Source organism: Nicotiana tabacum, chromosome 7 (assembly GCF_000715075.1).
Source record: "Nicotiana tabacum cultivar K326 chromosome 7, ASM71507v2, whole genome shotgun sequence".
Classification (NCBI taxonomy): Eukaryota; Viridiplantae; Streptophyta; class Magnoliopsida; order Solanales; family Solanaceae; genus Nicotiana; species Nicotiana tabacum.
The window spans coordinates 175,068,668-175,140,756 of record NC_134086.1 but is presented as its reverse complement, the minus strand read 5'-3'; the positions used below and the strand labels follow the sequence as shown (position 1 = coordinate 175,140,756).

The 72,089-nt window shown below is 36.3% G+C and overlaps 2 protein-coding genes across 2 annotated transcripts; both read right to left on the bottom strand.

The window, feature by feature from the left end:
• Positions 1-13,749: 13,749 nt before the first annotated feature.
• On the bottom strand, positions 13,750-17,700 carry LOC107828287 (receptor protein kinase TMK1-like). Its single transcript, NM_001326198.1, is given in 5 exon segments — positions 13,750-14,503; positions 15,277-16,838; positions 16,841-16,854; positions 16,857-16,858; positions 16,861-17,700. Coding segments are annotated over 5 exon segments (2,829 nt in total). The 5' UTR covers positions 17,585-17,700; the 3' UTR covers positions 13,750-13,976.
• A 2,861-nt stretch (positions 17,701-20,561) lies between these two features.
• On the bottom strand, positions 20,562-34,527 carry LOC107828288 (uncharacterized). The gene is made up of 19 exons (XM_016655569.2): positions 34,309-34,527; positions 34,139-34,199; positions 33,892-33,928; positions 33,298-33,428; positions 33,119-33,205; positions 31,724-31,810; positions 30,746-30,833; positions 29,544-29,677; positions 28,417-28,556; positions 27,045-27,095; positions 26,834-26,916; positions 26,703-26,757; positions 25,584-25,698; positions 23,551-24,043; positions 23,266-23,479; positions 23,102-23,172; positions 21,740-21,908; positions 21,530-21,659; positions 20,562-21,428 (listed from the first exon to the last, which is right to left on the bottom strand). Exons 1-19 carry the CDS (start codon positions 34,405-34,407, stop codon positions 20,698-20,700), a joined length of 2,976 nt encoding a protein of 991 aa, XP_016511055.2. The 5' UTR covers positions 34,408-34,527; the 3' UTR covers positions 20,562-20,697.
• Positions 34,528-72,089: the final 37,562 nt, after the last annotated feature.

The window sequence follows — 72,089 nt, the reverse complement described above, 5'->3', positions numbered from 1 at the left end:
TTGCATTTTTTTCAATTCCCTTGCCCCTGATCTTAGGAGCTAGGAGCAGAACGTAAAAACAATTGCATTAAAAAAAAAAAAAAACTTTACTAAAATTGTTATCCCATATTTTTAAACGATAATTGCAATTAGACATTTTAAGGGGAGAATACAAAATACAAACCCAAAATGATAACTCGCAACTATTAGGGGCAAGTGCAAGGGATGCTATTACAAATTAACTAGTGCTTATTTTGTCCAGAACTTTTAAACTAAAAATCTTAACTTCAGGACAATTCAGAATATTTTTTTCTTAAAAAATTGAACTAGAAAATTGAAATTCAAAACGTACTGGTTAATTTCTAAATAGAAGCCCTTTAAAGTGGCTAGCTGGTATCATTTCACCAGCTGTTATCAACTTATCATCAGATAAAATTAGTTGTTGTAATTCAAAAATAGCCAAATTTACAATTGGTCATTCAAAAATAGCCATTGTTTCAAAATTAATCGAAATTTAGCCACTTTTTATGTAAAGATAAATCTGAATGAAAACACTGTCCAAAATCCGAAAAAATACTCCAGTATAATATACTGGAGATCTAGTATAATATACCGGTCCAGCATAATATACTGGAGATTGAAGCACATACTGGAACTTTCCGCGTGTTGGAGTTCCAGCATAATATGCTGGAAGTTCATACACAGGGGTATCGATCTCCAGTATATTATGCTGGAACTTTTCGTATTGCAGCAAAATAATGGCTATTTTTCAATGACTTTGCAAACATTAGCTATTTTTGTATGACCAGTCCGAAAACTGGCTAGCCCGTGCTATTTTTACGTTATTGGTTTATGATTGGGCCTGGATCCCAATTGCTAATTGGGCCTATATCCCAAATCAACCTTCGTGAAGGTCTCCTGGTCCTACTTTTCGGACCAATATCTGTTTGTGTGACATCCTTGCCGGTATCCATATTGGGTTGGGCCTGGTTCATAACATTTTGTTTCAGCTTATACTAGAATCTAGATAGATCTGAGTCCATTGCAGCTCAATGCAAAATTGCCTCTCCCCCTTATCTTGTGCAAACTCTGATCCACATGCATCTTGAAGCAGACCTTGACTTGGAGCAAGGAGTAAAAAATGAAAAATCTATGGCCCCAAGATTTTCCAAAAGCTGAAAAGCAGCAGATACAGATTATCCGCGTTTAGTTTCTGTCTCAAGGACACTTAATGAAAAATCAGAAAACAAAACTAGCCAAAGAATTTAGAATAATTAACGTGAGCTGCGTAATCTTTACTTCTGACTTGATTCAAGGTTGTTAACATCAGAGAAATCTTCTTTTTATGTTGGGCACAAAAAAACTGGTATACAAGAAATATACCAAAAAGCTGGATTCCATGGTAGTACTGTTAGTAAAATTGTGTTCGTAAACAGAAAACTAGAAATTCAAAAGCGTTAACACAAAACAAAAATAAAAAGAAAATGTTCCGAGCCCTCAAATTTCTTGGATATCCTTAAAGAATTTAATCCCCTCATTATTGACAAGGTATGCGGATTAATTCCTTTCAAAATATAATAAAAAACTACTCTATAATAGCGGTACAACAAATTACAGAATTTCGAACTCGCGGAGCACATGATCACACAATGTAGGACTCCATTTGATTTTAGAAATATACAAAAACTTTTGAAATTTTTATTATAATTTTTTTTGAAACAATGCATCTATATTTATAGGAAATGAAAGGATGAAATGGAGGTTACAATCCAAAATGTGCCTCTTTCATTTTATTCAGACTCTTTAACAAACCCAACTAAGTACTTTATTCCGATGCCTAAGACCAAAACTTGTTCAAATGATTGGATTCAAAAAATGATGACACGTCCACTAATTGTACAAATAGGATACTTCTGAGTAATATTCGTATTTGATCCATTTTTGAAATATTCATTATCCAACTCATATTTTAGCGGATAATATGGGTGGTTACTTATTTTCTTTTATCCATTTTGCCACCCTTAGGCCCAATCAACCGCAATAGTTCCTTTACTCAATGTTTTCCCTTAAATGTCTTAATAGCCTAAAACTTCAAAGTGGTGCGAGGTCCTCAAGTACAGCATCATAAGCATAAAGTGGAAGCACTAGCATCTTGTGATTCTTATCGTTCACATATATTCCTTACTTATAAAAGAGAAACTCTGATCATACTTATCTAAAGATGCAAACTGCAGCAAAAAGTATGGTTCTTTCTTAAATCACCACAAACTGCAGCAATAAATTGGAAGCATTAGCAGTTTTAGGCATTACCAGCTGAATGAATTAATCTTAATAGGCACTCGCCCAATCCATGTATATTATGTGTATAATTGTGTATAATCAGTATGATATATACTGGTTAGGAAGAATAAACAGTGAATCCGATTGGCTATTTATGTAAAGATTCCCACATCTTTGAACATTAAATGGACCTTAACTTTTCTTCATCACAGCAAGCCCACTTTACGTAAATAACTATGATTAGTAACTAGTAGAATAATGGGAATTTTTCATAAAACACCATCTTTTAAGTTTAATTAGCCATTTATAGATACCCTTTGCTATATTACGTGTTATAGATACTTTTTATGTTTTTATACAATGTATTTTATGTATTTAAGCTGTTGTATTCATTAATACAACCAAAAAAATAGGCGTAAAAACTGGAATTCCAACTAAGTTTGACATGTATTTAGTTGTATTCAAGTGGCATTAACGTTAAATACAGAAGGTTAAACTGGTTAAAAACGGAAGGAAATCAAATCACATGATATTCTCCTAATTTAACTCCACGAACTAAGGAAATCAAATCACATGATATTCTCCTAATTTAACTCCACGAACTAAGGAAATCAAATCACATGATATTCTCCTAATTTAACTCAACGAACTAAAACGATCCCTCATTAATCTGCTAATTTAACTCAACAAACTAAAACGATCCCTCATTAATCTGTATTTGAAAGATACATAATAAAGATTATAGATGAATAAAGAGAAATACATATGAATAATACAGTTGAGTAGAACTGTATACAGTTGAATACAACAAAATACAACTTAATTCATCTGAATAAAACACTTGAATACAACAAAATACAATTGAATACAGCTGAATAAAACTCTTGAATGAAACAAAATACAACTAACTTCTGCTGAATAAAATAGTTAAATACAACTGATTAAAACTGAATACAAGAGAATACGCATAACTTTTTAATACATCTACAATATATAAATTAATGCTACTGAATACATGTGAATACAGCTGAAATATACATTCGAATACAACTGAATACAAATAGGCGATTTGGGCGATCTAGAGAGAGAAGTAGCCTGATGGCTTCACCGGCCGGCGGCCGGACATTAATTCCGGCTGGTCAGCCCCTTAACACATCTGCCCAACCTCCTACAACAACTACAAACAATCCCCAACCCTCAAATCTCACAAACGAAGCCATGAATTACGCAAAAGTTGTGAACCCTACTTCAACGACCACTGCCAAAGCAGAATCGAGCCGCTACAGTTGAACCAATTGCTCTTCGTCTATCAAAATCAACGAATTAAACTTACCCTAGGCGATTGTAATGGAGTGATAATGGAGGAGAACTAGAGAATTTGGGTGGGAGGAGAAGTATGAATCGTGGGTTGAGGGAGAAAGAGTAAAGTGTATGCAAAAAGAGAGAGAACGTGGTTAGTCAATTTTACTGTGATTATGTGAGAGAAAAGACTAAAAAGGAGAGAGAAAAATATTATTTAGCATATATAGTGCCTTAAATGTAGGATGTAACTATAATTAAATATTTGGCTATAAAGTATAAAAGGTATCTATAGGATGTAATATTTTAAAATGGTATCTATTTAAAATAAATAGGGTACTAAGGTTTTCTATAGGCTGTAATAACTTAAATAACAACTACTGTGATATTAGGGAGAAATTCAAAAATAGTAAGATTTACAAGTGGTCATTCAAAATAGCACAGTTTCAAAAGTAATCGAAATTTAGCCACTTTTCATGTAAAGATAAATCTAAGCAAAAACACTATTCAAAATCCGAAAAATACTCTAGCATAATGTACTGGAGTTCCAGCATAATATACTGGAGTTCCAGCATAATATACTGGAGTTCTAATATAATATACCGGTCTAGCATAACATGCTGGAAGTTCATACGCAGGTGCTCCAATCTTCAATATATTATGCCGGAACTTTCTGCGTGTGAAGTTCCAGCATAATATGCTGGAAGTTCATGCAAATGTGCACCGATCTCCAGTATATTATGCTGGAACTTTCCGTGTTGCAGCAAAATATTAGCTATTTTTCAATGACTTTACAAACGCTGGCTCTTTTTGAATGACCAGTCCGAACACTGGCTAGCCCGTGCTATTAATGTTTTTGAATTCGTCCAATATTTAAGTTAGAGTACAGATACTAATAATATTAGATTGTTTTTACAATAACTGGCATATCTTTCTTTTTTGACTGCCAAACTTTGTACCTCTAACATAATTCAAACAGAGATTTAAAGTATGCATGTTGTGATAGGTAGGCTAATAAAAACCTTCTCCAACCATCCTCAGCATATCAATATATCATATTTATCAGACATACTTTTTAAGTTACTGCAAACAATTGTGAACTTGCTATTGTAGCATTGTGCTTAACCTAAATGAAAAACTAGCTTTTTAGGATTAAAGTTATGTTTTTTATTATAATTTATATTGACATAGCTCATAATTCTTTTAAAAAAACGATTTTTATTATGATGTGTCCAACATCTTACGCGAAGCGCGATTTGTAATCTAGCATTTATAGAAGTAATAGAAAATGCAAGTAAGTACACAATGCATGGTGCTGCTCACAGACGAACCTTTTGTTAGGTGCACCCACGTCGTATTAGTTATAATCATATCATCATACTATATTATAAGCATGAAGCCTGAAAGAATGAGAGGACTGATGATGCAGTGAATTTTTCTTGTCTTGTATATTTACCCTGTAGCTGCTATATACATTACATCCTATAGATACAACAAATGTACATATAATATTCCTAGACAATGATATTGTTTACTATGTGAGTCCATACTCACTTTTAGTGCATGCTCACTAATACAAATGTGGGCATGTGCTCACTCATGTGTATGGTACTAATAAATGAATGGCCAGGATGTGTTTATGTGTTCTAATCCAACGGTCAGGATTAGATCTTCTGATCTGAGTATCAACAGCTATAATGCTGCCACGTCACTGTCCACTTATCAGTATCAATGTGTTTTCATTTTGTCTTCTTCTTCTTTGCTTTGATGCCTCGCCTGTTCTTCTGTCTCTCTGTCTCTGTGATGCTGCTGCTTCTTCTGTTCTTCAACATCCCCCCTCAAGGTGGAGGGGAGAGAATGGACCCCCAGCTTGGACAAAAATCTCCGATGAGAACCCCCAGATAAGGGTTTGGTAAATAGATCGGCGAGCTGAGATTCTGACGGAACAAATGAGAGAGAGATCAATCCGGACAGAAATTGTTGACGAACAAAGTGACAATCCAACTCCACATGTTTGGTTCGTTCATGAAAAACTGGGTTACGAGCTATGTGAATGGCGGCTTGGCTATCCGAGTGTACAGGCACTGGTAAAGTGGGTGGTGCTGATAGATCTGCAAGCAATCGGACTAACCAGGTGATTTCTGCGGTCACCCTTCTCATAGATCTGTATTCCGCTTCTGCGGAGGACATAGAGACTGAGATTTGTTTCTTCGACTTCCAAGAGATCGGAGCTCCACCAAGTGTGATGAAGAATCCACTAATAGACCGGCGAGAATCTCTATAAGCCGCCCAGTCTGCATCACAAAAAGCGAGTAGATCAAAGGAGGGATGTGCAGTAAGAAAGATCCCTTGAGAAGGGTCAGTGCGCAAATAGCGGAGGACACGCAAAGCTGCAGAATAATGAGACATGCAAGGGCGTTGCATATACTGGCTCAAACAGAGGACAGCGAAACAGAGGTCCGGCCTAGTATTTGTTAAGTAGTTGAGCTTTCCAACGAGATGGCGATAAATGGTAGGATCAGGCATAGGCTCTCCCATATCAGCTTGCAATTTAGAGGAAGGGTCGAGAGGTGAAGATACAGCAGGACCTGTGCAGTCAAATTCAGCCAAAAGTTCCAAGGTAAATTGCCTTTGCCCTATTATAAAACCATGCTTTTCTCTGAGAATTTCCATGCCCAAAAAATGATAAATGGGACCAAGATGTTTTACTTTGAATTCTGAGTGTAGAAAAGCTGCAAGTTGTGCAATTTCTGTGGTGTCATTACCTGTGAGTAGTATATCGTCCACATATACAACTAATATGGAGATTAAATCACCTGATTGCTTGAAAAAGAATGAATAGTCATTTAGAGAGCTGGAGTAACCTTTGTAGCTCAGAGCCCCAGCTAACCTAGCATACCATTGCCTCGACGCTTGCTTTAAACCATAGAGTGACTTCCTTAGTCGACAGACAAGATTAGGTTGAGAAGGGGACAAACCTGCTGGGAATTTCATATAGACCTCTTCTTGCAGATCCCCATGCAAGAAGGCATTATTAACATCGAGTTGTGACACACTCCACCCCTTCTTAACAGCTACAGCCAAAAGACATCTGATAGTAGTCATTTTCACCACAGGTGAAAAAGTTTCTGAATAATCTATCCCTTCTCTCTGAATGTCCCCCCTCACCACCAACCTAGCCTTTAGCCTTTCAATTGTACCATCTGAGTTATGCTTCACCTTGTACACCCATTTACAGGGTAAAGCTTTCTTCCCTGGTGGTAAGGATACAACATCCCAGGTGTTATTTATCTCAAGTGCTGAAATTTCAGCATCCATGGCCTTTTTCCAACCAGGATGCAAAGAAGCTTGTAGATAACTACTAGGTTCTGATGTGGTAGAAATAGATTGAAGGAGGTGCTGGTTGTCTATAGAAAGAGCATGGAAAGAAAATACATTTGGCTTGAGAGGTTTAGATAGACAGGAACTAAGATCGGATAGGTAGATGCTATTGCAAATGTAATCATTTAAGTAGGCTGGTCTCTAAGTTACCCTGTCAGATTTTCTGACTGGTGGGGGTGGAATTGGAATAGGTGTGCTGATTGGTGAAGGAGAAAATGATCTGGAAGGGATGGGTGAGTAAGAAGGACATGAAGTAGAAGCAGAGTCTGAAGGTGTTAGGTTGATGTCGGTTGAAGTAGAGGGACCAGGATATGTAGAGGAACTGCTAGGTGAGGAGTGAGTAGATGTAGGTGAAAAGGTTGGTAGAGATGTTCTAGAAGAGTATTCTGTTGAGTTATGGGTTAAGGTATCTGGTGGAATCGTATCCTGGGGAAAAAAAGGAAAATCAGATGTGAGGGGTGAGTGGAAAAGAAAAGGGAATTGATCTTCATGAAACCTAACATCTCTAGACACAAACACCCTTTTAGTGTCAAGATCCAGAACCTTGTAACCTTTCTGATGTTGTGCATATCCAAGGAACACACAACCTTTTGCCCTTGGTTCAAACTTCCCTCTGTTGTGAGACAAAGTTGAGACATAGCACAAACAACCAAAACTTTTGAGGGATTCATAGCTAGGCTGTTTACCAAGCAATACCTCATAGGGTGTTGATCCATTCAGAACCTTAGAAGGGATTCTATTGATCAGATATGTAGCTGTCAGTACACATTCTCCCCAGTATTGGAGAGGCACCTTAGATTGAAATAAAAGTGCCCTTGCTACTTCCAAGAGATGTCTATGCTTCCTCTCAACCACTCCATTCTGTTGAGGGGTAGAAACACAAGAGGTTTCATGTATAATCCCTTCTGATTCAAGAAAACTTGCCTCTATTGAACCTTTTCCTAGTTCCATGGCATTATCAGATCTGATTTTCTGAACTTTCAAGTTAAACTGTCTCTCTGTCATGCACAGAAATGATTTCAAAACTGAAAAAGCATTCCCCTTAGAACTTAAGAGAAAAGTCCAAGTGGCTCTACTATAGTCATCCACAATAGTCAAGAAATACCTATAACCATTATAAGTCACAGTCTTGAATGGCCCCCATGTGTCAATATGAATCAAATCAAAGATAGCAGAACTTTTAATATGACTCAAAGGGAAAGGCATTCTGGTTTGCCTAGCTTGAGGACAGATGTGGCACACACAATTAAACTTAGAGGGAAACTTAATGAAAGGTAGTCTTCTCATTACTGAAAAGGGCAAATGCCCTAGCCTAACATGCCATTGCTTTACAGTAGATGTAGCAACATTAGCTAAAGGTACTGAAAAGGAAACAGAAGTAGAAATAACACTGGAATTTCTCCCTTTTGGAATGGAAACTACATATTTTTTCTCTCTTTTGGGAGAGATAGACTCTATTCTAGTTGGCTGAAACAGGTACAATCCATCTCTGACTTCACCAAAAACTTGTCCCTTCCCCACTAAAGGGACCTGCAATAGACACCCATTAGAAGTTAGATTCAAAGAACAACTGAATTGAAGACATAACTTATGAACAGATAATAAGTTATATTTGAAAGAAGGTACATGAAGCACCCTATGAAGAACCATATCAGGCTGAATAGACACACTTCCTATATGTGTAACACACAACTGGAATGAATCAGGTAAGCTAATGTGCAAAGGTGCAGGAAGAGGAGTAAGAGATAGGAAAGAATTAGCATCAAAACACATATGTTCAGAGGCCCCTGAGTCAATTATCCATGTTTTAGTGTTGAAAACAGCAAGACAAGTTCCTGTGTATTGGAGTATGGTACCAGCTACAGCATTAGCATTGATTTCTGATGTTGTGGCTGCTGCACTTCCAATTTGCACTTGCTTGATTATGTTCACCAATTCTGACACTTGCTCCTTACTGAAAAATTGGTTTTGACTGCTGATATTTCCTTCACTAGATGTGTTGTTCTTCTCTTGACCTTCTTGTCCTGTCACCACTGCATTTCCCTTTATGACAGGGTGATAATTTATTGATTTTGTGAATTGAAAATCATCTGGGAATCCTATTAGTCTGTAACATTCTTCCTTCACATGCCCTGTTCTCATACAATGACTACAACTCACATTAGAATTGTACTTTGCCTTCCTTTTGAACTTTTGTTGCATGTTTTGAAAATTCCCCTGTTTCTGAGGAGTTCCCCATGATTTCTGAATATTGTTCCTTTGATTAAACTTCCCTTGAGCTCCTACCATAAAAGATGCAGCATCTGTTGGATATTGTGGGCTAACAAATATTTCCCTCTGACTTTCATCTTGCAGGAGGATGGAATAGGCATGATCCATATTTGGAAGTGGGCTCATCATGAGGATGTTGCCTCTTGCATGTGCATACACATCATTCAATCCCATTAGAAATTGGATGACTCTCTGATCCTCTAGGAACTTGGCTACCTTCTTCTTCCCTTCACACACACAGGTACAAGTGCATCCTAGATGTGAGTTCAGGGAATCTAACTCATCCCATAACTTTTTCAGAGTTGTGAAGTATCCTGCAATACTGCTGTTTCCCTGAACTGTCTTAGTAACTTCCTTTTGTAGGTGGTAGAGCTTGGCTCCATTGGATTGTCCAAATCTATGTTCAAGACTATTCCAAAGTTCTTTTGCAGATTTGGAATAGATTACACTGTCTCCTATCTCTTTGGTTAGAGAATTTAAGAACCATGAGGTTACCATATCATTGCACCTACTCCATTGTGCATGATCCTTTGAATCCAAGGCAGGCTCATCACAAATCACATTGATGAATCCCAGCTTGTTCTTGGCTGACAATGCAATCAGCATTGACCTTCTCCATCCTGGGAATCCTCTTCCATCAAAAGGTGAGGTCACAAGAGTCATCCCAGGGGCATCTGAAGAGTGAAGAAAATAGGGATGGTTGACATCATGATTGACTGCTTGACTTGTTGATCCAGAAGGAGGAGTTACTGAAGAATCTATTCCAGTCATGGTGATAAAACAAGTTGAGTTCAAAGAAGAAGATTAGAAGTCAAGCAGTGAGTTTTAGAAGATGGAGTTCAAGCAGATTTCTGCTCTGATACCATGAAAGAATGAGAGGACTGATGATGCAGTGAATTTTTCTTGTCTTGTATATTTACCCTGTAGCTGCTATATACATTACATCCTATAGATACAACAAATGTACATATAATATTCCTAGACAATGGTATTGTTTACTATGTGAGTCCATACTCATTTTTAGTGCATGCTCACTAATACAAATGTGGGCATGTGCTCACTCATGTGTATGGTACTAATAAATGAATGGCCAGGATGTGTTTATGTGTTCTAATCCAACGGTCAGGATTAGATCTTCTGATCTGAGTATCAACAGCTATAATGCTGCCACGTCACTGTCCACTTATCAGTATCAATGTGTTTTCATTTTGTCTTCTTCTTCTTTGCTTTGATGCCTCGCCTGTTCTTCTGTCTCTCTGTCTCTGTGATGCTGCTGCTTCTTCTGTTCTTCAACAAAGCCCAAAGTGTAAGGTTAAATTACTAAAGTATCCATCAGAAGCTGAAAGACTATTTTACCCTTCACTTTACTACTATTTCAATATATATATTTTTATACAAAAAAAAAAAAAACTTACATTTCAACTATCCAATCAATAAATCTATAACAATTACAAGAAATACGGTGAATGAAAAGACAATTACTGCTTGGACTTTCAAGCATTACTGCAGCCACTTGAATTATTTTCATCTACCGTGGTTATTAAAAATGTATAGGAGTACAATTTATCTTAACCTTTAAAATATCTTTCTTTTCAGTTTTCAACAGTTATGCACATTAATGTAATTAAGAATCCTTTCATCTTTATTTTTTCAAAAGCATGAGCTGAACTAGATTCAACAACTCATCTGATTCTATCTCCGATATACGACACTTATCTAAAACTATCAAATCAAGGTAAACTTTCCTCTTTACACGTTATTTTTCATTTGTGTTTTGTTTATTTCTATAACTCTTTCTTTTGCTCTTCTTAACCAATTCTTTAAACATTATAGTAATTACATAGTAAGTTTTTATACTTTAATGAATTGATTGTCAAATGTGGACTATATCTTGGCATATCAAAGAAGTAAAAGGTGGACTAAAGTTTGGGATATGCAGTAGATAACTTTTACGATTTCTTGATTTGTTATTGTAACAGCTAGAATTTCTGTGTGTATGTAAATTTTTCTTATGATACGGTACTTTATTTAATCATATACGTTATAATTTTAATTTCTTGCTGAATATTGTTCGATTTGTGTTATTTTCTTTATGATAAGTTCTGCTAGAAGTTTTATTTGCAGTTAAGTTTCAATGCGTTTATTAATAATCATATTTTCCTGCCAAGATTGTTTCCTATTGAACGACTAAAACTTCGTCTCTGAATGAGTAAAAAAAGGCAAGTCAAAACATGTTCATAAGAACCCAAATATATTACTAATTAATTAATTAGAAATAATGTTAAAAGTTTGTCCTTCTATGGTATATGAGGACCAAGCTAAGGTCTCATACATATATACTATCAAAGGTTATGATAAGTACCCATCCGTTCTTAATTAGAAATCTCGAGTTCACAACCCGAAAATAAAGTTGCCTTTCATAGAAAATGTCCTTAATTGAACTTCATGGCGCATATCCGAATTAGTAGAATATTGTATAGAAAAAAAGTTTTTTTTTTGGCGCAAAGATAAAAAAGGTCCCACGCATCATTAGCCTTTTATCATTCTTCTTATAAACTAATATCTGTTAAATATCGATGAATAGTAAATCAAGTTCTCTTTAGAGTCACAAATTTGTTCCTTCGGCTGATTATAATTAAATCAAGTTCTCTTTAGAGCCACAAATTTATTCCTTTGGCTGATTTTAATTACTCAACATTTCTGAATGAGCATTTCATATAACGAGTTACCCGTTTATGTTCAGTTCTCTAGCTCATGAATAAATCACCCGCCAGAAACGAATAGCCCGAATAGAATGAAGGAATGATTCAATCTTCCATCATTTCAGAGCCGACGCCTGATTTTTTGCCTTTCTATCTATACTTTTCGTCCAAGAAAATTATGGAATAAGCAATGGCTTTCGCACGTATGCTATATCTTTTTTCTCTTCAATTTATTAACCTTTATTTGTCCACTTTTGGAAAAGTGAAGCTTCAATAATAAAGATGATGATGAAAGTATATAATTTACTGGTGACCGTACAAGAAATTTTACCTTGTATATTAAGAATCACAAGGTATTTTCATATAACTTTGTGTCTTTATCATAATTTTTTTGTAAAACTATGCTCTCTAATTTTCTCCTAAAGGTTTCTGATGTTGCATAACTCATCCAACTTCTTCTAAAAATATTTACATGAATTAGTATGAGATATACATGCAACGCACGTATTCGAAAACTAGTACTTAATAAAATATTTCTAAACAATAATAAGATCCCAAAAGACAAGTAATCTTGCTGGCACGCACCTTCCAGTCCTTATCATGCACTTGTCACACCATACCCCTCCCCCCAACCCCCCCTACGGAAAAAAATTATCTACAAATATATTCCCCCACGTCCCAATCTCCTCACAACAATAAAGAATTCCAAACAAGGGAACCACGTTTCTCGAAATTTTAAGGTTGAGAAACCGTTCAATCTCCATTAAGAAAAACACAAATAAATCATTCGAAACATTATTAATAAAATTACCTAAAACAAAGCATTTCCCGTGTCAAATTTTCAGAAATTTTGAATAACCTTTTAGGAAATCAAAATATCTAGATACCCGATACCCTTTTAGCTATTCTACCCTAATGATAGACTAGAATATTTTAATACTAGTACTTGTGCAAGTAAAAAAACCTTCTTAAGTGGTGGGATCTGGGATCTAGTGGAAGGGATAATTTTTTAAAGATAGAAAAATCAAACAAGAAACTATAAATTGACTACAGTAGTTGAAAAAAGTACGAGATCGAATAAATAATTAAAAAAACAATAGTTAAGTCAGACATTAATGGGTGGGGGTTGAGCTGTACAGGGACTGTCAAGACTTTTGGCATCATTCTCTGGCTTAGATTAAGGAATAGAAGAAAACTAATGCTACATTCTAAGCATGCTGATAGAAGCAAATACTAATTAACAAGTACTATTTCTTCCCTGTTCCTATCAAAAGCATTTTTTAAATTATAATAGTTGACTTAATTCTTGCAAATCATGACAAAATAAAATCTGCAGGCCCCATTTTATTTTGGTTTTGTACCCCAACGTGGCCACAAGATATTGGTCCATTCAATCATTTCTCTCAGCCACTTAAGATAACATATTTAATTACAAAGGGTCCAAGAGAATCTATATCAGAAAATATTAGCCTTTTGTCACTGTGTAACCTAATACTACCTTCCAAGGGTTATAATAATGACCTTAAACTTGCCTAACTGAGAAGAAAGGTGAGTTTTGACATTCCCATATTAAAATCTTCATGGCTCATAATCTAGACAAACCAAAAAAGACTTCCAAATGAGATTAGAAAGGATGAAAGAATTCAAAGTAAGGGCACCCATGGGATCCGGGAAAAGGACGGACTACAAGGGCATATTGTCCGCAACCTTTACCCTACGTTTGTGCAAGAGGCTGTTTCCACGGCTCTAACCCATGATGATAACATGATAGCAATTTTGCTAGTTACGCCAAGGCTTCCCTTCAAAATAATCTAAAGTAATTAGCGTGAAATCAGAATTGCCTCAAAATATTTGCGTATTGGATAACTTCTAGAAAGAAGGAACAGGATGGTAAAAGTTTAAGAAGAATCAGATGAAAGTAACTGCATATTGTCACTGGGATCTTAACAAAACCCTGCAGAACCAAGAAGGGGAAAAAAAGAAGGTGAAGATAGATACAATGGATTAGTACAATTACTGAACAAACCAAACCACTAAAGGGAAACATTAGGCCAAAAGATCAAATTATCGTCCGTCTGCTGACGTAAATGAATCAGCAAATCCAGATGGACGGGTGGGTATGCTTGTTTGTGTATTGTCACTGCTGGCTAGGTATGAAGAAGAGCCGTCAATGCCACTCATTCCCTCGAGAGCCTGCCACTTCTTAACTGCTTGGGGTAGGGACATGTCATAATCGATTCCATATATTTCATCTTCGTCAACCTCTGCTGGTTTCCAGAGCTCAGCTAGAGATGAAAGCACGTTAACCGCATGACCCATGTCTGGTCTTTGATGGGGTTCCCTAGCGCAGCAGTGACCAGCCAACTCAGCAACAGTGCTGACACTGGACAGAGTTTCTTCATCAAGATCGACTGTGGGGTCAATGGCCTTTCGGAATGTCTCTTTATTAATATGCATTCTGCGGAACCATGGGACAAGATGCATGCTTTCCTCAGGCTGTGATTCATCAAGAGCTTTTCTTCCGGTAATTAGCTCCATCAGAATTACACCAAAGCTAAACACATCAATCTTCGTGGTTACTCTGCCCGTAACTGTTCAATTAAAACAAAAATAATCAGTGTTAACTATTTCTTGCATACTAATAATGGAGTTCAAGATGAGATTTGTAAAATTGAATTTCAAATTGAACATGGTAACTAAGGATTCATATAGTCGAACACAACTTGTTTGGGATTGAGGCGTTGTTGTAGGGAGAATAAAATGTAAATCAGAAATCAAATGAAAGAACCCTATCAATGCCTAAAGGATATGAACTACAGTAACACAACTTTATTATCGAGGAAGAAAGTTTTTAATCAGAGAAAGGCAAGTGCTTTTTCCCAATACGAAGAAGTCATCATCCAACACTATTTTGTAAACAGAGCACAACACACAATGGGTATTATCAATCTCTTTGTCCAACAGAGATAGTGAATACAACAGAACTGACTTATGAAAATCAGAGCCATGTCACCAGGAAATTCCTACATTTTATCAAGGAAATAGATGGTGTCAAGCAAAAAAGTAAAAAATAATTTCTCCGAAGTATTTCAATTTACATTGATTGAGGCATATTACTTATTTTTATGTTCTCAGTATTCCCAGTCCATCATTTGAAGATATATGTTACAGCAAAAGTTCATCTGCTGCCACTTACAACAGGAACTTCTCCAACTTCATTTTTTATTGGTTTTGAATCCGCTGTCCTCATAAGCCTATTAATTTCATATTATTTGACCTTATATACACTTGCATACTTTGGTTTATGTAAGCAAATAGATGCAATAATAAAATGAAAGTTAACAAGTTACAAGATGAATTTTACCTGCATACTCTGGTGCAAGATAGCCAAAAGTTCCAGCTAACCTTGTAACAACGGAAGCTTTTCCATCAGGAGCAAGGCGAACAAGTCCAAAATCTGCTACTTTTGCCCTCATATCATCTCCCAAGAGAATGTTTGATGGCTTCAGATCTCTATGAATGAAGCTCTGTTGAGCTAAACCGTGAAGATACTCAACACCCCTTGCAACATCTAATGCTATGGTTAGTCTCCTTGTCCATTCGAGGGGTTTTAACCCTTCTTCCTTCCAGTTGAAAAGATACCTGCTGAGTGTCCCTTGTGGCATATACTCATATACAAGCAGCCTCTCATTTCCATCCAAGCAATATCCTAGCAGTGTAACCAAATGCCTATGGCGAACCTTAGTAAGTACTGCAATCTCAGACTTGAACTCGTCCAAACCCTTCTCACTCATAACTCCAGATTCCATCCTCTTAACAGCCATTTTAGTTCCATCATGCAACTCCCCCTTGTACACAGTTCCAAATCCACCTCTCCCCAATATATTCACTTCGCTGAAGTTGTTAGTTACATCCCTCAAAACTTGAATGGAAATCACCATGTTACCAGCCTCAACAATGTGTAAGTCCCCAGGTGCGCTGCTGCTTCCACAACTATCCCCTCCATTGACACTTGAACCAGCAATCGTGATCTTAACAGCATCTTGGTCAGATCCTGAATGATGAGGATGAATAACCACTGTGTGTGGACTCTGAACTCTACCTGACCGCTTGCGTTTAGTCCTGTAAAGGCAAAAGACAAACAGCCCAGCAAGCACAACGGCAGCACAAACACCACCGATCACTGAGCCCACAACAACCCCAGTTGAAGACTTTTTACCACTATTTGCATGAGTTTGTCCACCTCCGCTCCCATCAGATGAACCAGGAGTGCTCCCCGAAGGTGTTCCAGGTGCAGGTGGAGGTGGATTATCTTTCCCAATATTGACATTGCCTTGAGTTTTCAAAAGAACATTGCTCTTAAATGGTGGGATTTTTCCATAAAGTTGATTATTAGAAACATCCAATTCCCTCAAGTTAGGCAATAGCGCAAGCTCATTTGGAATAGTTCCTATAAGATTATTGTTTGCTAGGATCAACTTCTGTAATGATGTGATGGAGGAGTAGTTGGGAGAGATTGTCCCGGTAAGTCCCATCTTCTGAAAATTCAGCACTGTAATGTTGCCACCATCACAAGTAATGCCCATCCAAGGGGAACACGGATCATTCCCCTTCCAATTCTCAGCAAACTCCCTAGGGTACCCCACATCTTTAGCCACAGCCAACAGTGTATTAACCCGTGAGTCACAAGGAACACCCGGCTGTGACAAACAAAAACTATTGGTATCAGCCAACATATCCACTTGCACTGAAGATGGAAATTTTGGCGTAGGCCCTTGAAGAAAGTTGTTTGTCAATACAACCACTTTTAACGAAGGAAGATTAACCAAAGAGTTTGGCACTGGACCAGTGAGGCTATTATCTCTCAAACTACAGTTTTGCAACTGACTAAGGCCCGAAAAATCAGGCAAAGGGCCTGAAAACGCATTGCCTTGCAACCAGAGTTCGGTTAATTGAGTCATGTTTTGTATCACAGCGATCGAGCCATTCAACCTACCCTTTAGACCATTTAACCACAACGACTGTATCTGAGAGCCCGAAAAGCTTGAGGGCAGAGATCCCTCCAAATTATTAAACGATAAATGCAAGTTTGTTAAGCTAGCAAATGCATCAAAAAAATCAGGGATTGTACCAGTAATATTAGCAGAAACGGCAGAGAAAGTCTGAATAGACGTAGCACTTTTCAGACTTTCCGGTATTGACCATGGCGAAAACTGATTTTTATCCAAGTAAACACTTTGCAAAGAAGTCAACCCGTCGAAAAAATCGGTAGGAATTGAAGTGAACCCATTGTTGTTTAGAAGAAGGCTCTGTAACGAATCCAACCCGGAAAAACTCGGGAGTGACCCAGTGAGTCCATTGTTTTGAACTTCAAAGACTAGCAATTCAGTAAGGTTATTCAAGTTTGGTGGGAGAGAACCTTTCAAACCTTGATTTCCGATTTGGATCCTAGTCACACGACCATCCTTAGTACACTGAACTTTCCCCCATTTACACGGGTCCGGGTCATTCCAACCGAGTGAACTCGGCGGGTTGATTCGTTTCTTCAATTCTTGCATCACTGCAGCGTCGTTTGCAGCACTACCCTCCTGAGAGTATACAGATGATACAACGTACAACAACAGCACTAACAAACGCAGAGAACCACCCATTTGTAGTTTCTTCAATTTCATTGTGTTAAGAACAAAGAAATACACACAGTAGAAAAAGTTCAAGGAAAGAATGGCTCAGAAAACTGGAAATTCCCGTTCTTTTTCCTTAAAAGGTTTAGGGTTTTCTTAAAGTTGGGGATATAGGAGAATTTTGGAGAGTGTAAAAAGGGAAATGCGGGCTTTTAGAAAAAGGAAAGAGAGGTAGCAGATTGAACGGCGGAGACGGAGGGGAACAAAGAAAGGAAAAAGGTTTGGTATTTGGTATTTGGAATTTTTGTTTTGCTGAGCTGGGAGGACATATTTTTTGCATTTTGAACCCTATAATATACCATCTTTTTGCATTTTAACCCGTGCCGTTTTTCCTTTTTTTATTAATACTCTATTTGTGTCAACCTTTTCGCTTTTCGGGGTTTGGACAATATAATTGGGCGTTTGGACATAAGAATTGTAAAATTTTAAAAAAGGGGAGAAAAATTTTCAAAGTGAAAATGGTATTTTAATTTTGAGTTGTGTTTGGACATGAGTATAACTTTGTGTTGTTTTTGAAGTTTTTGTGAGTGATTTGAGTAAAAATTTTGAAAAACAGATTTTTAGAGTTTTTCAAATTTTCGAAAATTACCAAAATACATAAGTGAAAATTGAAAATTTTATGAACAAACGCTGATTTCGGGAAAAACTAAAAAAAAATTGGAAAAAAGGGAAAATTTTCTTATGTCCAAACGGGCTCTAAATTTTGACCAATATTTTGACATATAATTTTTTCATCACATTGACATGAGAAAAATTGTAACTTATATTACATTTATATAATTTTTAAATATCTAAATTTTAACTTTTAAATATTGAGTTAATCTAATTCAATTTAGTTTTAAAGATTAACCAAATTAACTCTCAAAAATCGGAAAAAAATCTATTTCATATCACATATTTCCTTTTAGATTCTAGTTTTACCCTTAATTCCATATATTTATAGCCGAGAAAAGATCATGACATGTTTAATTTTTCATAAAGGTCTTTATCTTTCTTTTTCTTATGTTCTGTATCAAGCCAAATGTATTCACATAAATTGAACGCGATTGAATATAATTTCTTTTAAAATCATTATGACATTATTGGTTTTACCTAAATGTCAATATAATATCGAGATTAACAAGAAAACATCCATTTTATTATTATTTTTAGATTTGTATTTCAGTTGGCCTTTGAGGTGAAATGTAGTCTATCACAAAACAAAACCAGAAAAGAAACAAAAAAGATAAAAAGGTGAAATATGGGTTACAAATTGCATAATAGTGCATATATTATTGTGCAAAAGAAAAAAAGAGTCGAGGGGATGAGAATGGTGGGAGTAATAACCCATTTGGCCAAACTGCAAAAATCAGTTTATTTTGAGAAGTGCTTTTTTTTTAAAAGTATTTTTCTCAAAAGTACTTTTGGTGAGAAGCAGTTTGTGTTTGGCTAATTAGTTTGAAAAACACTTTTGAGCAGCAATTAGTGTTTGGCCAAGCTTTAAAAAACTGCTTCTAAGTGTATTTTTCTCAAAAGTACTTTTGGAGAGAAGCTACTTTTTTCTGCTTCTCCAAAACTGTTTCTGCTTCTCCTCAAAACCACTTTTTTTCCTTTCAGATGCTTGGCCAAACACCTTAATTTTTGGCCAAAAATGCTATTGACCAAAAAAAAAGTATTTTTGGCCAAAAATAAACTTGGCCAAACAGGCGGCTTTCCTTAATAGGAGAAGTTTGTTTTGGATGAAAAGAGAGAGTAAAAGGAACGAATACAACTGGCACATGCGAGTGGGGTCCCCATAATGAGGGTTTTAATATGGACATGCTGGATTAAATCTAATAAGATTACACATTTCACGGGGATTTTTATATGTTACTCAATGTAACAAATTAAGTAAGTAGTTTTGTATTTATGTTATCTTGATTTCAAATTGATGACAGAGATGTTCTTAATTTATGTTCCTATATTACTGTTTGTAATTTACTGTGTAATGGTTCTTTAGCCGAGGGTCTATGCATTTCCAAGGTAGGATTCCAAGGTTGGGTGAGATTGCATACATTCTACCCTCCCCAGATCCCACTTGAAAAATTACACTAGGTTATTATTGTTGTAATTTACCGTGTAGTGGTATGGTAAATTCTTGTTCATAATCTTGTTAAAATTTTCCTTGTTTGAATATCCACGCTTTATTTTATTGGGACAAAATGGAAAAACAATTTTTGTGAACCACAACTTCTTACTTGTTTCCCTATTCTTGTTGCAAAAGACCTATTCTTGTTCGTGTCTATTCCTTATTTCCTTACCTTTATTGGCCGCACTATTAACACTCCTCTCTTATGCCTCCTTACGGCCTATGAGCACAATCTAATAATCTCATGCTAATAAAAATTGGCAAATTTCGTAACTCATTAATGCACGAAAAACTTCCAATAAAGCAGCAAAAGGAGTTCAAAAAATGTTTTAGTTAATAGGTTCACCTCTCAACTGCAGCATTTTCGTAGTTTTCCAATCCCCTTGTGTCACATCCTGTATGCGCCTTGGGGGCTAAGAACAACAACATACCCAGTAATATCTTACATCATAGGGTCTGGGAAGGATAGTGTATATGCATATCTTACCCCTACCTTGTGAAGATAGAGAAGTTGTTTCCAATAGACCTCGGCTCAGGAAAGCATAAGCACCACATTAATGAAAAGATGGATAAGGGACGGCACCCAAAAGCCATGTAAAAGCAGCATAAAAACGACACGATAATGAGATGACCAAGATGAAAGAAAACTAAGGGTAGTCACAGAAACCTACTACCAACAAAATGCAAGAGTGCGTACTAATATTACCGGTATGAACAATCTAGACCACCTATCCTACTACCCTAATCCTCGACCTCTACACCTTCCTATCAAGGGTCATGTCCTTGTTTATGTCCTGGGAGCTAAAAACAGAACGTAAAAACAATTGCTAAAAGAAAAAGGAAAAAACAAAAGAAAAATTCTGACTAAAATTGCTATCCCATATATTAAAACCAAAATTGTTATCCCATATTTTAAGGGGAGAATACAACAAAATACAAACCCAAAATGATACTCAGTTATCATCAAATAAAATTAAGCTACAGAAGAACAATTGGTTTAGGATTGGAACCACTTTTTAAGCTGTTTAGAGCCCTGCTGCTTACTATCAGTTTGATTAGAACTGTTGTTTGTGAATTTGGATCTGTATTGCTCAATCAGCATATCCAACTTGTCCTCAGCATCCCGTCCCGCCGGGTTTTTATTCTTTTTATCCTTTTTCTTGACCTGTAAACTCATAGTTTGTTTCTGTTGGTTAGTTTTATCTTCCAACTTCCTCCTTTTTGTTCTCACTGCAACATCTTCTTTATGTCCAACCTTGAGAGCAGCATTATCTGAATGTTCATTTCCAAACCTGCCAAGCTTTTTTCCTTCTTGATTATCTTTTGGCTTTTGTTTCGTGCCTCCAAGCTTCTTACCTTCCTTCTTGTTATTCTTCTTCTCATCTCTTTCTTCTTCGGAGTTGGTTCCTCTGGCACCTCTATTTTTCAGTTCATCTCCATCTTTACTCCCTGAAACTGATGACCCATTGCCTTCCTCTGCGGTGGCACCTCTGACACGTTTGCTTTTCACTACATCTCTATTCCCAGCAACTGATGTGTCCCCACTGGACTTGCGTTTTCTTGACTGTTTATCACGGGGATTCAGTTCAGTTTTATTGGCATTCTGCTGCAGATCTTCTCTGTTCTTGTTAAAACCTTGCTGCTGAAGTTTCTGATTACGAAGCTTCATTGTTTGCACATTATCAAGAGCAAACTCCACTATTGGACGATGCTCAGGACCAAAAGTCTCTGGAAATACATAATTACTCAGATAACCCATAAACCTAGAATCCTAACATTCACCAGAAACACGTAAGGTTGCAATATCTAGCACACTAAAGGCACATTACCAGGATTGTTGTTGAGAACTCTTAAAGCCACAAGTGCATGTTGATGCTCTGAGAACTCAAGAAAAGCTACTCCGCGAGAATGATTCTTTGCTACTACTTGTCCTTTTTTCACATCCTTCAAAAACTTTATCTGCAACATAGAAAAAGATAATGAGTTGCAAGAACAAAAATAGCCAAACTGTAAAGACTAAATTTCAAAACATAGCTCACCTGCCGGATCACAGGCTTTTGCTTAGTAGCACGAGAGGTAACTGCATCAATGCAAAGTGTCTTCAGCTGTTTTTCACTCATCGACTTGGGAAGATTGTATACAATCAGCCGTGTCCTTGACACATGGAAATTTGGGGATTTCAGCTTGATCATCTTCTTTTCTTGAAGCCTGAGTGAGGAACTACATTAGCATCGCAAGCTAGGAACATACAAAACATTTAAGAACTGCAATAGAACAGCTCCACAACTTTTAAAAGCATTCTGCAAAGGTCATCAAAAGAGTAAAAGGCGAAGTAATTATCTATTCATCCAATTTATTTGCTAATCAATTCAGTTTCAACCTAAAGTGAAAGGAAAGGAATAAATAGTCCAAGGAAAATCACACTGGCATACCAAAATATAAAAAAAAAGAGGGGAGCGTTTGTTAACCGTTGAATGCAGAAAATCTACAAGAATTATTGTAAAGGGAGTTGCCACCAACCTGAAATGTGGCCTGTAGAGGCAAACTAAATCCTCAAACTAGCAAAATCACAAGGACTCACCTCTCGTGACTGCAAGACATTACCTATGAAACCAGTTGCACTCTAAACAACAGAATGTTATTCATCAGAAGAAAATTAGCCTCATCACGGGGACATTTCCGTTTGACAAAATGTGTGTGACGCCAACCCACTGTAATTTCACCCTTTTGCATAGTTCAAACTCTTGAAAGATACTCAGCATGCACCACCTAAGAGTTTTTCATGATCTAGAGCCTTATTCGTCATCCTGAACTGCAATTCCTAAAAAGTTGGCTAATTTTGTCAAGTTTACGCGCTCTATTTTTCACGTAAAAGAAAAAGTCTAGCTTAGAGTAGGCAATTCAGGAGGAAGATCAAGTCCAACAGAGATGGGCCAAACTTTCCTGCTTCTATTAAGGAAAGTTGGTTAAATAATGGGAAAAAAACTGTAGCTCTTCCACTGTTCTTATGTGGGACTTCTATCAAACACAATTAGCAGATTTCCATCACAAACTTATATCCAGCTTGTTACCTTTTATTGTCTTAACAGGGAGCTCTAATTTTATAAAATATAAAACATTATTATTATTACACAAGTCACTCCTACCATATATTTCCTTTTTGCTCTGGGGCGTATAGACTTCTCTTAAGGGATCAGTCTTGCTCTATGAATCATTGTCCTATATTATGTTAAAGAAGCTTTTATTAAAAAGGAGTCATAAGAATAGGGGCAATTCCGAGTTTCCAAAAAACTATTACTCAGCTGATATGAGGTTAATTGTTAGGATATGCACTACCAAAAGCATGTTAACCTTTCAAGATCCACCATTTTGAATTTAAGAAAAAACTTGGTAAGACTTACCCCTTGCGCTTTGACATATCACTCACTGAAACACCTGCAGCAGCTGGGGTCCCCTCCACAATAAGACCCTCCTGTTACAGAAAAACAGATTACATCCACATTAATTTTAAAAAATCTCTTGGAAGAAGTTAAATGCCGAGACAGCATTAGCAATAGAAACCAACCTTTGCCAGGTAAAGGTTGCGGTGGTCATTATCCTCCTTTTTGGCCTTCTCCAACTCCTTATCATGAGCAGCTTTCTTGTCCAAAGCCTTCAAAATCTTTAATTGCCGACCCTTCAGAAAGACACCCAAACCATCCACAACATTGGCAGCGGAAACAGTAGCTTCAGCAGCCTCTGCTGTTTTAAATTTGAGAAAACCAGTACCCTTTGGTCGCCTGCAACATGTAGAATAAGTTTACTAGGAGCCGTTAGACAACAAAGTGTAAACACACCGTAGAGCTCATACTTGGTGACTCGGTCAAGAACCGGAGCAAAGTATTCCACTTCACCAAAAGCAGAAAACCGTTGTTTGACTTCTTTATTATCAACATCAAAAGGAAGGTTGCTAATGAAAACTGTTCCCTGCAGATCATCTGCTCCCTCACTCTGCCCAGCATTAATCTCTTTGCTCTTGTCTAAATTGTCGTGTGGTGTTTTATTTGCCGTAGATGCACCCAGTGGTTCATCTGGTGGGAGAATAGTTTCAACATCCTTCCCCTGCTTGGGAAGGCCTGAAAAATCATTTGTAGAAGTAGTTGGCCCTATTGAAGTTGGAGAAATGAAATTCTGAAGAACTTTTTTCGCAATGTTTGCCTCTTCGTCAAAATTAACTTCAGTCTGGTTATTTTCTTCTTCTAAAAGGTGAGAGTCATCTCCGTCCTCTTCGGCTTGCTGAGATTTTCCATCAATTTCAATGTCTTCATCCGTATCGCTACTACTATCATCTTTTGCGTCCTGTCCTGCAGAGAAAATAGTGTAGATTGAATTTGTTATGTTCCCAAACTCATGAAGCAATGCCTTTAAGAGCATAAACAAAGTAACTGATATAGGATTATAACATCAGCACCAAAATGAAAAAGAAAGGAAGAACTAGCTGTGGAACAGTTTAGATGGATGAGAAGTGACAACCATCAAGAATTCAATATTCTCTAAATCAGACTTAACAAAGGTTTAAAAAAGAAAATAGCAAGACGGCAATATACCCTCAAACACTAGGGAGAGGAAATGACACAGCACCAATACGGCGGAGTAGTAGTTAGTAATTATAAGGTCTATTTTAAGGGAGGTTAGTGAGAGGGCAATATACCCTCAAAACACTAAGAAATGACGCAGCACCTATACGACGGAGTAGTAGTTGGTCATGTTAAGGTCTATCTCAAGGGAGGATAGATAATATTTTGATGGGTTGCTAATAAGTGAAGCACAGATACTTCTGACAGAAAAACAAAGAGAAACATTTTGAGGAAAAAAGGGGATAAAAAGCTCTAAAAGCATGATCAGACAACAATGACAAGCTCTTGTGAGAAACCCCCCAAAATACCTAAACTATTGTTAACAGGTCTCTACAAGTAACCACACATCACGCATTAGGTGCCTAGACACCGAAGGATACTTGCATTATTTCAACTTCACTTCTAAAAGAACTTAGTTCTCTTCATATATACAGAGGAGAAATGTTGGACACTGGGACTTCAAGAAACCAAGCAAAGCAAGACTTGCCCACATGGATCTTTTATTAAACAAAATTGTACCCGATTCAAAACATGAAGATCTTGATGAGGCATACGAAACGAAATTAGCATTCCAAACACATTTTGAGTAACAGAGTCAAAGCAACTAAGATATGTTACGAAGTGATCATCCATCTTAGTAGAAGGAGTAGAAGTATCTCAATTATAGAGCAAAGAATGCAACAACCTATTAAGGCACAATTAGCATTTAGTTTCAGCTTATACTAGATAGATCTGAGTCCATTGCAGGTCAATGCAAATTTTCCTTTTTCCCTTATCTTCTGCAAGCCTCTGATCCACATGCCCCTTGAAACAGACCTTGATTCTGAGCAAGGAGAAGAGATTGAAAAATCTACGGCCTGAGGGATTTTCCAAAAGCCAAAAAGCAGCACATACACATCATCCGCGTTATGTTTCTGTCTCATGTCTGCTCACTACAATATACTTATCAAATTGGTGATTTTTTAAGCACACTCATTAAAAATAAGAAAATAGATCTGGCCAAAGAATTTTGAAAAACCAACATGAGCCGCCTAATCATTATTCCTGACTTGATCCAATGGTGTATTAAATCAGAGAAACCTCTTATATGTTTGGTCACAAAAAAAAACTCGTATACAAGAAGTATACCAAAAGGTAGATGCCACGCTAGTACTTCATTTCCATGCCTAAAGACCAAAATTTGCTCGATATGATTGGATTAAGAAAATGATGACATATCTAGCAAAATATAACAAATACACTCAGACAAAAAGAGAGAGACACTTACCATCTTGTACGGTTGCTGAAGATTGACCACCAGCTGCATAAACCTTTTTTGATACGGCCCAATCAACTGCAATAGTTCGTTTACTCAATGTTTTCCCATTAAATGTCTTAATAACCTACAAAGAGATATTGAAAACAAAATTAGGAGTTCAACTAGATAAGAATCCAAGGGTATAACCAAATGAAAGTTCAAAGTGGTGCAAGCTCCTCAGTCCTCAAGTACATTATTGAAAACATATATTGGAAGCACTAGCATTTTGTGATGCTTATCACTCACATATTCCTTATAAAAGAGAAACTCCAATCATATCTATCGAGATATGCAAACTGTGGCAAAAAGTATGACTCTTCACTTTAACAAGGGAAGTGTTCAGTAAGCCTTAAAGACTCTAGTGGTTATGTTTGACATCTTGTACTAATTTGTGTAGTAAAAGATTATCTGATCTCAAAAAAGCACCCTATGAATAAAGAGTAAACACGGAGAGCAGCTACATTTTGTCGTTACTTATTCTTTCCAAGATTAGGTAGGGAGCAAATGAGTATCAGAAAAGGTAATTAGCTATGCCATTACTATGAAACAAAGCCCCGGGGCCCCTTATTTAGACCACATCACCAGGTGCTTTAAGAAACCCTTTTATTTTATTTAAAAAAAAAAAAAAAAAAAATCACATCAAGAGAATATAGCAGGTTTAAGATAGTAACAAAGAAGATGTTAATCGACTCATTTTTTTCTACAGCTGAATCGAATTAAAAAAAACAGAAGTTGGTATTGAACTGTAAAAGAGAATGACAACAAAATGGATTGCCAAATGTAGATCCATATCGCTATATTTGACAAGTGGAATCTGAGCAGACAACGACCAAACAAAAAATCTGTCTCGATGTAATTTGAAAACTTCAAAAGGGGCATAAACATCCTTTTGTGCTTCATTTCTTTGAGGTTGAGGGGAATTTCAGAAAGTGGATAAAAACAAATTCATCAATTCTTTCACCACATGTGCATCTTCACAGTTCACTTCCTCAGACTATAATAGCTTCTTAATTTCAAGATAGAAGAAGGGAATCAACTAATTAAAACCCTTATTAATGAAGTTACTTGATTTGAATATGAAGTTCATACATTCTCTGCATCCTGCTTCGACGTAAATTTGACAAACGCAAATCCTTTTGATAACCTGCAAAATGCTAACTAATGGTTACTAGTGGCAATTAACAATAACAAACTTTAGATTGTAAAGGGAAGTCCCTTACCCTGTCTCAGAATTCTTAGGAATAACCACATCCCACACGAAGCCAACTTTTGAAAACAGATCTTTTATCTCATTCACTTTGGCCTATGTTTTATTGCCAAGCTCAAAGGTCAGAGCTCTGTGAGCACAAATGTATATAAAGGAAAATGGTACACTAAAAGTGGATTAGCTTATAGAACAGACATAATAAAATAGAGAACAGAAGAGTAGACCTTAAAAGGAAGATTCCTCACTATAAGTTTCCACCTTTGTGTCTTTGAGCCCTGGTCACAAATGTATTAATTAGCAAGTGCAAGTCCATCAGCTGATATAACTCTTCTTACAAAGTTGGGCAGCAAACTGTGTCCAGTAAAAATGGAACAAGTACTCTTCCAAACAAGAATGTTGCGCTAGCAATTTATACAAGTTACAGATATTTTGAGATAAAAGGTAAAATGAGGTTGTCCCCATAGGCATGGCCAATTATTGGTTGAGGAGCAGGAGTGACAACATGGAAACGCCAGGTTCGAATTGCAGTTACACAACTTGGTGGGAGCCCATCTGCTCTAGCCTTGGTGGATAGGATTATCTCGGCAACCTGTGTTTGTGGACCGGACAAGATGTGCAGTGGAGATATATGCAAATTAACACCAATATCAAAAAGAGGCAGGGTCTAATTGGGAGTAATAATATGAGAAACCATGAGGAAGGCCCACCAGGAACTGATTAACATGGTAAGTAAAGGGAGTCACTCGTATTTCCTTTTTCTTCATTCTGACTTTCAGATGCTTAGTATTTTCTCCAGTCAACACACTACAGCAATACTGAAGCAGTAAAGTAAAAACCTAATACCTACCTAAAGAACTATAACTATTTAGCAGGAAAGAGCTCTAAAACACAGCTGAGAAGGTAGAGAACAAGTTTCTGCACCATTAGCCACAGCTGTTTGAAAGTATTAAGACCATCATGAAGTTTACTGTGCAATCCACAATGAAATTTTCATTTGGAAGCCGGTAGCTCATGGTGGCTAACATCACCAATTTTTCAGGTTAAGGAGCAGCCCCCAGAAAAGTAAAACCAACTGAAAAGAGAGGGTGGTAATAAAGAAGCCAATGAATTGTTGCTACAAATAATAATAGCTTCGAGACAGAAGCTGTAGGAAATATTTCTTCAAAATCAAAGTGCACATTCCAAAAACAATTTTTATTTTATTCTAATAAAGCGAATGATCGAGGACTTCTTCCTAAGTATTACATTCCCTTGGTAAGACAGTCTCTTTGTGCACACTATGAGGAGGATCTAGGATTTTAATTCTTGAATGTCTGCTACTACGGGTGTGTTCTTTTCATCCCTCAGGCATTTCTACAATGGACTTGAATATTAATACTGACTGAAGCATTTCATTATTTTAATCATCGACAATTACCATTATAGTCTTCACTGAAAGAAATCATGACCAAGGTGAAGCAATAAGTAAAAACAATTTTGGACATGTCCTACTATTTCAAACTTGCTTAAATCTTCCCCCAAGGAAGCCATCTCACATGACAAAAGCTAATAAAACAGCAGCAGCCAATTATCTGAACAAAATTACAACAACCTCACCTCTCCACCAAGTTGGCGTGCCCAAAGTGTTGCTCCATTTACTTCTTTTTGGTGTAATGATGCAACACAAGCTTGAGCTGATTTGACACTAGTGAAAAGTACAGATGAAGCATCCATCTTACAACCATCGTGTGCTAGCCCTAGAATATCAATAGATTTGTAAAATATATTAGTGGCTAAGTCAAATAACATGGTATCTTATAACTTTTATTGGAATTTATGATCCAACTTGTTTCTTCTAAGGAAGTTATAGTAAAAGTAACCACTTCAAATCCAAAATCCTCAACAGCTTATTGCGGATTTAATCCATTGAGAATCACAAATCAAATTAAGCAGTACTAACTCAAAAAGATGTAGACTTTTAGGTAAGCATATTTGCTAAAAAGACCTTAATCACAAAAACTGCAACTGAGTGCTGAACATAGACATATTAAGAACAAAGCAGTGAGCTATTCTTAACTGCTTCAACCTAAGCACAAACATTGGTAATCCAAGTTAACAACCTGTTTACATGAACACTGACTTTTATAAGGAAAGAGATTACGTGAAAAAAATTTGGAGACCATGCATGATCAATGACTAACACAGTAATCCAAAAGAGAGGATGATCAAGCTTTATGTACTCAATACAGCATGAAAATATACAACGAGGAATTTGAACTCAAAAATTAGAGGAATTCGACCTTATAGAGATACTACGCCAGCTGCAAAGAGTGTAAGACATTTGCACTTGATTCAGCAACTGACCATAGAAGTAAGGATTGTCTATTTAATAGAGATGTAACTATATCATAGCTATTAAGACCTTAACTCGTTCTTTCCCTTTCTTAATGCCCTTCTTAACATAGATAAGAATTTTTTGATGGCTTGCACACAAAAGAGTTTATACTAGAGTACTCCCCCTTTTTCCATGATTTATAGTACTGACTGTAGAAGTTTTCCTTCTTTATGTAAAGGACCAGATACACATATATACAAGCAAGCATACTGTGTTTTAAGAAAAGAGTAATGTTAAAGAAAGTCATTACAGGATTAAATCTGGTTCATAAAAAAGATCTGATAGCCTGCAGCAGCTGAAATAGCACCCAAAACAAATGCAAAGTGGAAGCACATGTAAATGGTTTTACCATGACTTTCAATCTCTTCTTTTGGAAGAGGGTAAGTAACAGAACATACGGTGCCACACTTCTGCGCAAGCTGGTGAACCTCCTTTGCCATATCCGCATTTACAATACCTCCTATTATAACTGTCTTGGCGACCCTGTTTAACATGAAGGAGGACATAAGAAGTAAATACAAAAGGAGGAGTTACATCAGTCAACTAAGGCTAAGGGAAAGGAAAAACTACACAATCACTATTCAACGTTCAAATGCATAACATCAAACTGCCAAAGAGTGATGCAGTATGCCTGTTTCTCTTTTAATAAGTAATATTTAGTTGATATGGGAAAAATTCCCCTTCAACAAGTGGTACAAAAGGCAGAGAACCTAGACAAGAATGTGGTTCTCTACAAAAGACACTCAACCATCTATGCAAACGGGAACTCCATGGGTGCAAAAGATTATCTCTGAGCTATACAAAATCATTCTTCACCACCTCAAAAGTGTGATATGCCTGAGGTTTTAATTAACAAATTTAAGCGCAATGGAAAAATTGCTCCTGAAAGCCAATAATCACTAATAAAAACTTCTACATGAATCTGAAACTACAAACTTTAGCTCTCAGAAAACTGTGAGGACGCATAAAATTTTATATTTGGTAAACGGGGGAGGTTAAAAAGTTCACAGGTGAATTAGCTTTAAACAAAGGTCTAAATACCTCAGCACCTAAGTAGTGCCTAGGCAGACACCAGCATCATGTCTAACACAAAGACGCAAGACTCAAAAGTTAGGCGAGCATGACAAGATATTACAGCACTAATCCACCAAGAATGAAGAAGAATCTAGAGTAACTCAGCATACTTAAAAGTAAAAATTAAATAAAAACCACAGGAAGTGGAAATGATTAATGAATAACAACGGATGACCTGGTCCAATGTGATAGCACAACAATTATCATCCTTCAGCATTTTACAGAAGATTAATCCACTGGTCCCTAGAGTTTTAGTACTTTGTATTTGGTCCTTAAATAATACTAACAATATAACATAAACTCTAGAATACAAGATATCCTTTTTGTAATTAGCCGATACCAAAATTATTATCGACAAAAAGTGACAATTTCCAAAATGATATTTATAACTTAGTTTAAACAGAATATTTTCAATCAAGAGAAATAGAGAAATTTAACAAATGAAAGTGCAACAGTATCAAATACACAACAAAGTACCTCTGTTTTCCTGAATAATTTCCTTCTTCAGCAGCACCATCACAAAGCAATGCAGACTTTCTTTTTTTAGTGGGTTTTCCTAGGTTTTCTGCCAACATTAAGTTACAGCGTCAGGGGCTGTTATAAAGTAAAATCCGAAGGCTGAAGTTGATTGAATTTTGTATTATCGAATAATCTAAGTCACTAATAATTTTAAAATACAAAAATCACTAACTCATATGATACTTTTTTTTTTTTTGATTTGCACCGGGTGTCCGAGTCTCTAAGAGCCCCGACTAATCCCGGGGGTGCACAGGCCCTCGGCAAGGAGTTTCCCGCAAGTGCACCACGGTTAATTCAGGTTTTACCCAGTCCGATGGCCCTCAGAAATTGTTTGCACCCAGTGGGTTTCGAACTTGAGACCTTGAAAGGGAACAAACCCCAAGGCTCAAGTCAATTGCCACCAGGCTAACCCCTGAGGGTTACTAACTCATATGATACTTATCATTGTACGTAAAAGTAAATCCCGTTCAATGAACAAATATGAAGCTAATGCAAAACCTTTTCTTTTAAATGTATAATGTATTATTTATTCTACATTATCTGTATCTAACATAAGTATTCACTCAAGATATCTTAAAACATTTATTGAAGTGTATCTCTGTAAATGTCAATAAAAATATTATTATAACTGAATATCTAGAATATGGTGGCTCTTAAATTTGAATTTACATTTTATTGAGACGTGTTATATGGCATGCCATGACTCATGAACGGCCATATTCAACTTAATGAAAATCCAAGTTGGTGGCCAAAATTATGTAAAAGCCGTGGCATTTAATGTATTAAGTGATACTTTGGTTCTGTCATCAAACACGTTTAATATATAATAACTTGAGGCATTCAATTTGAAGTGCTAAATTGGGTTCTCAGACAGCGCTTAGATACTAAAAGCTACATTTATATTGAAAATAACACTGGTATGCTACAGCAAAGAACCTGTTCCCTGCGAGTTTGAAGCTTGTTTCTTCTTAACTATTTCAGTAGAAGGACCATCCTTGTCGTCTTCTTTATGAGCAGTGCTTTCTGAATAACAAATATAATTGATAAAAAAAAGTCAGAAAATCAACAGATTGAGTATTTTCTGTTAGTGCAATTTTTCTTTTTAAAGGGGTCGTTTCGTTTAGAAACGAGTTATGCGCATTGTCCCTATTCAATGTGGAATCAAAGGTGAGTGCAATATTGGATATCTACGGGATAGGCATGTTTTGATAAGATTAACATTATGGCAAGACTTTGTTGATTTTACGTCGAAAGGTGTTTATTATGTCAAGGACAAGTTTGGGGAGGAATATCAATTAAGAACTTTGATCTATGATGCAAAGTTCAAGGCAGGAGAGGAAACATCGAAAGTGATGGCTTGGATTTCCTTCCCAAATCTCTTGCCAACTTATTTTGTTAAGGAGTGTCTGTTTTCATTAGCCACATTGGTAAAAGGATATTGCAACCTTCGAAGAATGTCGCCCCCGACCTACACTGTGTCTGTGCCCGGTAGATATCCGACAATATGAGCAAGTGTGTGATCTTCCTTGGCAGTTATGACTTGCGCAATTCTAGCCATATGGATATCGACGGTCCCTTTTTCATTTGGGAAGACCATGACGCCCAGAAATGGTACTATGAAGTCAAAGCAACGATGAATTTTCCAAGTATCTTTTCTTTGCTTGATGCTGGGTTTGTTGTTTAAAAATACTATATAGTGTATATCTTTAAAAATATTGTTATTCTTTTAACAAAATAAAATATTGGTTACTACATAAGGGTTATTTTGTCATTTAATAGTTTTAGTCCATGTGTTGCTAATCCCCGAATCCTTTCTAAATTTTGTCCTAGGTAAAGTAATATATATATTCTCGTATAACTTATGTGGGTACTAGTAATGTGGAAAAGAAAATTTGGGACTAAGCATTGCTAAAATAATGCTGAATTTTATAGAAAAGAAAAGTGAAGCCAAACATTATATTAATGATGTTAAATTTTATGGGGAGATTTTATTTTTTCCGCTACTCCAACCAAACATCACCTTTTGAAAGAAAAAGCTAAAGAAGTTTTAAATCTCCATTACATTTCCTTTTACTGAGACGTGTTAGAGGACATGTCATGACTCTGAATAGTCAGTTTCAAATTAGTGAAAAGCCAAGTTGGTTTCATAAAATATTTAAAACATGTGGCACTTAATGTATTAAGCGCTCTTTTGGTTCTGTCATCAATCACGTTTATATGTAGTAACTTAAGGCAGTCAAGTTTAAGTGCTAGATTGGGTTCTCAGACAGCAATTAGTAACTAAAAAGCTACATTAATATTGAAAGTATCTCTAATGTTATAGCTACGAACCTTTTCCTCGAGAGCTTGAAGCTTGTTCATGCTTGACTATTTCAGTAGAAGGAACGTCCTTGGCATCTTTTGCATCAGCGGTGCTTTCTGAATAACAAGATAAGCAACAGGTTGAGTACTTTATGTTAGTGCAATTCCTTATTGAATCTGGCAAAATATGAAACTAAAGAGGCACAAACCTTGATCCCCCTTTGATCGACGTTGTTCGCGGGGTGCACGTTGCATAGCTTGTTTAACTCCAATTTTCCTTCCTCCAACCACTGTGCCATTTTTTAGCTCGATGGAACGGTTAGCGTCGTCTACAGATGCACTATGACAACACATAAAGGAAGAATAAGTTGCACAATATACGAATCCCATACACAAGATTGGAAACACGCCACTGAATATTTATTCTCTTAAGTAACTTATCAACTACGAAGCATTGCTTCAATCCATGATTTATTTATAGTGTCAGATCATGTAAAATCGACACCTTGCATTCAAAAGTAATACTTAGCATTTTCCAACATTGGCAGCATGTTAGACTGAAAATAAAGTTTGGAAAAAATTCGTGTATATTAAGGCAAGGAAAAAACAACAATTCTAAATAATCAAGGACAAAGGAACAAACTAAAATAAGCAGATAATGAGCAAAGGACAAGAACCCCTTTTAATTATTCGCATTCATTTTTCATACACCATTAATGTCAAGAATGAGATAAGAAATTTTGAGTAGGGCGCAGACATTCCAACATTTAAACAGTAAGGTAGTAACAAATGCATTGACTTACAATTGCACAAAGCCGAAGCCTCGGTGCTCGCTTGAACCTATGCACATAAAAATGGAGACTTAGATTAGTTTTTCAACAAAGACTGAATCCTAATAAAGGAATAAGTGTTCCATCATTTACCTAATTCTCTTTAACACATAGCAAAAACTAAAAATACTAGGCAATTAAAAAAGAAAACCATTACTTGCATCTAACTAATTTTTTTCTTCAGCATATTTGAATTTGTAAATTTTTCAAGTGAAATTACCTTTATTTGTAACCATAAAGCATCGCCTAATTGGTCCAACTTCACTGAACGTCTCTTCCAACTGTAAATAATTAGTAGCTCAGTATGTTATTTTCCTTCTCTTTTTTTTGACGAATTGCAGCAGCAAAGAGCTGAACTTTGTTTCTATTAGGGAAGAAAGGAGAAATTACCTGGGCATTAGTGAAAGAATAAGGTAAATTGTTAACGAATATGGTGGCAGGTGAATGTTGGCTATCGCCATTAGACATCGTCTTTTTATTCTTTCCCATTTTTTTCCGATTGCGAAGAACTGAACACGAAGCGATAGCTTTTGAGGTTTATGTGCTGAGGAGATCTTTAGGGGTTTATGGGTACAGGGTTTTTCAATTTCGGGTTAGGACACAATCTTTTGGTCTGGGCTTAACAAAGAATTGGGTCCAGGAAAATTAAAGAAAGATAGTGAGTTGAGTTCGGCCCAGGCCCAAGTGTCAAGAAAAGTGGGCCTACATTGATCGTATTGTGAAGGGAAATTTTCATAAAGAATTTTTACATTTCTATGCCATATAGGAAACTATATTACCCTCAATGTTAAAAATAATCGAAACTCTGTACCATTAACGTCCAAAATCAAGGTTTTTTCTTCTACAACCAGTCAAAATTGAAGTCAAATCTTCAAAGTTCATACACAGCAATAACTTTTGATGGTTATGATTTCGGGTTCCTTCAATAATATAAGAGGGAAGGAAAAGAGAGTAGCAATTACACCATTGACAGCCATTAAAAAACTTTGAAGCTTTGAATTCAAATTTAGGTTTTCAAAAATCATTATTTATTTAGATTGGGTGTTGTTGTAAATAATAGGGAATATGGTTTGGAGTTTATATCTCAATTTTGAGGGTTTTTGGTGAAAATTAGACTTGGTTTTGGCTGAATTTCAGATTAAAAGTCGAAGAAGAAGAAGAAGAAGAAGAAGAAGAAGAAGAAGAAGAAGAAGAAGAAGAAGAAGAAGACATGACATACATTATATTGCAGCAATTGTAGATAAAATATAGAAAAATTGTAGACTGTTGTTTATTTATTTTTGAGCTTTTGTATTTTTGTGTTAAAAGTTTTGACGGGAACTTGTTATTCCACTTCGTCTGTTTTGGAGCTAACTTGTGCAGAGGAGAAGATGTTTTTTAAGTTATATATATTGATATACCTTTAAATTCAAGAAAGTATTGTTGTATTGTATTTAAAGAGACGTGAATTTGTAGAATATGTTGAATGTAAGGAATGAGTCAAATAAGACTCACAATGGCTTGTTTTCTACATTTAATCTACAACAAAACTACATATCATTTGAAACTTAATATGAAAATACAGAATTTCAATGTTTCTACAAAATATCTACAAACTGTTCATAACAAAATTTATCTTTATTTTCATGCATGTTCGTCTCGAACACTAAAGTTACTTGATATGCCAACATTTCCCGTTATAGAGGAATACAACTGTCACACCTCCTTTTTCCGTACCCGAGAGGGTACAAGGGAGTTTTTTCCAATTAAAGGACAATCGAAACGGGATTGGTTTGTTTATTTCAGAGTCGCCACTTAGGAGTTTTAGGGTGTCCCAAGTCACCAATTTTAATCCCGAATCGAGGAAAAGAATGACTCCATATTACAGTCTGCGTACCAGAAATCCGGATAAGGAATTCTGTTAACCCGGGAGAAGGTGTTAGGCATTCCCGAATTCCGTGGTTCTAGCACGGTCGCTCAACTGTTATATTCGGCTTGATTATCTGATTTTATACAAATATGAACTTATGTGCAAATTTTAACTTTTTACCGCTTTCATAATTGTTATTATTATTTTCTACAAGGAATTGCAACGTTGTGAAAATATATCCCGAACCGCGTTACAATCAATGTACCCGTGGTCATCGACACATTTTGACTCTATTGAGATTTGGATTTGGGTCACATCAATGTGCACCCGTGTTTAAGAAGGTTAAATTATTAAAGGTGCGCCTAAAGCAACTAGCGTATTGTTATTTTGGTAAGGCCGTAAAATTCGCTAAACGGCATGTCCCGAATTCTACGTATTTTAATATATACATTTAGAGGGCCCCGCAGCTTGTGCATTTTTATTTGTCGAGGCTCGTCTCATTTTTATTTAAAAGGATAAACCTACAGTGACTATATTTTCCTATTAAGTTCGTCTCTAAAATAAAAGAAAATCTCTTAATTAATTACATGCTAAAAAAGTAACTTATTAATTATTAGTTTATGGCTAATGCGAATGGAAAATTGCGACCGAGTTTGTACAAAGAAAAACTGCTTTCATTCTATATTCTATTATTCAATAATACTAAAATGTGAGATTGACACACCATAATATCAAAATAGATTAACTATTCTTTGATTAATTTAAACTAACATTATTAGATGAAGAAGTTATACATATGTGACATCGTTACTAATTTAATCAATCAACTACATTTTTATACCAAGAAAAGAAAATTATATTCAACCACAAATCTAAACAGGAGGAATTCAACAGGAACAAAGCCTGATTAATATTTCATTTTTGCTTCAAGCCGAGATTGTACAAATGTGTACCTGGAAACAGCAGTACAAGAAGAAGAAGATCAACAAAGTAGTATGTAACATAGCAACATACAGCAGCAGAAAGCCCAACACAGTAACTTCAACACCTCAGTCCAGAAATCCCAGCAACACGGAGAAAACTAGTAAAAATGGAGAAGACAAATAGTGCGAAAATCTCTCTTTATTTTTTTCTTTCTAGATTTGAACTCTCTATGGCGTTCTTCTGCTCTCAATATTTCAGAAAATTTATTTCTATCTTTTTTACTCTCTCAAAAATGAACTCTGTCCTTGTATATTCTGTGTATCCAGAGTGTATATCGAGTGTATACTACTCTCTCCGCCCCCTCTTTTCTTCTTCTCTCTATCTAGTTTTTCCTCTTTTTTCAACTCCCTTCTTCCTAAATTTTCTCTTCTATTTATAGCAAAATTTTCAAAATTTTCATATTTGTTTTTTATTATTTTATTATTTTTTTAATTAAAAGAAATCCCACTTACAAATTGCTTTTATTTTTTTAAAAAAAGAAATCCCACATTTATTTACTTTTATTTTTAAAATTCCAACTTTAATTACTTTATCTTATTTAAAATCCCACTTTTTATTTTTTTAAAAGAGAATCTCACTTTATTTAACTTTTCTTTAAAAAACAAACCACTATCTTTTCTTTTTCTTTTAAAAATGCTACTTTCAATTACTTTAAATTTTTAAAATTTTCAGATACCTTTATATTTATTTTTTAATTCCAACCTTCTTTTACTTTTAAATTTTTTAAAACTTTTTATTTTTTTTTAACTTTTCTACATTCTTTTACTTTTTTAAAAAAAAAAAAAGAAGAGAATTTCACCTATTTTTACTTTTATATTTTTTTTATTCAATACTTCCCTTTTTCTTATTTTTTTAAATCATTCCCGAAATTATTATATATTTTTTTAAAAATAAAAATAAAAATAAAATAAAATATTTTCGGATTTTTTATATATAAAAAAACAAAAAATAAAACTATTAATAGTGATAATTCACCTTTTATTTTTTATTTTTTTGGTTTTGTTTTGTGTTGGACAAAAATGAAGAAGGGGTGTTGGGTTAATGGAGCGGACCGGGTCGACCCGGTTTGAAGTGGACCGGGTCATGGGGAAAGTTGGGCAATTATTTGGGCCTGTGGTTTGAAATTGAAGAAGTGGCCCAATCCGATTTTTCTTTGTATTTTTGTTCTCTTTTCTTCTTTTATTTTTCTAAAACTAAATTATAAAAGTACTTAAATTATTATTAAGAACTAAATTAAGTTATAAAAGCGCAAATTAACTTCCAATAACAATTAACGCACAATTAAGTAATAATTAAGCATAAAATTGTTCATTTGGACATTAAATGCTAAAAATGCAAAAGATGCCTATTTTTGTAATTTTTAATTTTTGTAAACAAATTTAATTACTAACAATTGTAGAATTAAATCCTACATGCAAAATGCGACATATTTTGTATTTTTTATTAATTTAACAAATAAACATGCATAGACAAACATACAAATAGTTACATAAAATATCACAAAATATCACAAAAATTGCACACCAAGAAAAATTATTTTATTTTTGAATTTTTTGGGAGTAATTCTCATATAGGGCAAAAATCACGTGCTTACAGCTGCCCTCTTTGCCCGAAGACACGAAGGGTTTTCGTGCAAAGATAAAGCGAGCGATTTTTACCCATCCGAGTACTCCGTGTGAAACATTTTTTTTTGAAAAAGATTTGACAAAGATTTGTCTGAACCTTTGCTTCAAAGGTTTCCTACATATCCTGGGCTAAACAGGAATCAGGTCAATGTAGTTCGGGAAGTTTTTGGTAGCTGGGACTACCGTGGGACTGCGATGTTACTGCTGTTGCATGTTGTTATCACTACTTACCGATCTCCTTGTTACACCGTGCTTAAAAGAAAACAAGAAGCTAGGCTAGACTAAAATTTGTTCTTGTTGCCTTGCTTTCTTGTCGGCTTGTGTTTCCTTCGGTGCTTTTCTTCCTTGAATTTTGGAATGATACTGGCCCTTTGCTTTTCTGAATACCAGTTTTCATCATTTTGGTTGGTCCGCTGGGGACATGGCTTTCTTCATCAAGCTTTTCGTCGGTTCCTCTGGTGGGTACGGCTTTCTTCATCAGACTTGTTATGCTGGGCATGATTTAATGTTCACCAGCTGCTTCTTTCAAGACACATCCTTTCTTCCTTTTGACTTATGCGCCTGAATTTGTGCTGGAACATCTTGTTGCAACCTTCTGTTTCCCGGTGCTGGGGATTTTTATTGTTTCCTGCTGGGGATTCTTGTTGTAACCCTCTATTTTATTGTTTTCTGACTTGATCTTGAAATGTATGCCTCTATTATATGGGCGGGCTCCCAACTTCAACGCTTGTAATGAAAAAGACTGAATGTATTCCCGCATTATACTGGTGGGCGACCTAGAACATGAATGTATTCCCGCATTTTACTGGTGGGCGACCTAGAACATAATGTATTCCCGCATTTTACTGGTGGGCGACCTAGAACAGAAAGTATTCCCGCATTTTACTGGTGGGCGACCTAGAACAGAATGAAAGGACAGAAATGTATGCCTCTGTTATATGGGCGGGCTCCCAACTTCAATACTAACTTAGGAGGAAATGCCTCTCCTATGGGTAAAACTAAACTTGGGAGGAAATATCTCTCCTATGGATAAAATAAACTTTAGGAGAAAATGCATCTCCTGTGGGTAAAACTAAACTTTAGGAGGAAATGTGTCTCCTATGGGTAAAACTAAACTTAGGAGGAAATGCATCTCCTATGGGTAAAACTAAACTTAGGAGGAAATGCGTCTCCTATGGGTAAAAGTAAACTTAGGAGGAAATGCATCTCCTATGGGTAAAATGAACTAAGGAGGAAATGCGTCTCCTATTGGTAAAGGCGTGGAATGTATTCCCTAGTTATACAGGTGGGCGCCTAAAATATGAAATGGACAGACAAAAAGTATTCCTCTCGTTATACAGGTGGGCGCCTGGCTTCAATAACAATTTAGAAAATAAAATCCTAATCGAGGGCGGATGAACCCAAAATATCCTATTCGAGGGCGGATGAACCCAAAATATCCTATTCGAGGGCGGATGAACCCAAAATATCCTATTCGAGGGCGGATGAACCCAAAATATCCTATTCGAGGGCGGATGAACCCAAAATATCCTATTCGAGGGCGGATGAACCCAAAATATCCTATTCGAGGGTGGATGAACCCAAAATATCCTATTCGAGGGCGGATGAACCCAAAATATCCTATTCGAGGGCGGATGAACCCAAAATATCCTATTCGAGGGCGGATGAACCCAAAATATCCTATTCGAGGGCGGATGAACCCAAAATATCCTATTCGAGGGCGGATGAACCCAAAATATCCTAGTCGAGGGCGGATGAACCCAAAATACCCTAGTCGAGGGCGGATGAACCCAAAATACCCTAGTCGAGGGCGGATGAACCCAAAATACCCTATTCGAGGGCGGATGAACCCAAAATATCCTATTCGAGGGCGGATGAACCCAAAATATCCTATTCGAGGGCGGATGAACCCAAAATATCCTATTCGAGGGCGGATGAACCCAAAATACCCTAGTCGAGGGCGGATGAACCCAAAATATCCTATTTGAGGGCGGATGAACCCAAAATATCCTAGTCGAGGGCGGATGAACCCAAAATACCCTAGTTGATGGCGGATGAACCCAAAATACCCTATTCGAGGGCGGATGAACCCAAAATATCCTATTCGAGGGCGGATGAACCCAAAATATCCTATTGGAGGGCGGATGAACCCAAAATATCCTAGTCGAGGGCGGATGAACCCAAAATATCCTATTCGAGGGCGGATGAACCCAAAATATCCTATTCGAGGGCGGATGAACCCAAAATATCCTATTCGAGGGCGGATGAACCCAAAATATCCTATTCGAGGGCGGATGAACCCAAAATATCCTATTCGAGGGCGGATGAACCCAGAATATCCTATTCGAGGGCGGATGAACCCAGAATATCCTATTCGAGGGCGGATGAACCCAGAATATCCTATTCGAGGGCGGATGAACCCAGAATATCCTATTCGAGGGCGGATGAACCCAGAATATCCTATTCGAGGGCGGATGAACCCATCTTCAAAAACTTGGAATTGTCTTACCTCCGACTGTCTTTCTTAGAATCGTGTTGTCTTGCTATCTCTTAAAACTTGAATTGATTTCCTCGTTCCTTCGAGAAAATTTTCGACAAATGGTAGAAAATTTTCTACCCCAGTGTTGGTGCTTTTCCTTGTGGCATGTTTTTTCGCCATTAACAAGATTTCCTTTTCCTGCTTCAAATCAAAGAAAATTTGTTAGTTTTAACACATGGTGAGTGGTCGTGCCACTCCTGTTGGGTATGGTTTTTCCCTTTCCCTCTTCCCCGCTCCGTGCTTCATTACGCTATCAAAACTTGCTGGGGATGAATTTTCCTTTTCTTCCTTCCCCACTCTGTGTTTGCGACCAACTTCTTTTCACTTTATCGCCTTATCTTTGGCCTATTGTATTCGCCTTTTGCTTTGCATCATTTTGGCAACTGGTAGTAAACTCTAAAAATCCTTTTCAAAAACAAACTGTTGGGGAGGTAAAATCTTTAAACCAAAAAATGAAAAAGTGAAAAATTTCAAAAATAGAAAAAGAAGAAGTCTTTCTGAACAAAATGTTGGGGAAAAGGAAAGAAAAGAACTTATCTGAATGATATAACTGATCCCAACGATCATATTACGCATTCCGGATTAGTCAACCCAGTCTATTTGTATCAATCAGCCCTTCAGACGGCCTCATGTTGCTGTGGATAAACAGGCACTCAACTCTTTGCCAAATGTGGATCCTTCCCGCCAATCTTGTCTTGTCGCCTCATAGTGCCTTTCGAGGGGTTTTCACTAATAAGACTCTCTCATTTCTCTCAACTCCCGTCGCCTTATGGTGCCTGTGAAGGTTTTCACCGATAAGACTCTCTCATTTTATTTTATTTTTCAGCTGGGGATTGGAGTGCTGTCGATATGACTCTCTCTGTTGGGGGATTCTTTCGGCTATCAATTCACTTCCAGCTTATGATCTTCTTCTTTGCTGGGGATCAGAGTGTTATTCCCGACTTCCATTTGCATTGACTTAGCACTTCTCAGTTACTGATCGAGAGGTCTTTTTTGGACATCAATAGGGGTTTTTGTGTATGGCTGAAAGGAGAAAGGGTATCCAAAGTTCAAAATAATTTTTAGGGGTAAGATAGTACAACTCTTGGAATCAAACTTTCTTGCCAAAATTACAAGCGCCAACTTCTGCCCCAGTTTTTCTTGCTTGGGGATTTTTATTTTGTCACACTATGTTATCTTATGCACACTATGTTTCACTATGACCGAGCCGTGAGGCGCCTACGTATCTTCTTCGGGTAATCAGGTCAAACGTAGTTCCCAATTCCTTTGTTTTTCTTGTGACTTTTCTTTTTGTCTTTATTATCATTATTTCTCTCTTCTCTTTTCTTTCATTTTCATTACTGATTCCAAAAAAGGGGTATGAAAGAATAAATAAGGCTCAAAAGGGGAAGCAAAGGTTAAAGTGTTTGGATAGAAGAAAGAATTGCCTCCGTCATTTCATTCTCTGATAAATGCTAAATACAAACAAACAACAATTACAATCATACATAATATCTCTTAACTGCGTCAGAATTGATAGCCATGTCGACGCATTTCCCTTAGATATTTGTTGATCACAAAGCGTCATTGGGCTTGCTCTGTTTAGATTGCAATAATCAACACACACCCGGATTTTCCATCTCTTTTTTTTTTTTTTTACACTGGCACCACATTAGCCAACCAATCAGGATATCGAGCGACCCGAATAACCTTAGCGTTCAGCTGTTTGGTTACTTCTTCCTTAATCTTCACACTTACGTCGGTTTTGGACTTCCTCAATTTTGCTTGACGGGGTGAAATGCTGGGTCAGTGGGCAATTTTTGAACCACTAAATTGGTGCTTCAACCCGGCATGTCATCGTATGACCATGCAAAATGTTTTGAATTCAGTAAGTGCTTTGATTAGTTCTTCCCTGATGTTTGGTTTCATATGGACGCTTATCTTAGCTTCCCTGATGTCATCCGCATCCCCTAGATTGACAGCTTCCGTGTCAGTTGGGCTCTTTTTTCAAATTGGCTCAACTCTCTGTTAATTTCTTCGAAGGCTTCATCCTTATCGTATTCCGACTTATCATCACAATCTTGTACTATAAGTTCGAAATCAAATTGATTTTTTAGACTAGGTTGAAGATCCGTCGTGCATGCCATGTCATTAGAACCAGTATAAAGAGAACTGTTCAGAAGAGAAAAATAAGAAGAAAAATTAAAACAAAATAAGGAATGAGAAAAAAAACTTTCACTTTATTAAAATACGGGATAGCAAGGTTTCACACTTTGGCGAGCACAAGAAAAATCTGGATTACAACCCTGGGATAATCCAGACAACAAAAAAGAAAATCAGAGCCCACTACCAAGACTCCCTTCGTATAGGAAGAGGAGTAGCCGTTCAATTGTTGATTTTTGCTTTCAACCCCACAAACTGCACATCTGCCTCGTTGGACCCTTTTCCAACACCATAACTGGCTTGTCATCCACCTTTTCCAACTATACCACCGCTTTTCCACTGGTTAACATTTCTTTTGAACCGACACGGATCATCATCACTGTTTGTGAGGGTTTCTTTAGCTCCCCTCCTTCGTGCACTAGCTCAATCATGTGGGTTTCAAGGTGTGCCGGCAACGGGTTCTGATTGATGTTGGGCGCATCTGGTGTCTGAACCTCAATCTTGTTGGTGTCAATAAGATTTTGTACTGCATGTTTCAACTTCCAACACTTCTCGGTATCATGTCCGGGAGCCCCCGAACAATACTCACAGCTTACCGAGTGGTCCATATTTTTGGGAAGGGGATTTGGCAATCTGGGCTCAACAGGACTCAGCAAGCCTAACTGCCTTAATTTGTGGAACACGGCAGTATAGGTTTCTCCCAACTCAGTGAATGTTCTTTGTATTCTTTCATTTCTGAAAGCCTAATTTCCCCGGAAACCTGCCCCTTGAGGGTTCCTGTAAGCTCTTGGCGGTGGATAGGTGTTTTGCGATGGTGTATGTGTGTTATGGGGAGCCGGCGCGCGCCATTGCGGGCGAACCGGAGGCTGAGTGTATGTTTGGGCTTGGTGCACGGAGAAGTGTGGTTCTTGAGGTGGATAGTAGTATTGTGGTGGGCTGTATGGGTAGTTTGGCCTGTGGGGTCTGGGTTGGTTGTAGTATGGTTTACCAGACCTGGACCAACTACTTGCCTCAATCGTGGCAATTTCTTCTTTCTTCTTTCTTCCCAGCGCACCTCCCGTGCCGCTCTGAATAGCCTGGGTTGTTGCCTTGAGTGCTGAGTAATTCAGGATTTTGTCAGACCTCAGACCCTCCTCTATCATGACCCCTATCTTTACTACTTTATTGAAGGATTTCCCAACCGTCGTCACCAAGTGACCAAAGTAAGTTGGATCCAGTGTCTGCAAGAAGTAGTCCACCATTTCTCCCTCTCTCATGGGAGGATCAACTCTGGCTGCTTGCTCTCTCCAGCGGAACCCGAACTCGCGAAAACTTTCCCCGGGCTTCTTCCCGGTCCTCAACAATGTGAGACGGTCAGGGGCTATCTCGAGATTGTATTGGAAATGACCTGCGAAAGCCTGCGCCAGATCATCTCAAGTGTACCATCTGCTGGAATCCTGCCTGGTATACCATTCGAGTGCCGATCCGCTCAGACTTTGGCCAAAATAGGCTATTAGCAGTTCGTCTTTACCGCCTGCCCCTCTCATTTTGCTACAGAAACCCCGCAAATGTGCCATGGGGTCACCGTGCCCTTCATATAAATCAAACTTAGGCATCTTGAACCCAGCCGGGAGTTGGACGTCCGGGAAAGTGCATAGATCTTTGTAGGCCACACTGACCTGGTTGCCCAATCCGTGCAGGTTCCTGAAGGACTGCTCCAGGCTTTTGAACTTCCTCAATACCTCCTCTTGTTCTGGGACTTTAACCGGCTTTTCAATCTCTGCCAGTACCTCCAAGTGTGGATTGTAGGCATGTGGTTCGGGGGCATGGAATGTGGGCTCAGGGGGATAGTATTGCGTATCGTGAGCCTGAAACAATGGCTCGTTGTAGGATTTTTGCAACGTGGCTGGCGGAGGTGCCCCGACGACGGGGACGATTGGCGGGGGAGGGTTTTGTTTGGGTGGTGGAGCTTGGGGATTATAGGAAATATCCCCTTGGTAGTATTGGGCAACGGGGAAGCTCGTTGAAGGGCCGGGTAAAGGGTATTTCGGTGTGTGTCCCGGTGGGGAAGTAGGAGTGACGAGTGGTTCGGGCTCCTTTTGCGCCTTAGCCATGGCTAGCTGCATTTCATGCATTTCCAATCTCATTTTTTCTATATTGGCCATCGCCTCCTTCAGCATCTGATGTGCCGCCCCTTCCGACTCAACACTATTTTCTGAGCCAGTCATGCTTTCTGGTATAATCCCTTTTGATCTTGTTTGATAATGGTATGGTGCCAGTACGCTTTAACAACTAACTGTTTGGATTTGGACAAACAACAAACTTGTTAGCGTTAAAGTTTTAACAGATATTGCAATTGCATGTTGGGGAACGCAATTTTCTTAGGCAGTTAACCATTTCTAACATGTTTTTTTTCTACCGCGTGCATCCTCCCGCGTGAAACCCTTCATTCCACCATTTTTTATTTATTCTTTGTGCCTTTTTTATTTATTCACTTTCTTTTTCTTTTTTTCTTTTTTTTTGTTGTGGTCGAATCTTATGGAGATTGCCTACGTATCATGCCCCCGCATGAATCAGACCTTGCGTAGTTCGGACCAATAATAGATAAACAATAATGAACATTTTTTTCAATTTTCATATTAAAACAAACTGAGTTTCAAAGGTTTGAAGATGACCTACAAACTCGAAAATCAAACAACCCACATATTCTAATCAAAAGATTTACAAACTCAAAAACAAACGGCCAACTTCCTTTCCTCGTTTGTCAAATGCAACCAAACGGCTATTTTTGCAAATGTTGCCCCTTCCAAATCTCACATGAATTTTGAGGCTAGGGAGGATTATTTTGACACTTTAAAAACTTGTCCATTCTTTTACGAAAATAACCTTTCGACAACGGAAAGATACTCTAAGGCTATTTCGGCGAGAACGGTTTAAGACGCGGCCGAAGCTGGCTCGGCTTATTATGACAAAATTCAAACGGTATTCACCTGACCGCTGACTCTTTGTTTTTTTTTCTTTTCAAAATTACGAAAAAAACTGGTGTTGCAAACACGGCCCTTCAGCGCCTCGGGGACGAAGATTTCTAAGGCTGTGTGGGTCCACTGGACAAAAAATCCTAAACATGACCCAAAAGGTGGCTGTTTATGCAAAGTCAGCCTTTCGGCGTCCCTTTAGGGAACATTCGGCTATTTATGACAAAACAGCATCACCTGACTTATTTATGACTCTTTTTATCGATTTTCAAATTAGAAAACTCAATATTGCAAGCACGGCCTTTCAACGTCTCGGGGACGAAGATTTTTAAGGCTGAGTGGGTCAACTGGATCAAAATCCTAAAATGACCCAAAGGTGGCTGTTTATGCAAAGTCAGCCTTCCGGCGTCCCTTTCGGGAACATTCGGCTATTTATGACAAAACAACATCACCTGACTTATTCATGACTCTTTTTATCGTTTTCAAATTAGCAAACTCAATATTGCAAACACGGCCTTTCAACATCTCGGGGACGAAGATTTTTAAGGCTGAGTGGGTCAACTGGATCAAAATCCTAAAATGACCCAAAGGTGGCTGTTTATGCAAAGTCAGCCTTCCGGCGTCCCTTTCGGGAACATTCAGCTATTTATGACAAAACAACATCACCTGACTTCTTTATGACATATTATTTTTATTATTATTTATTTATTTTTGGTTATTTTAGCAAAAAAGGGGGTTGGACCCGATGAGGGTTGCCTACGTATCTCACATCCGGTGAGAATCAAACCCGCGTAGTTCGGGCCTCGTGAATAAGTAAATGAACTAATATTTTTTTTATTGGAACTGTGAAAGAACTGCTCAAAGGAAGTATATATATATTTTTTGATTGATTTCTTTTTGAAATAAAAACTTGTAAAAATTCCTTTTCTTTTGATTTGAACTTTGAGAATTTCAAAAGTAAAAGGAAGTTTTTTTTTCGAATTTCCATTTGTTTTTTTTTATTCTAAAGAAAAAAAAATATTTTTGGAATTTTACTTTTGATAAAAGAAATGCTTGTAAAAAATATTTTTTGAATTTTGAATTTTCTTTTCAATTTTGAAAGAAGAATCAAAATATTTTCGGATTTTTTTTTTAAAAGAAAACATTTTTATTATTTTTGTTTTATCAACAATGGAAAATAAAGATATTTATATTATTTTTTTGCAAGACATATCTTTTTGGAATTTTATTTTGAATTTTCTTGGCAAGACAAATACTCTTTGCAACAAATAAAGATATATATATCTTTTGGAAATAAAAAAAAATTCGGATTTATATATATATATTTGCGACAAATAATGAAAGACTTTTTTTTTATTTTTTTTTATTTTTTGCATTTTCATAAGCAAATAAATAATAAAAAAACCATTTTAAAAATAAGACTCTTTTATTTTCATTTTCATGGCAAGACAAACTATATATTTTTTCTATTTTTTATTTTTGAAAAACAAAAACAGAATAACGACTTTTTTTTTTCTTTTCTTAGCTTTTAATAAAACAAACTAATAAGACATTTTTTTTCATTTTCTTAAAATTTCGGCAGAGTTTTGACAGTATTTGGGCATTTGTTTTCTTTTCAAAAATAAACAATCAATTCCCTAACCGCTATTTCGTTTTTTTTTTCAATTTCAAAATATTATTCCTGATATTCACAAGTCAGTCAGCACACAAGTCCGAATCAAATAAATGCGCAAGTAGTAGCAAGTAAGATGCATCAGGATGGTCATTTTCATTTTTGGTACACCTGTCCTAGACAGACCCAACCCCTATGTTGGGCCTCCAAAGTCAAATGCACGTGATGCAAACAAACGTTCCTACTAGGGATCCGGCATGTGGCTTTGTTATACTAGGTTCAGAACCTGGGTGTTTGTTCTAGACCTGCTTACCCGAGCGGACAGCTCGAGCCGAGGAGGAGGCGGCAGTCCGGGAATACAGAAGCTTCACCGGCTTTGCGACTTATCCAAACCTCGTTCTAAATTGGGACTTGACACTATACAAAAAAGAAGTCGTACGAAGTACACCCTTCTTCATGATTCAGAACACTCAGAAAGAAGATGGGTTTCAGCACAATTTATATACAGTTCACATAATATCAAAGCGGTAAAAGCATCATTTAGCACATTAGGCTCAAACACATGTAAAAATCAGATAAAGCCAAATATAACAATTTATCTAAGCTCGAATTTCTAACCCTGAACCAGTGGTTCTGGGTGTTTGTCCCCAGCAGAGTCGCCAGAGCTGTCACACCTCCTTTTTCCGTACCCGAGAGGGTACAAGGGAGTTTTTTCCAATTAAAGGACAATCGAAACGGGATTGGTTTGTTTATTTCAGAGTCGCCACTTGGGAGTTTTCGGGTGTCCCAAGTCACCAATTTTAATCCCGAATCGAGGAAAAGAATGACTCCATATTACAGTTTGCGTACCAGAAATCCGGATAAGGAATTCTGTTAACCCGGGAGAAGGTGTTAGGCATTCCCGAATTCCGTGGTTCTAGCACGGTTGCTCAACTGTTATATTCGGCTTGATTATCTGATTTTATACAAATATGAACTTATGTGCAAATTTTAACTTTTTACCGCTTTCATAATTGTTATTATTATTTTCTACAAGGAATTGCAACGTTGTGAAAATATATCCCGAACCGCGTTACAATCAATGTACCCGTGGTCGTCGACACATTTTGACTCTATTGAGATTTGGATTTGGGTCACATCAATGTGCACCCGTGTTTAAGAAGGTTAAATTATTAAAGGTGCGCCTAAAGCAACTAACGTATTGTTATTTTGGGAAGGCCGTAAAATTCGCTAAACGGCCTGTCCCGAATTCTAAGTAATTTAATATATACATTTAGAGGGCCCCGAAACTTGTGCATTTTTGTTTGTTGAGGCTCGTCTCATTTTTATTTAAAAGGATAAACCTACAATGACTATATTTTCCTATTAAGTTCGTCTCTAAAATAAAAGAAAATCTCTTAATTAATTACATGCTAAAAACGTAACTTATTAATTATTAGTTTACGGTTAATGCGAATGGAAAATTGCGACCGAGTTTGTACAAAGAAAAACTGCTTTCATTCTATATTCTATTATTCAATAATACTAAAATGTGAGATTGACACACCATAATATCAAAACAGATTAACTATTCTTTGATTAATTTAAACTAACATTATTAGATGAAGAAGTTATACATATGTGACATCGTAACTAATTTAATCAATCAACTACATTTTTATACCAAGAAAAGAAAATTATATTCAACCACAAATCTAAAAAGGAGGAATTCAACAGGAACAAAGCCTGATTAATATTTCATTTTTGCTTCAAGCCGAGATTGTACAAATGTGTACCTGGAAACAGCAGTACAAGAAGAAGAAGATCAACAAAGTAGTATGTAACATAGCAACATACAGCAGCAGAAAGCCCAACACAGTAACTTCAACACCTCAGTCCAGAAATCCCAGCAACACGGAGAAAACTAGTAAAAATGGAGAAGACAAATAGTGCGGAAATCTCTCTTTATTTTTTTCTTTCTAGATTTGAACTCTCTATGGCGTTCTTCCGCTCTCAATATTTCAGAAAATTTGTTTCTATCTTTTTTACTCTCTCAAAAATGAACTCTGTCCTTGTATATTCTGTGTATCCAGAGTGTATATCGAGTGTATACTGCTCTCTCCGCCCCCTCTTTTCTTCTTCTCTCTATCTAGTTTTTCCTCTTTTTTAAACTCCCTTCTTCCTAAATTTTCTCTTCTATTTATAGCAAAATTTTCGAAATTTTCAGATTTGTTTTTTATAATTTATTATTTATTTAATTAAAAGAAATCTCACTTACAAATTGCTTTTATTTTTTTTAAAAAAGAAATCCCACATTTATTTACTTTTATTTTTAAAATTCCAACTTTAATTACTTTATCTTATTTAAAATCCCACTTTTTATTTTTTTAAAAGAGAATCTCACTTTATTTAACTTTTCTTTAAAAAACAAACCACTATCTTTTCTTTTTCTTTTAAAAATGCTACTTTCAATTACTTTAAATTTTTTAAATTTTCAGATACCTTTATATTTATTTTTTAATTCCAACCTTCTTTTACTTTTAAATTTTTAAAAACTTTTTATTTTTTTTAACTTTTCTACATTCTTTTTTTTTTAAAAAAAAAAAGAAGAAGAGAATTTCACCTATTTTTACTTTAATATTTTTTTTTATTCAATACTTCCCTTTTTCTTATTTTTTTTAAATCATTCCCGAAATTATTATATATTTTTTTTAAAAATAAAAATAAAAATAAAAATAAAATAAAATATTTTCGGATTCTTTATATATAAAAAACAAAAAATAAAACTATTAATAGTGATAATTCACCTTTTATTTTTTATTTTTTTGGTTTTGTTTTGTGTTGGACAAAAATGAAGAAGGGGTGTTGGGTTAATGGAGCGGATCGGGTCGACCCGGTTTGAAGTGGACCGGATCATGGGGAAAGTTGGACAATTATTTGGGCCTGTGGTTTGAAATTGAAGAAGTAGCCCAATCCGAATTTCTTTGTATTTTTGTTCTCTTTTCTTCTTTTATTTTTCTAAAACTAAATTATAAAAGTACCTAAATTATTATTAAGAACTAAATTAAGTTATAAAAGCGCAAATTAACTTCCAATAACAATTAATGCACAATTAAGTAATAATTAAGCATAAAATTGTTCATTTGGACATTAAATGCTAAAAATGCAAAAGATGCCTATTTTTGTAATTTTTAATTTTTGTAAACAAATTTAATTACTAACAATTGTAGAATTAAATCCTACATGCAAAATGCGACATATTTTGTATTTTTTATTAATTTAACAAATAAACATGCATAGACAAACATACAAATAGTTACACAAAATATCACAAAATATCACAAAAATTGCACACCAAGAAAAATTATTTTATTTTTGAATTTTTTTGGGAGTAATTCTCATATAGGGCAAAAATCACATGCTTACAACAACTTATCTACAATTTTTTACAACTTTCACATATTATTTCCACCTAGTAAAAAACAACTACGATAACATAAAACTTACATACAAATTTTATACAATATGTCTTTTGTATATTTTGTATCTGATTTATACATATTAAAAACAATTTTCATACAACTAATTATATATTATACAAATTATCTATAATTTTCGTACATTATTTCTACTAAGTTATATACAACTACAATATAATACCACTTAAATATAATTTTTATACAATGTTGTTCAACTTTCATACAATAATTAAATGAATAAAAGAAAAATAAATAAATAACAAAATACAATTTTTCTACAATTTAACTACAATTTTTCTACAATTTCTGCAATATAATGTATGTCATGTCTTCTTCTTCGAGTTTCAATCCCAAATTCAGCCAAAACCAAGTCTAATCTTCACCAAAACCCCTCAAAATTGAGATATAAACTCCAAACCATATTCCCAATTATTTGCAACAACACTCAATCCAAACAAATAATGATTTTTGAAAACTCAAATTTGAATTCAAAGCTTCAAAGTTTTTTAATGGTTGTCGATGGTGGGATTGATGCTCTCTTTTCCTTTGCTTTGTATTAATGAAATTTGGACATAATTGCATTTGATGTAGAAGAATTGTAAAAGATTTAGTCGTTTTTTATTTGTGAATTGTAGAAGAATAATCAATTCGTTTTTGAATTGTAGAAGAATAATCAATTCGTTTTTGAATTGTAGAAAAATAATTGCGTTTGATGTAGAGACGCTAAATTTGAAACGAAACTGACGAAGAAGATTAATGTGCGTGATTTGCGTTTAGAAAATCTGGAAGAATATTTAATCTCCCAATTTTAACGCGCCTAAATAAGGAAGTCTACAGCTACAATGATTCCTTATTTAATGCATAGTCTATATTTTGTAGAAATACTATTAGCATGAAGGGTAATATGCAAACTATGAGCATATTTGGTAATATAGTTTCCTACGTGGTATAGGAACGAAAAATTCCCTTTTCACAAAGCACTATATTTTAGTAGTAATTAGCCAACTATAGATACTATTTGCTGTATACGAATTATAGACACCTTTTCTGTGGTTATAAGATGTATTTGATGTATTTAAACTATTGTATTCATGAATACAGTAGCAAAAATAGGCGTAAATCAGGGAAGTCCAGCTAATCAGTTGTTGTATTCGAGTGTATTCGACTGTATTCATGGAGTGAAACATGGGATTACAGCTGGACAGATTATTGTATTCGACTGTATTCACGGCGTAAAATAGGGGATTACAATGTTTTTAAAATGGAAAGTGAATCAATTAACATAATAAACTCCTAATATAACTCAACAAACTCAATTATAACACACAATTTTTTTATTTTCAGTTATAAAAAAGATTCTTAACCGAAAAATACCCCAAAAATGTAGCAATCTTCAGAGAAATTATATAATACATCTGAATACATAAATTATATTAATTTAAAAAACATATGAATACATTCATGGCATAAACGAGACAGTGAATACAGTACAATACATAGAATACAACGGGATACATTGAAATACAATGAGAGAAAAAAAGACAGTGAATACAATGAAAACATAGAATACAACTAGATACATTGAATTACAATGAAAAAAAAAGACAATGAATACAATGAAATACATGAAAATGCAGTGTGATACGTTGAAAATACATTGAAATATATTAACAGAAAATCAAGTTGCTCAGCCCCAAAATCTATCATCTTTGTTCAAGAACAAACCCTAATTTCCGGCGAATCCGCCGTCGAACAAAAACCCTGAATCCCACTTCCCACGCATCCTGTACATTGCTTATGACACATGTTTGAACCAACGATAACTATTTTTGAATGATTTCTTGACTTTTCCGTCCATGGAATATATCTTATATTTGGCCACCCTCTTCTTCCTTTTAAGCTCCGGCGTTGAATACCATGGCCGATTCTCTGGTAATTGATAGTTACTGGATTTTGAGGTTTGGTATTTGTGAGAAGGCATCATATCCGTTGATGTTGTCGTCGCCAAGAGAAGTGGTGGTCGATCAATGAATCCGGTATTATTTGGAAGAGAGAATGACATGTATCAAATTAGAGAGAGAAATAAAATAGTGTAATTGAATAGCATATTTAGTGGCTTAGGGCTAGGAGGTACCAAAATTAGATATTTTGCTATAAACCTTAAAAGGTATCTATAGAATATAATTTTTTTTAAATGGTATTTATTTAAAATAAATAAGGTGTTAACCTTTGCTATATGAGGTAAAATTCCTATTGTGAAAGGCAATCTATTTACATTCAGTAACCGAAAAAATGTATAAAATTGGATAATTTTTGTGTATGTATGTATGTATGTATGTATGTATATATATATATATATATATATATATATATATATATATAAAATATTTTTCGGCTATTATTGTTTGAGAACAATTATACAATGTCATTTTCTCTATAATGTTTGCTAATAAAGTATATATTGGGACTGATGAGCATGAAAACAATACTACTAGGAAAGAAAGAAATAGTATTGTGTATGTTGAAACTTTTTGATGTATTATATACCTTATTTTACTGGAAATAACTTTCTTCTGGATAATTTTTACAGATTTTAAATCATTCCTTATGATGGATCGCATAAAAGATGTCAAACAATGTGATTTTATAGAAGATATAGGCTATTCGAATACCCATAATGTCATTTGTCAATGATTTGATTTTCTCAAAGAGTCTAGTTTTAGTAGGTGTTTGGACATAAAAATTATAATTTAAAAAAAAATAGTATTTGGAGTTAAGTTGAAAAATGATATTTGAAATTTGAAATTATATTTTCACCTGAAAAATGCTTATTTTTCTGAGTGGGGAAAAAGTTTTTTTTTTGAAAATTATTTTCGAAAATTTTCCTAATATAAATTCAAATATAATCCTCTCATAGCAACAAATATAATTGTGAACAGAAAAAGCAAAAAGATAAGGAAATTTTGCAAAGACAAGATAAGCTAGATGGACCCAACGTATATGTCAAAGGCCCACAACCATTGTGGTTGTAAGGGGCATGAGGTTTATCCACGTCACTGCTTACGTAAGTGGCGGATGAAGCTTATTAGGTACTCTATAAATTCAACTAAACTCAATATTTACGCTCTAAAACATAAATATGTAACAAATAATCACATAGTTTTAATGAATATTATATTCTGAATTCATAATCATAAATGTCCAATAAATTTAGCATAAATAACTTAAAAGTTGAGGTCAATCCGCCTTTAGCTACACCACTAAATGTAAAAATAGCACGGTATAGCCAGTTTTCGGACTGATCATTCAAAAATAGCCAGTATTAACGAAATAAATAAAAAATAGCCCCTATTTTGCTGCAACAGAGATCGGTCCAGCATAATATACTGGAGTTCGGTGCACCTGTGTATGAACTCCAGCATATTATGCTGGACCGGTATACTTTGCTGACTCCAGTATAATATACTGGAGACTGGAGCACCGGTGCTCCAAACTCCAGTATATTATACTGGACAATTATACTTGCTGGAACTCCAGTATATTATGCTGGAGTTCTAGTGTACTTATGCTGGAACTCCATCATATTATGCTGGAGCTATGCTGGAGTTCCAGCATACTTATCCTGGAACTTCAGTATAATATGTTGGAGTTCAAACATATTTTTGCTGGAACTCCAGTATAATATACTGGATTATGTAACAAATTATCACATAGTTTTAATCAATATTATATTTTGAATTCATAATTATAAAAGTCCATTAAATTTAACATTAATAACTTAAAAGTTAAACTTATCAAGTTAATTTTTAGATCAATCCGTCTTTAGCTTACACCACCGAATAGGAAGTAACTAATTTTCCTCAACAAAGTGAATCATATATTTTAAATTGGTGTTAGTTGTTACCTAATATATATTTTGTGAAACTAATTAAATTAAAAATTAAAACTTATACAAATATATATAGACTTTTACAAAAATCCCAATTAAAGCTATACACATTAATATATAGATCGTGGGCATAGAGAATTTACTAGCTAGGGTTTTTGTTGTTGTTATTGACATAGGGCACAAAAAATTCGTGTTTGATAGACCCTTATGGTTCGTTTTTTTTTTCCAGACTCACGTATAGTGGGAACTTTGCACCGAACTGCCTTTTTTTCATGAATAATTATTGTTACTTTTCATTTAGTATAAGATCATGTGCGAACCGTGCAACCTGCTCCACGGCTCCACCTCATTTCAAACCCCATTAGTCTTGTTTTAATGCAATTGAGGGGTCCCATTATCGTCACCAAGAAGTTTGAGAATCGATACATAAATTACTTCTAAATGAGAACTATCCACCCTAGTAGGTAATAAAAAACGCTCCTTCCATTTGATTGTGGCCACGTATTTAATCAATTTGGTTATATAAGTTAGGAGTATTAATGTTAAGGTGGCCTATGTTTTAAGATTTACTATTGTATAAATCACGGTTTAGTTGAAAATCCGACAATCATATCAATAATTTAACAGAAATATACAAGACAAGTCATGCATAGTGGTTTTATTTAATATTTTTTCTTGGATTTATGATAAGCTAAAAATGCCGGCTTTTAGGCATATCCTTACGGTGCATGAATTTATATAATGGTGTTTGGTATCAACACTCAACTAACTTTACTTAATTCATTAAATTACTTGGCAATACACATTTGTTTTTCGTACTACGTCATAGTGTGGTTGACAGTGAATTAAACTTTGGGTTTAATCAATTGTAAAATGGTGTATGATTTTCATTTTTATGCCTACTTATAAGTACTTTCCTCATTAAAAATATCAAGTTGCACTCATACTAAACGAATTAATTACCATAGTAAACATTAGAGCCATAACACGTAGAATATTGTGGAATTTTTTACCTTCGTCAAATATTAAGTGGGTGCTTAGCAAGAATTGTAAAATTCCAAAAAAGAAAAAAAAGTGAAAGAAAAATTCAAGTAAAAATAATATTTGGAAATTAGAGTTGTGTTTGGTAATGAATATAATTTTGGGTTGCTTTTAAATTTTTGTAAGTGATCCGAGTGAAAAATTTGATAAACAGCTTTTTGGAGTTTTTAAAATTTTCGAAAATTCCAAAATTCATCTTTAAGTAACAATTAAAAATTTTATGGTAAAACGTTAATTTCGAAAAAAGTAAAAAAAAAAAAAAAAAAAAAAACTGGAAAACTTTTCATGGCCAAACGGACTCTAAGAGTTGCTCGAATACACGTTATTGCATGATTTTCCAAGTACGTACAACAGTAACGAAAGTACAATTTTTGAATAAAAGGCAGGGTTAATAAATAGCAGCGTAACAACTAGCAAGATGCTTTAACGAGTATCTCGTGTAGTTAATCCAGTTAAGTAATTTTAGGTAAGCCGCACTAGTTAATATTCCAGGATAATATAACAAATTTCTTAATATTAATTTAATTAAAGTCAGTGGATATATAATAGAGTAAGATTTATATTTTCTATTCTTTATCTGCTTTATGCGTGGAACAAATACAGAACTTTAAATCCTCAACTTTGGTTTTGTTGTTGGCTGGGGTTTTAGGGGAAATGTATCGTGCCAGTATATATAACAAGGCCCAACTATAAACTAGGTGAAATTAAGATGATAATCATCTAATTCAGCACACACGTTGAATATTTTGGTTTTATTGTCTTATTTTTGAAAAAAATAAGAGGTGAGAGTAAAAGTAGAATAATGACTCGTTGATTGTAAATAAACCTGAAAAACATGTTTTTATTCGCGAGACTGGATGATCCTATTGTACGTTCCACTTACAGAGAGCAAAATCAAGTAGCAAATATACTAGTTGAGTCTGGATGCAACATGGACACCACAGCCGACATCACTATTTTTGCACAACCTCTATCCTTTATCCACACAGCTTTGGAAGACGACCGCTCAGGCAAACTTTTTGTCAGAAGGGTTCCCTCAAAAACCCTACCACAATCACTCAGTTTGCAAAGTCCTCATGGACCATCTCTTTGTTTATCCTGTGATACGGGAAGCAGTAGTAGTAATAGTTTTAGTTACCCTGATCCCCGTCTATAATGATCGACCTCCTTTGTGGTCAACCCCCCTAGGTCACTATATTTTTGTTTACATGTTTCCTGTACTCATCCACCTTAATATAATATAAATAGTTATTTTTTGAACCAAAAAAAAGAAGAAGAAAAAACTGAAAAACAAAGACGTAATGTATTATTATACCTTGATGCAGGAAAAAAGATGACGAACGTGGAAGCTAAAGTTATCATCGTAGAAACCATGAAGAACAAAATTTTAAAAAATTCCCCTTTTTTTAGAAAAGAAAACGTAACGTTTAACATAAGTATTTGCTTCGTTGACCAATGAAATATATATTATTTATCTCCTTATTTTAGCAAGAAAATAGTTTTCAAACTTTTAACTAATGTACTTAAGAAAAACAAAGAGAGAGAGAGAGGAGTGTGGAGTGGGGAGTGTGGACTATGACTTAAAAGACACTATTTGTCAGTTGAGTTTACGAACACGTTACTTTAGATTACTAATTACCATGATAGGACAAGAAGCTAAGGATATACTTAGAGCCGTTTGGACATAAGATTTTTTTTTTTAAATCAACGCTTGTTCATAAAATTTTCAATTTTCGCTTGAAGATGCATTTTGAAATTTTTCGAAAATTTGAAAAACTTCAAAAAACTGTTTTTCAAAAATTTCACTCAGATCACTCACAAAAATTTAAAAACAATCCAAAACTATATCCATGCCCAAACACAACTTTAATTTTCAAATATCATTTTCATTTTTCTTTTTGAATTTTACAATTCTTATGTCCAAACGCCCACTTATAACATTAATAAAGCAACATTAGTATTGTCTGCCCTTTGACAAAGGGAAAAGTGTAGAAAGTGCACCTGACTAAAATTTACTAACTGAAACAGATTTGAAAAAAAAAAAAAAAATACTACTTTATTTTTATTTGCAAAAACGATTAGTATATATGGGACAGCAACAAACTCAACTTTGACTTATATATTTGTTAATACTAGAAAGTAGTAAGCTAATAATTGAATTGTTAATTCAACAAAATAAATATATCAAAATTTAACATTTAAATGTTGTAAATAGTGTATGGATGTATTTCCATGATGTAAATAGTGTGAAGATAGTTTTCCTACAACATATCTATCTTTACACTATGCAAGATAAATTTTAAGTTACCTTTTCTTGGCTATAAAAGCATGGCAATTTACATTGGTAAAGAACACACCAAGAAAGAGAAAAGAAAGAGTTCTACTTCATTTGCTCTTAATCTAATTACTTTTCTTATTGTTATTTTATTTTGTTAAATTGCTTTATTTCATAACAGGTTATCAGCACGATTGCTACCTTCATTTTCACAGTCACATCCTAGTTGTGTTCGATTCTCCTTCAGGTATATCATTATATATTCTTTTGGTTTATTGTAATATATATGCACCAATATGCTATTTATTAACAGATTCATATATTGTTAAGCATTTATTTTAGTTGATCATGTTAGTTCTCTTACCTTGCTTATTGTTAAAGAAAATATAAGATATATATCTTAAGTGCGTTAAACTAACAAAAAATAATTTAATAAATATGTATGGACTTGCGTAGAGCAAAACTTATCTTCAAGACATTTTACAAAAATAAAATAGTGATAGCCAAGGTGATATAGTAATAATTGTGCGTACTAGTTTAAATTACTTTACAATTGGTGGAAAGTAATATTTGAATACATTCACTCTTATCACCATATATGGTTATTCCTCAAATCCCCGTTTATAATAAATTACTTTTATTTTACCATACTGAATATATCTCTTTGTGTTTATTCATATACTCCATAATTCTTGTTTATTTGACATATATATATATTATATGTTACTTACACCTCTCTTTTTTTATACTACATTTTTGAAGTGATCAACTTCTTAATTAGTTGTCTCTTTTTTTTAATAAGTATATTTTTATTGAAAATTATTTTTATTCTTTCTAACCCATTTACTTTTGTGATTAGTTTCAATATGTCAAACTTGTCAAAGCTTGAATTCGCGGCACTAGACATTACCAGGAAGAATTATTTATCATGGGTCTTTGATGCTGAAATTCACCTTGACGCTAAAGGTCTTGGAAATACTATTATACAAAGAAATGAAGCATCAAATCAGGATAAAGCGAAAGCCATGATTTTCCTTCGTCGTCATCTACATGAAGGGTTAAAAACTGAATATTTAACCGTAAAAGATCCACTTGAATTATGGATTAATTTGAAGGATTGCTATGATCTTTGAAGGATTGCTATGATCATCTAAAACTTACGGTATTACCGAAAGCTCGGTATGAGTGGATTCATTTAAGATTGCAAGACTTTAAAACCGTAAGTGAGTATAATTCTGTTATCTTTAAAGTAAGTTCTCTATTAAAATTATGTGGAGACACTATCACAAATGAGGACATATTAGAAAAAATATTTTCTACTTTTCACGCTTTAAATGTGGTGCTACAACAACAATACCGTGAAAAATATTTTAAGAAATATTCTGAGTTAATCACATGTCCTCTTGTGGCAGAGCGGAATAATACTCTATTAATGAAAAATCATGAAGCTCGTCCCACTGGGACAGCTCCGTTCCCGGAAGTGAATGCTGTAGCAGCATATGATAAGTCTGAAAGAAAATAAAATAATTACCGTGGTCGTGGATATGGTCACAGACATGGACGTGGCAGGGGACGAAACAATTATCGTCATTATGGTGGAAATAAACAGGAAAACAATAAGGGTCCTCAAATTAATCTTTCAAAAGGTAAAATTAGTATGTGTCACTGATGTGGTGTCATTGGGCACGCATTTGTCGTACGCCAATTCATTTTGTTAAACTTTATCAAGCCTCCCTTAGAAAGAAAGAAAATAATGTGGAGGCATACTTGACCTTTCAAAATAATGATGATGAAACAGATCCCTCGAACAAATATGATTCTGAGGCACATCTTGCATATAAAGATGATGATTTTGGATGCCTAGAAAATATTACTCATTTAGAAGCTAGAGACTTCTTTGAGCATATTGACTGAAGGACTAATCATCTTACTAGAAATGAAGCTATAATAAAAGTTGTCATTTTTTTATGTTTGCAACTAGTTTATTTTTCTTGAGTGTATTTTCCTATTGCATTATGTGTTGTTAGTTTCTACCTCCCTAATGTATTTCTTAATATATATTTTTTTTTTCATATTTCTTATAATGTACTTTTTGATTTTTTATGAAGAATATGAAAATTTTCCAATCTTCAATTGGACTCAAGATTAATAAAGATGATATATGTCTTCTGGATAGTGCTATAACACATACTATTTTAAGAGATAAGAGATATTTCTCTTATTTGGTAATGAAAGAAGCCAATGTTAATACAATATCTGGTAGTACAAAATTAATTAAAAGTTCTGGAAGAGCCAATTTATTACTACCATGAAGAACAAATTTGGCTATTGATGAAGCACTATATTGTAGTAAATCTCAAAGAAACTTATTAAGTTTCAAAGATATTCGCCAAAATGGCTACCATATTGAGACTACAAATAATGAAAAGATTGAATATCTTTACATTACTACAATAATGTCTGGTAAGAAATATGTGCTTGAAATGTTACATGCTCTTCATCCGGCTTATACTACACAAGTATTGACAGGATTGAAACACACGCCGTAGTAAATAAAAAGTTTACTAATCAAGATAATTTTATTATTTGGCATGACCGGTTAGGCCATCCTAGTTCTAATGTGATGCGTAAAATAATTGAGAATTCGCATGGACATTCAATGAAAAACCAGAAGATTCTTCAATTTAAGGAATTCTCTTGTGCTGCATGTTCTCAAGGCAAATTAATTATTAGACCATCAACTATTAAAGTTAGGATGAATTCCCCTACATTTCTAGAACGTATACATGGGATATATGTGGGCTCATTCACCCTCCATGTGGACCATTCAGATATTATATGGTTTTGGTAGATGCATCTACATGTGTGCTTACTATTAACTCGCAATATGACATTTGCGAGATTGTTGGCTCAAATAATAAAGTTAAGAGCACAATTTCCAAATTATGCAATTAAGACAATTCGTCTTGATAATGCTGGTGAGTTTACATCCCAAGCTTTAATGATTATTGTATTTCAACTAGGATAACAATTGAGCATCCGGTTGCTCGTGTTCATACACAAAATGGTCTAGCAGAATCATTGATCAAACGCCTCCAATTAATTGCTAGACCAATGCTTATGAGAACAAAACTCCCCATTTCAGTATGGGGTCATGCTATTTTGCATGCAGCAACACTTATGCGGATAAGGTCCACAAGTCATCATAAAGTCTCCCCATTGCAATTGGCTTTTGGTCAGGAGCCAAATATTTCCCATCTTAGGATCTTTGGTTCTGCGATATATGTTCCAATTGCTCCACCACAACGCACAAAGATGGGTCCTCAAAGAAGGTTGGGGATATATGTTGGATATGAATCTCCTTCTATTATAAATATTTAGAGCCGATGACTGGATATTTATTTACGGCAAGATTTTCTGATTGCCATTTTGATGAATCAGTATACCCAACATTAGGGGGAGAAAATAAGTAACTGAAAAGGGAGATAGATTGGAATGCATTATCACTGTCTCATTTATATCCTCGAAAAAATCAATGTGAACAAGAGGTTCAAAAGATTATTCATTTGCAAAATATTGCAAATTAATTGCCAGATGAATTCACTAACCTACCAAGGGTGACTAAGTCACATATTCCAGCTACTAATACTCCAATTCGAGTTGATATCCTGGTAGGACAATTAATTAAAGCAAATGAGTCTAAGCCACGCTTAAAACGTGGTAGACCAATCGATTCTAAAGATAAAGATCCTCGATCTCTGACAGCCTATTTATTTACAAGCGGAGGTACAACCATGTCATGGCGTTCGACAAAACAAACTATGGTTGTTACTTCTTCAAATCATGCAGAGATAATAGCCATTCACGAAGAAAGTCGAGAATGCATTTGGTTGAGATCGATAACTCAACACATCAGCAAACATGTGGTCTTTCTTCGAAAGAGAATATTCCAACAATATTGTATGAAGACAATGCTGCATGCATAACTCAATTGAAAGGAGGATATATCAAAGGAGATAGAACAAAACACATTTCACCGAAATTCTTTTTCACTCATGATCTTCAGAAGAATGGTGAAATAGGTGTACAACAAGTTCGTTCAAGTGATAATTTGGCTGATCTGTTCACTAAGGCATTGCCAACCTCAATATTTGAAAAGCTGATATATAAGATTGGAATGCGCCGTCTTCGAAACATTAAGTGATTTTTTCATCAGGGGGAGTAACTACACGCTGCACTCTTTTCCTTAACCAAGGTTTTATCCCACTCGATTTTTCTGGTAAGGTTTTTAATGAGGCATCAAGTAATGCATATTGAAAATAACTATGTACTCTTTTACAAGGATTTTTTCCCAATGGGTTTTTTCCTAGTGAGGTCCATGAGTCATTTTTTTCGTTTTACATGAAAATTCCAGGGGTAGCGTTGTAAATAGTGTATGGATGTATTTCCATGATGTAAATAGTGTGAAGATAGATTTTCCTACAACATATCTATCTTTACACTATGCAAGATAGATTTTAAGTTACCTTTTCTTGCCTATAAAAGCATGGCCGTGAGCACGCGATTTTTGTTTTTCGCGACAATCACTCCAAAAGAAACAAAAATAATGGCAATTGGTCTTGCTTTACAATTTTTGGATTTTTACGTGGTATGTTGTTAATTATTTATGATTTTTGTCCATTTTATTTTTATTAAAACAAAATACAAAAAATGCGTGTCATGCGTAGTTTGAACCGTAATCCGGTTATTAAATGGAAAAATCGTAAAATATGCATTTTTGTCATGATTTTTTACCTTGTTTAATTTTACTTACTTTTAAACATTTTAATATGCGTGAATAATTGTATTAAGTGTTTAATTAAGGGGGTTTAATTTTGTTTAATTAGGTTTTGTTTTAAAAATGAAAAAATAAAATAAAAGAATGCAAAATTGGCCTGAAAACAGGTTGGGCTTGTTCCTATTCAAAATCCGAGGCCCAAACTGAGCCCAAAACATGTGCTTGCCCCGGTCCAGACTAGCTGACATCCAGAGCGTCCAAACGACGTCGTTTTGATCTAGTCTGATCTGGGCCGTTGATCTCAGGATGATCAACGGCCAAGATCGCATTCCCCATACCCATGAACAAACCCGACCCATTCCACCCGGACCGACCCAACCCCCTTTAGTTTGAAACGACACCGTTCCTTACTAGCCAAAAGATCCTGACCCTTCATCTCACTCCATCCGACGGCCAGGAATCGATCACTCACTTACTATATAATCCCATTCCTTTACCCCACGCCCCCTAGCCAGACCCCCCTACCTTTCATCGTCCTCACCACAGACCCCGGAACCCTATCCGCCCCCATTTCCCTTCACCAAAAACCCGGCGGCATGAACGCCGGTAGCCCTCACCTTAACACCATAGATGCACCTCACCATCCTGAACCCAAATCCACCAACCACTTAGCTCGAATCCCATCCCACCTTCTCGAATCTTCATTTGAAGATTCGAGTCAAAACTCGATCTACACCGATCTGCCATAGATTCATACCAGACAGTCCACGGGCCTCCCTCGTGACCAAACCATGCTTGGTTTGGTCCGAATCTAACCGTGGAGACTCAAAACCCAAATCTGTCATCTAGGAACCATAGAAACCCCAGGGCCTGGTCTGTGTCCGTTTAAACCAAGTGATTAGGGTCTAATGAACCTTAATCGAAGTGTTCTCAGTTGAGAACACTTCGATTAAAGTTCGTTCAACCCCAAGAAGGGTCTATTCAAATCCGAGCTAAGGTTTCCTGATTTTTAAGGTTTTAAGGTAAGTTTGTTTTTCTTTTTTTTATTATTCAGTTCATGTGTGTTAAAAGTTTGTTCGCATGGCTAATTGTTTCAGATGATTTGCTTTAAGTTATGTTGACTGTGTCCTGCCCACCTTGCCCTGGCCCCTGTACATGGTCAAGTTCTTTTTTCATTCACTGATAATGAGTGTGTTTTGTAAACTGCATATTCAGTTTGAATTTGTAATTGGTCATTTAATTAGTTCCCAAGGTCATTTCTGTATTGACATTACAACCTGGACCCCTTGTTCGATACTGTTAGATTTTTGATCATGGTCTTTGATTGTATATGTTATAATTAGTATAGTCGATTCGATACGTGTCGTCAAATAGTTTCAGCTGTTTGAATGATAACAACTTGATTTGTTTTTCTGTTAGACATTGTTGAATCAAATTGAGAATCAACTATAGCTACTTATAGTTGTTGATTTGAATCAGAAACTTAAGGAATTGGTTTGTAACTGCAGTCTGAATTGGTGGCATGTGCATTTGTGTACAACATGTGCATAAAAGCCCTTTTTAGATTAAAATAGTTTGACAACATATGTTGTCAGATTATATTTTTGCTGCCCCTGTCTGCTTTTTAGTTTAATAAATGTTAAAGGGGACTGTCAGGAATCTAATGGGAGGATTTCATATTTTAAACATTGAGTGGAAAAACAGCAAGAAAGTGAGGGATTTCTGATGGTTTAACAGGCTGTGAATAGTTTGAGTTTAGGATATAAAAAGGAAGAAGAACTTCCATTAGAGGGGGGACTGGATTTTTCTGGATTTTTCAAAAAGAAATACCTAGAGATAAAAGAAGTAGGGCATACACATTGGGAAGACTGGGGAAAAGGAGGCAGATAGATTTTCAGGCTGAAAATTAGACTGATTTTGGGGACTGGATTTTAGACAGACATAGATACAGGGGAGTACCACAGAGAGAGGCCTATACAGACATACCTTGAGCGAGAAAAACACATATAGAAAAAGAGCAAAGAATAGGAAACATACAGACAAAATCAGAAACTTTTCTTCCTATTGTTGTTTGGATTTCTTTTGTTTTCAACTTGTGGAATCAATACTGATTCTTCCAAGTCTTTAACTGAGTTTACTGGTTGGTTGGTCTCATTGGTTCATTCTTGGATTTGGTCTGCCTGAATTTTGATTCTACTCCCCTGCTTATTGCTGTCATTGTGCTGCCTTTTCCCTCGTCTATAATTGCATCTTGCACTGGAATTTGTCCTGCTGCTATTTATCTGTTACTGCTGCTGTTTCATTTGCACTGCTGCTCAACTGACTATCCTGCTTTCTTCATTGTAAGCATCTCCCAGATACACATTTCGAATATGTCTGGTGTAACTGATGTAGCAATGAAAAGTTTGAATCGAAAGATCTGAAGGAATTATAATCATCTGTTGCTTTACTTACAAATTTTTATAAATGTTGTTAAGCTGTGTAAATTTTAGTCTGTTAGTCCAATAGAGAATACATTAGTAAGTTTGTACTTAATTGAAGCTTGTGCTGATCTGAAACCGCGACATTTGACTCGTTTAGTAGTATACAGGATGTAAATATAATTCATGGAATGTGCAACTATTTAATACGATTTTTAAATTTAAACTCACTCTTTTTAGCATGCTTTGAATAGGTAAGGGCGAATGGCTGTTAAATCTAGCCAAATATAATACAGTTTTAAATCCCCGAGTTTCAACTTCCTTGGGCAGTTTATAGGACGAGTTTTGAACATCATCAGTAACATCCTTTAATAAGGAATTCTATTAATCCTGTTTAAGCGAGTTAATTTAAATTCAACTTAAGGATGTTGTTCGGATTAAGTGTTGTATTTCGTCAATCTCGTATGTAATTTCTTTGTCAAATTAAAGCATTTTCCGTGAGGTATAACGCTTCTTCATTTTGTAAATAATTAATCAGAAATTGATAAGAATCCGGATTAGGCCAAAGCATATAATTGAATTAGCATGTATCTCTTTTTCTTCTATTTCTAGAACACTGACCCAGGTTTTTGAACATAGAATAACGTGACTTCATGCCAGATCCCTAGTAGGAACGCTTATTTGCATCACGTTGCATTTGACTTAGGGGACTCAACACTGGGGTTGGGTCCGTCTAGGACTAGCAACCTGATATAAAAGGACCATCCTAATGCATCCTATTTGTTTTCCGTGCATTTATTTGTCTCGAGCCCGCATGCTGACCGGTGTTTGAATAATATGAAATTGGAAACAAAATACTGTCAAAACTCTGCCAAAATTTTGAGAAAATGAAAAGAAAACGTCTTATCAGTTTTGTTTTATTAAAAGCAAAGGAAAAATAGAAAAAAAAGAGAAGAAAAAAAGGGGTCGTTGTTCTGTTTTGTTTTTCAAAATATATAGTTTGTCTTGTCACAAAAATGAAGATGAAAAAGAGTCTTATTTTTTTTAAAAAAAATGTTTTTTATTATTTTTATGAAAATCCGAGTATATATATATATATATATATATATATATATATATATATATATATATATATATATATATATATATATATATATATATATATATATGTCTTTATTTGTTGCAAAAATATTTGTCTTGCCAAAAAGTCTTGAAAAGTTTTTAGACCCCTAATTTTCAAAAAAGTTTGTTTTATTGTCTAAAAAATATATGTCTAAATAAAGTTTTTATTATATTTTATTCACTTGGCATAATCACCCTAATAAATGTGCAGGATGATACAAAACGAACCTTTTTCAGTAATGACCAAAATCTCGTTTGAGTTGCGCTTATGGTGGAACGACTTAGGCAAAGAAGGGCAAGACAAAGTAAGGAAATGTCTGAAAGGTCTCCCGAACCTACTAAACGTTCAGCCTCGGGGTGATATCATCAGATCATTGGTCACTTGTTGGGATTCCGCACACAACGTGTTCCATTTTTCCGACTTCGAGCTCACCCCGACATTGGAAGAAATAGCAGGGTACATCGGAAGTGATGAAGCCCCTTTTAGGTTCAAATACTTGATTGCACCTAGAGCTGTCACGGTACACCGGTTTCTGGATTTCCTAAAAATACCTCGAACGTTCTACCATCCAGATCTTGCCAAAGGATTCTGCAGTCTCCACCTCATATATGCTAGATACGGCCACGTGGGCGGGTTCAATAAGCCGGATTTCAAACTATGCAGTAGAGGCAACCGACAAAAGTGGGACGAACACAGGCTAGTGGCTTTTATGACAGCCTTTCTGGGTCTTATAGTGTTCCCTAGGAAAGATGGAAACATTGATCTAAAGATAACCGGGGTCGTCAAATACTTTGCTTACCCAAGATAAAAGTACTCTGGCGCCTATGATTATGGCTGACATTTTCCGGGCTCTCACTGCTTGTCGAGCCAGGGGCGACTTTTTCGAAGGATGTAACCTACTGTTGCAAATATGGATGACCGATCATTTATGCCATCGCTCCTCGCTTTTGGGTTATGGTTCGCCAGAGAAAACTTGTATTGGAGAATTCTACACGAGAATCAAAGGGCTCAATTTACCTGAGGGAGTCACATCATGGACCTCATTTCTCCGAACTCTCACTGCCAGCCAAATCCAATGGACGCTCGGATGGTCACCTATTGAGGAAATCATATACATGCCGGCAACCCGGCCTCACTTTCTGTTGATGGGACTGAAAAATATCCAACCCTATGCACCGTATCGGGTTTTGAGGCAACTTGGGAGGTACCAAGTGGTACCGAAAGATGAAGATTTGAGTACCCAAGTGATTGAAATCAGTCCGAACGGTCATTTCCCTGAAGAAGAAGTTCGCCAAATCTGGAGTGAATGCCAACATCTGACAGCAAACACTTGTGTGATTGATACGGCAAAAGGGGAAGTCGCCCCAGGATATCACGCTTGGTTTAGAGGTAGCCTGTCCTACGAAAGACCTGCTAAGAGACCGCATCTCAAAGATTTCGTAGAATCATCCCAAGGGCAATGGAACTGGTTAGCAAAAGAGAAGGGTTATCAGGCAGAGATTGGTGATTTGAAGCTACAAATGGACAGTCTGAAATTCGATAACAGCGTACAAATCGCGGCGGATCGAAGCGAAAAGAATAGATTGATCCAAGAGAATGAAGAACTTAAGGCCCAAATCCAAAAATTGAGATTGTCTCTTGATGAGCAGCCCAGAAGTCGATCAGACCAGCGGTTGATAAAGGGTTTGAAAAGAGAGATCACAGAATGGCGAGACGGGTTAGAAGAATCCGAAAAGGTCATGGCAGAGTTCAAGGCACAGTGGGGAACAAGAGTAGATAAGCATCGCCGATGCTTGAACCAATTGAAACGTGACCACGAGAAAACTGTTGCCAAAATAAAGAGAGAGATGGCTACACTTGAGTTTAAAGCAGTTAAGCAGGCCAGGGATTTCCAATTGGAGAGTAGATACTGTTACGACTTGTTGGCCCAAATGAAGACAGAAGTGCGGCAGCTGAGGAATCAGCATATACAGGACTCACAGGTATTCATGACGTGCAGTGATCAGATAAGACACCTACTCATAGAGAAGAAACAAACCAGAGATAAGATCAGGGCCATTGCCCATGCCATCATCAGACGGTGTCGGCGGTGTGAGAACATGACCTGCGTTACCGTTCTCTCAGCAGTGATGGGTTATGTCAAACAGACCATGCACGAGTTGGAGCAGCTCGAAAGGGATCTCGCACCTAGACCCGCGAAAAGGCCGAATGATGCCTCGCGGGTCCCTAAGTTGGAAAATTAACCTTTGGCCGAGTCTTGTTTATTTAGGCTTTGATGTTTTTCTCATATGTTGTTTTCTATTTTTTTTCCTTCAATCAAATAGGGTCAAAGAACCGTGGAGTCTGTATTGTTGCTATTCCTTGTTTGAAGTAATTTGTAATAGCAAAATTTTGAGAATGAATTTAATGATTTCACAAGAATTTTGTATTTCTTCACTTTAAGGCAGAACTACGCCTGGTCTAATTCACGTGGGGACGTGATACGTAGGCAATCCCCATAAGATTCGACCACTTTTAATAAAGAGAGAAAAGAAAATACATAATAAAATAAGACACAGGGTTTCCCAAAATACTTTAAAAGAGGGACGAATGAGCAAACCGGGATGACGCATGTTGTTTGAAGCAAAGCATGTAGAAACGGTTAACTGCCTAGGGGCATTGCATCCTCTACGTGTTATGATCAAATCTGTTAAAATCTAACGCTAACAAAGTTTGTTGTTGTCTGATCCAGACAAGTTAGTTGTTAAAGAACTCTGGCAACACACTCATACCAAACCAGATCCAAAGGACCGGTAGCAACAAGCATGACTACTTCAGAGAATAGTAATGAGGAAGAAAGGCCAATGAGCCAGTTGCTAAAAGAAGCGATGGAAAGGATTGAAAGGATGAGACTAGAGATGAATGCAATGCAGCTAGCCATAGCCAAAACACAAAAGAGCCCTGAAACACTGGGACACATGCCAGAATACCCTCACTCCGGCCCTTCCACAAGCCGCCCAAATCCCCTTTATCATCAAGAAAGAAGCCCTCATGATTCCCAGGCTCCACCACCCCATCAACCTCTCCCAACACCCAATATTCCCATTTTTGTGGGACAAACATCAGCCCTTTTGCAAAGAACGACCAGTGAGCCATTATTTCATGCTCACGATACACAGTATTATCCCCCCGAGCCTACGTTTCATGCCCCCGAACCACAGGCTTACAATCCACATTTGGAAGTGCCGGTAGAGATTGAGAAGCCGGCTAAGGCCCCTGAACAGGATGAAGTATTGAGAAAGTTCAAAAGCCTGGAGCAGTCCTTCAGGAACTTGCACGGGCTGGGCAATCAAGTCAGCGTAGCATACAAAGATCTGTGCCCTTTCCCAGACGTCCAACTCCCGGCTGGGTTCAAGATGCCTAAGTTTGATTTATATGAAGGGCACGGTGATCCCATGGCACATTTGCGGGGATTCTGTAGCAAAATGAGAGGGGCAGGCGGCAAGGATGAGCTGCTGATAGCTTATTTCGGCCAAAGTCTGAGCGGATCTGCACTAGAATGGTATACCAGGCAGGATTCCAGCAGGTGGTACACGTGGAATGATCTGGCGCAGGCTTTTGCAGGTCATTTCCAGTACAATCTCGAGATAGTTCCTGACCGTCTCACATTATTGAGAACTGGGAAGAAACCCGGGGAAAGTTTTCGCGAGTTCGGGTTCCGCTGGAGAGAACAAGCAGCTAGAGTCGATCCTCCCATGAGAGAGGGAGAGATGGTGGACTATTTTTTGCAGACATTGGATCCAACCTACTTTGGTCACTTGGTGACAACGGTTGGAAAATCTTTCAACGAGGTGGTCAAGATAGGGGTCATGATAGAAGAGGGTTTGAGGTCTGACAAGATCTTGAACTATTCGGCACTCAAGGCCACAACCCAGGCTATTCAAAGCGGCACGGGAGGTGCGTTGAGAAGAAAGAAAGAAGAGGTTGCCACGATCGAGGCAGGCAGTTGGTCTAGGGCTGGCAGGCCGCACTACAACCAACCCAGACCTCACAGGTCAGAATACCCATACAACCCACCACAAAATTTCTATCCACCTCGAGAACCACATTGTTCCGTACACCAAGCCCAAGCATACACTCAGCCTCCGGTTCGCCCACAATGGCGCGCGCCGGCTCCCCAGAACATATATGCACCACCACAAAACACCTACCCTCCACCAAGGGCGTATAGAAACCCTTCAGGGGCAGGCTTTCGGGGAAATCCAGATGCTAGGAATGACAGGTTGCGGAAGCAGAGAACTTTCACGGAGCTGGGAGAAACCTACACCGCTTTGTTCCACAAACTGAGGCAATTGGGTTTGGTTAGTCCTGTCCAGACTCGAGAACCAAATCCCCCACCTCAGAATTTGGATCGATCAATCAGTTGTGAATACTGTTCAGGGATGCTCGGGCATGATACCGAGAAGTGCTGGAAATTAAGGCATGCCATACAGGATCTTATTGACACCAATAAGATCGAGGTCCAGACACCAGAAGCTCCTAACATCAACCAAAACCCACTGCCAGCGCACCACGAAACTCACATGATTGAGTTGGTGTGCGAGGGAGGAGAATTGAGAAAACCCTCACAAACAGTGATGATGATCCAAGCCGCCCCGAAAGAAGTCTCGACCAGTGGAGGAACGAGTGTACAGTCGCAGGGAGAAGGCGTCAAGCCGGTAGTGATATTGGGAAAGAGCCCGTCAGCCATAACAAGCAAACCCGAGCCAAGCAAGTTGGTAATACCAGGGATCCCGCCCACACCGGCAGTCGTGTTAAAAGGGGTATGTAGAGAACTGGTGACCATAAAACCTGTGGTCCAGCTGTCGATGATTGACAGCAGGGCTGTGCCTTGGAAATATAAAAAGGCGGTGGTGATGTACAAAGGAAAACAGGTGGAAGAAGTCAGTTGTGAAGCGCAAGGGCTGACTCGATCAGGTCGATGTTTTGCTCCGGTGGAGCTAAGAAGAACCAACCCAGTTGCAACCAAGAAACCTGTGTCCGAAGAAGAGGCTGAAGAGTTCCTGAGGAAGATGAAAGTACAAGACTATTCTGTGGTCGAACAGTTGAGAAAAACACCGGCCCAGATCTCATTGTTGTCGTTACTGATCCATTCTGAGGGGCATCGTCGGTCCCTGTTGAAGATATTGAACGAAGCTCATGTACCCAGTGAGATTTCTGTAAACCACCTGGAAACCATTGCCAGCAAGATTTTCGAGGTGAGCAGGGTAACATTCTAAGATGATGACCTGCCGGTGGAAGGCACAGAGCATAATAAAGCTCTATACCTAGCTGTCAAATGTGAAGACTCGGTGGTAACTCGAGTATTGGTGGATAACGGCTCAAGTGCCAATATTTGCCCACTATCTACCCTGAACCAGTTAAAGATCGACCACGGAAGGATCCACAAGAACAGTATCTGTGTCCGAGGGTTTGACGGAAACGGAACGGCCACTGTGGGGGAT

What these genes read in the sequence shown, in the direction of transcription:
- LOC107828288 (XM_016655569.2), bottom strand. Translation starts at nt 34,407, where the DNA reads ATGGGAAAGAATAAAAAGACGATGTCTAATGGCGATAGCCAACATTCA. An exon ending in TTCAGCAACCGTACAAGATG is followed by an intron (nt 24,044 to 25,583) that starts GTAAGTGTCTCT and finishes TTTTCTCTGCAG; the next exon opens with GACAGGACGCAAAAGATGAT. An exon ending in GATATGTCAAAGCGCAAGGG is followed by an intron (nt 21,909 to 23,101) that starts GTAAGTCTTACC and finishes TTCCTCACTCAG; the next exon opens with GCTTCAAGAAAAGAAGATGA.